General features: G+C 40.1%; 1 protein-coding gene across 1 annotated transcript; it reads right to left on the bottom strand.

Moving 5' to 3' along the window:
- Nucleotides 1-827: 827 nt before the first annotated feature.
- Nucleotides 828-43337, bottom strand: COL1A2 (collagen type I alpha 2 chain). Its single transcript, XM_062569134.1, has 52 exons — nt 43119-43337; nt 40822-40832; nt 40192-40209; nt 39510-39545; nt 37806-37889; nt 36335-36391; nt 33973-34017; nt 33816-33869; nt 33431-33484; nt 32972-33025; nt 32440-32493; nt 32074-32127; nt 30319-30363; nt 30013-30066; nt 29863-29907; nt 27439-27492; nt 25685-25783; nt 25545-25589; nt 25352-25450; nt 24775-24828; nt 24566-24673; nt 23655-23708; nt 23446-23544; nt 22560-22613; nt 22102-22200; nt 21273-21326; nt 20468-20521; nt 20288-20341; nt 20137-20190; nt 19291-19335; nt 16718-16816; nt 15904-16011; nt 14508-14561; nt 13892-13945; nt 13274-13327; nt 13131-13184; nt 12917-13024; nt 11872-11925; nt 11724-11777; nt 10594-10755; nt 9098-9205; nt 8493-8600; nt 6708-6761; nt 6497-6604; nt 6258-6311; nt 5804-5911; nt 5094-5147; nt 4850-4957; nt 4128-4374; nt 3529-3719; nt 2316-2558; nt 828-1749 (listed from the first exon to the last, which is right to left on the bottom strand). Exons 1-52 carry the CDS (start codon nt 43186-43188, stop codon nt 1603-1605), a joined length of 4092 nt encoding a protein of 1363 aa, XP_062425118.1. The 5' UTR covers nt 43189-43337; the 3' UTR covers nt 828-1602.
- Nucleotides 43338-60948: the final 17611 nt, after the last annotated feature.

The following is a 60948-nucleotide window of genomic DNA, read 5'->3' as shown; positions in this document are numbered from 1 at the left end:
GTCTATTATTGACATTCTAATACTATGAGGCATGGGGTTACGGACTTTCTCTTGGCCCTAGGTAATGTTGAAATGAAGAGTCAAGTAGAAAAATCACACCTATAAGCAGTTTTGAGAAATCTTGGAATGCTCTAAGCAAGTGTTTCACAATGGGCTAAGAAAGATATGTTTGCAATAAGGCAAATGTAAATTCTGTTCAGAAAGCCAGTAGAAAGCCAATGTCATCACTTTTAAAACTGCCAAAGGAGTTTAAAGCAGTTGTATGCATGTGTGGAGTGTTGAAAGAGTTGAATTTTAAATGATATTGTACAGCAAGGTAGATTGCTATAATCTGTAGCTGAGCAAACAATTGAGTTTTTTGCATTTTAAAGCAAATCTATTTTACAATGGCTATTTTCTCCAGATCTTAGCTTTAACAGGGAAAGCTTTATTCTTGCTTAACTAATTTAATCCAACAATTAGCAAATCAACAGACCATGGGCTATACCACATATATGCTTGGTGAGCATCAACTGGTGCTTAATTTGATATTACTTACAGAAGTAGCTAATTTGATCAAAAGGTGAGGATCAGCTGATGTGTAACACATTACCCTGAAATCTGCTGCATCCTTGGCCATACTCAGTAATATGTTCAATAAATATTTTAACATATTTAGTAAACACAGAACTCAGAACAGCAAGGAACAGACCTGGGCACATCCACACTGCAGTGCTGTTGTATCTTTTTCTGTTCTAGTTTCTAGAAGCCAGGTAATTGATGTAAATACTGGGTATGAATACCTACCAATGTATCTAACCAAGTAACTTTACTCATTCAATAGTCTCTTTTGGAACACTGGACATGCTTTATTTAATTTTTTTTCCACAATTTATTTAAACATCTCACATATACAAAATACATTTTCTTTTTTTTTTTTGAGGAAGGGCGATTCTTTTTTTTAACCCATTGTAGAGGATGAAAATGAGATTTAAAAGCAGGAAAACCTGACTTTGGAGGAAGAGGACAAAGATGAGGAAAAAATGATCCACATGCTTAAGCTGGGGGTGAGACAGGACATTCTAAGTTTTGAGACAGATTTCAAAGAAACAGAGAAGTCGTATATTAACTGCTGCTAGCACCATCAAAGTTCAAGTATTGGAAAGATAATCCATAATAATGAAATTAGCACCACTGTATTATAAGTGGAACTGAAAGTACTTCAGATTGTATGAAGAAGTACCTACAAAGGATGTGGATCACACTTGGTTTAGTGTATGAGGTAGTTAAAACCTTTGGAAGCTGTGGTTTTAAACTTCCTCTGTTGAAGATATTCAAAGGCCACAAGTGGTGCAAACTTTCATGATTTTTTATTTTGTTTTTTTTTCTTTACAAAGGTTGACATTTCCCAAAGCAAGGTGTTAAATCTTGAAAGACTTCCAAGTCCTTTTGGGGCTGCATTAAATTTCATTGCACAATACTCCAATCAACTCTTCTCCTTCTCTTTCGCCCAGAGTTTAAGCAAGTAGATGAACAGAAGAAGTGGAAGGAGCCAGCTTTCATTATAAAAAGAAATGACAAAGAGAATAATTTTGGAGGGGTTTTAAGTTAGTTTTAGTTCATTCATTTGAAACAGACTGGGCCAATGTCCAAACCGAATTCTTGGTCAGCGCCACCAATGTCCAAAGGTGCAATGTCAAGGATGGGCAAGCGAGATGGCTTATTTGTTCTGTATTCAATGATTGTTTTGCCCCATTCATTGTTCTTTCTCTGCAAGAGAAAAGTCGTTAGAATTGTTATTGCACTGTTCACAGTATTGAGAATTGTTTCAGATAACTGGATAGCTTCTGAAAGAAATTTTTGTTAATTTTACTGCTATTGTTTGCGAATCAGATACCCATGCCTAACTATTTAAATCTTGGATACAGAGCAAACATTCGCTTTAATCTTCTGAAAAAAATATGTTTTATGCTCTGCATTAACTACCGTATTAGAAACATTGCTATTAAATCCTCACAAAAGCTTGCCTGAGTTGTTTAGGATTTAAGGATCCTGCTTCTCCTGCATCTTATGTACTACTTTCTCATCATTCTTCAGCTAATAAAGAATTTGAGTCTGTTCCCTCTGAAAAGCTTTTTCTTTTTGCCACATTGCATGGTATAGGGAGGATTTATCTGTACTCCAGTCCTTGGACACTCATTAAAGACCTGGCATAGTTGTTTTTACAGGCTATTTATCTTCCCTGGGTAAAATTTTGCTGGACAGTCTGATTATCTAGTTCTGTATCAAAGTGCAACTCTGTCTCAATCATAGTGTCCATGCTTAGTGCTACTTACAGAGCAGCCATCCTCAAGAACACTGAAGGTGAATCTGCTGTTGCCCTCAGCTCGTAGTTCAACATCATTGGATCCCTGCAGTATAACAGCCTTCTTAAGGTTTCCAGTTTTCTCATCCATGTAGGCAATGCTGTTCTTGCAGTGGTAGGTGATGTTCTGGGAGGCATGGTTGGCCAGCAGACGCATGAAGGCAAGTTGGGTGGCCATATCCTTTGAAGTCACTCCTTCGTCATTGTACTCAAACTGAAAAACAGAAAGGAATCCAGTGAGTTGTATATCTCGGGGATGGTGGATGTCTGTAATGGAAATTGTGGAACACTTGTCCCCAGATATTACTATGCTAACAGTTTATGTGGGTTTAAAGGTGAGATCGGGCAAGTTCAAGCATGTGAAATCCACTGTTTCCATAAATACACAAGAACAATGCCTGACTTAAGAAAACTCTGAATTTGGTGGAGACTAATAGAATACATGTGTGGATAATATAAATACTTGCTTCATTGTTATATTTTTACAGCATCTGCTTTTAGCCACTGTAAGCCACTGTAGCCACCTGGACTTTTCTGATCCAGTGTGATTGCTGTTATATTCTTACATTAAAAATCTTGGACACAGGGATTTCATTATAAGACCAATTCAATTTCATTTAAGAACTATGTAATTAGATCTCCCTAATTGTACAAAATTGATTCATTTTCATTAAGATGGTATAGTACCTAACATGCAAGTAGACACATTCCTTGTTTTTATGTAAAACAGTGATTCTGAGTGTTACGGTGGGATAAACTTTTGGTCTGTTATGTTTTTGTAATATAAATATCTTTCCAGAAACAGAGTAACATGTCAAAAATAAATCTGAATTAAGAAAATAAGCAAAGACGTTTTGCTTACTTTTTCAGATAATTCCTGGACTGTGTTTAAACTGATGTACTATACTCCAGTCCAGGCTTCCCTTAGCAAAAGCCATTAATCATGTTAAATTGATCATGTGTGGACACTATAAAAAGAACAATGCTGAGAAACCCTTTTAGCAAATCGTGATCCAGGTCAGAACTGGAACACTGTTCTTTCAAAGTAAAAGTTAGTTTCCCCTCTTCATATTTCTCCTCTAAGAGAGAATTTCAATTATGTGTATGTTTGCTAAGAGTCAGTGGGTGGGGAATTCTTTAGACAGCACTGGAGGAAACCAATTGTCCTCTAATACATTACTCACCTGACTGCCACCATTGATAGTTTCACCAAACCATACGTGCTTCTTGTCCTTGGGATTCTTGTTGACATACCAGTTCTTAGCAGGAATATTTTCAGGGTTAGCATGGATGCAAGTCTCACCAGTGGCGAAGTCACAGTATGCTCTAATAGCATCTGCAGAGCAGCCTTGGTTAGGATCAATCCAGTAGAAACCTGCCATGGAGGAAAGAAACATGAACAATAGTTCACTCAGTCTCACATTTGCATTCAGTTTATATTTAGTGACTTGATATAGGAACTCAGAGGTCATAAATATCAGAACTAGGTGCAATATTAAGTTGATAATTGGGCAAAATCTGTATTTGTGATTATTAGTGTATAACAAATATTTGAAAGCTAAGCTTATATATTACTGCATTATTTTGAAAAATTATTGCAATAATCACAACAATAGACAAACAGCTTTTCAGAATATCATTGTATGTATGTACTTTCAGTGGAGACAGACAGAAGTTCTTCATTCATTTAGTATTTTCACTGTTTGGCCAAGAATACATCAAAGAAAGCTAATAAACTGAGTGTACTTCCGCTGGAAGGATCAAACATCTTGCACTAACATACCGCTGCTCCATTCTGGGTGGCTAAGTCTTAGGTCACGGCATGTGCGAGCTGGGTTCTTTCTGGAGCCCTCAGGAGTCAGCAGGGTCTCAATTTGGTTGTTCAATGTTTTCAAAGTGGCATCAACTTCATAGTCCTTGGGTCTGAGAGAAGGCTGATCAGCCCGGTAGTATTCTGCATCATAGCCAACTTCATATCCACCACCATTGGGACCAGGAGGACCAGGGGGGCCAGGAGGACCGGGGGGGCCCTAAAGTTGTTCAGAAACAAAAGAGAAGCAGCATCCTATTGTAGATTTGGTTATCTCAGTTAATTTCATCCACAAATGCATAGTCTTGCTGAAATCCTAGCACCTCAGCTCTAACCTGAGCAGCACATATGGACCTGCCACGTTGAGACTACTATGCGTGACAGCAGTAGAAGATGCACAGGGCAGGACTACCACATTTTCTTTGTGTATGCTAATTGGCCACAAGAAATGAACAAGGATTTCAGGTGTAGGCTTATTAAGACCTAAATATTGTAATTATAATTATATATTAGAAAACAGCTATAATAAGTATGTTTAATGTTAAATAACAGACATTTTGAAGTCTCTCTTTCTTCTTTTTTTTTTTTTTTTTTTTTTTAATAAGGACATGTCTTTCCTTAAATTACGAGGCTCTTGAAGCAGTTTTCTTCTATCTGTGACCTAGCTGTGTTAAATCAAAAAAAGTGATACTCACAGCAGGGCCTTGGCTACCGTGAGAGCCACGTACACCAGCAGGGCCAATAGGTCCAGGGAGACCATTGCGACCGTCTTTGCCAGGAGGACCAGAAGGACCAGGTGGACCCTAAAAGGAAACTTGAACAGTTTAAGGGCAGTAGAGAACACTGCAAACTAGGGATTTACATAAATAGGCATGTACATGCGTATTGCACAATAAAAATAGGAGGGAGTTATTTGAATATTCTTTTAAATTCACATACTCTTGGGCCAGCAGGACCGTTGTTACCGGGAGGACCTTGATCACCATGTTGGCCCTGTTGGGAAAAAAACGCATTAAAAAAATGCAGTACCACACATTTATGTTAGCATGATTCAAGAGGTGACTAGAGTCGAATGTACTTGAGAATTGGAATTTGGGATTAAATAGATTAAATAGATTAATGGGATTAAATTAATCTAGTTTATTAGTTTAAAATGCCTGTTTTGGGGAGCATGGAGTAATGGGATAACCTGCAGAAGTCTCTGTAACATTTCTAGATTTTCAGAGAAGACTCTAAAATAAGAATCAGAATTCCTAAAGGGAATACCAGAAATTAAAGGGAATAAAATCTACAAACGACTTCTGCTTCTCTGTAATACAAATGCCCTTCAGTGTTCTGCTCAAAGTAAGCAATAATACATAAGAAAGGCAGAGCTTTTTGAGTTCTTTGCTGGCCAAATGCAATTGAGTTGCAGGGCATGCAAAGGTAGTGACAAACTTCTAAAGCCAACTATCAACAGCAAGATCAACTTGCCATTTTTTTGTGGAAAATGCTGAGTATTAAAGAGCATCCTATGGCCTTTGAAAGATAATGCAAAAAGAGTTAGTGGTATCAACCTGCACAGCTGTGCATATGTATCTCCATACTAGGGTGATGTTATTTACTTGTTTTGTTCTTTGTATTCAAAATCTTGAAAATCATTTACTTACAGCGAGACCAGGAAGGCCCTGCAATCCATTGTGTCCCTTCAAGCCAGGCAGACCTCTAGGTCCCTTATCACCAGGCTCACCCTTCTCACCACGTGGGCCTTGTGGGCCCTAGGAAATGGATATAGGTGTCAGAGGAATAAAACAGAAAGCTTCAAGTAGATATTACTGTCAAAACAAGAATTAGGCATCAGTATTCTACAGTAAGCAAAAAGTTGCTCCTGGTATACAAATATACGTTCCTTCAACACACATGGGAAGAGTGTCTATACCAAAAAGCTTCAGGATCAGTCCCATGAGAGAGAATGCTGTTTCAGATTATAGGTCTACAAATATTTAAGACTCCTTAAGTACTACCTTTTGGGCCCTATCTTGGGCAAAATTATGGACCCTTAGTAATAAAGCCTGTGTTCTCCTTTTGCATCAGTGTGGTAATGTATTTAGCAATCAAACTTACAGCAAGACCTCTTGGACCGAAAGCACCAGCAGAACCAACAGGACCAACAGGACCCTGAAACAGGAACAGAGAAATGCATGTCACTGCTGTATCTCATACATGTAGTGTTCCATGCTTAACACACCTCTGCAGAAAGCAAAACAAATATCCACATACTGCAGGGGGTTAACTTATAATGTATACATGATGGAAAAGCTTTTATCTTAGGTCATGCAAAAAATAAGGTCCCATGAACTTACAGGGTCACCACGGTTTCCAGGCTTTCCAGTAGGACCAACTTGACCATGAGGACCAGGAGCACCCACAGCACCACTGGGACCAGGGCTACCAGGACCACCACGCTCACCCTGGGAACAAAGAAATGCAAGAGGAGAGTCAGTGTGTTACTACTGACTTACACACACTGGAACAGTTCTTCCATGAGCATGAAGTAAGAAAAGAGCAAGTTACCTTGAAACCAGGAGCGCCATCCCGGCCTGGAGGACCATCATTTCCAGGATTGCCCTGTTAAAATATCATTAGAATATTAAATTCCATCACCTTCATCTCACACAGTAGTGTGCATCAGCCTAATTGCTACCAGTGAGAATAAGACGACATTGAGTTGGGATAGCATATATCTTGAAGATAACACTCTCCCTTATAGAGGCCATTCTTACATTCCTTAAATATGTTAATGTTTTCAGAAAAAAAATAAGATAGTCTTCAAATATTTTAGGTGCTACAAGATCAATACAGAAGAAAATTACTGCACTATAGTATTTATTTAAATGTTCAAGACAATAGTGGCCTTTATCTAACTTGCAATCTTGTAGAACTTGGATTTACTTAGGTGAAAAATGTCAGTGGGGAAAATACCTGCAAGGACTTTAAGCAGTAGTCACAGCTGAATTACTCAGTTGTGGTACTTCACAAGCTTAAATAGCTTCCTTTGCGAGTGTTAATTTCACTTTCAACTGTTTTCCTGTGTGCACAAGCAGACCTTTTCCTTCAGAAAATTCCCATAGTGTAGGAACATACTTTTAAATATTTGTAAAATAAAATGACTTCTCTCTATCTCTCTGAAATCCTGTGAGTCTAAGTATCAACAATGCCTCAGCCTAACAAATAAGCTTTCCTGATGAGGCCCAGAGAAAGCTTTATAACAATCATCCTTACAGGAAGCAAGATAAGGTGTGTTTATTTTATTTTAGATGCTCTTATATTGCAAATCATGTATGGCCACTGTATGTACGTCCTTCTTCAGGTTGGACTTCTAATTTGGATGGTTAAGTTTATTCTCTCCTCTAGGAACTAGGTTGCCAAAATGGACTAGGAAGAGCTGGGCCCTCTCCTCCAAATCTCTAAAGCAGAGGCAAGACATTAGATGGAACAGTTTGCTCCAGTCTAGTGCTCTATTCTCCCTTATGTACAGGACACAGCTCCTGTACTCTGCCTTCATCCACACTGATCTGTGTGGCTCACAGTACCTGCTACACAAGCCGGACTCCGATCCATTATGTTTTAGCCTACAAACATACTTTATTATTTATGGTGAGGGAATGTACATCAGGAAATGTTAGGCAGCTCACCTGCAATGCTAACATACATTTGCTCTACTAGGACTCCCAGACACTGTGTTACAAGTCTGACAACTGAATTCCAAAATTGTCATGTACTTCATATGCTTTTTCAGTAGGTCTTAAGTTAAAAAATACTTTGTCTTTATTATGAGTCATTTCATCCCTCAAGTAAAAATGAGTGCAATTTTCACACTTCACTGAAAGATATGCATATTGCATCTGACATGACATTAAAAAAATGCTGATAGCCAGCTTTCCTAATCTATTTTTTTCACTAGCCAAACCTTATCTTCTGGGATGTAGTATTTTTCCCAGCTCCATGAAAAAGAGTTCTCTTTTCCCCTCACACTCCATCTTTCTTTTCAGCTAAGTAGAAAGTCAAAAGATCCTGACTGTGACTCCAGGACACAGACACCATTTCTGCCTTGAAGAATTTGTCACCTAGCAGGGGAGAATTAGCTCCATGATGATCAAGGTCATTACTCTGTTTTAGACCTTGCCCAATCTAGAACCTCTTTGTGTTAGTATCCTGCTATAATTGTCTCTGAAGACAACAGAAGGTACACGTTAACTAGCAAAACTGCCTGCAATTGCATCCAGTCTTTCTGTATATTCGTCTTTGGTTCAGAACAAAAACAAAGCAGTCCTGAAGAGGAAATAAAACACAGCTTACATCACGACCAGCTTCACCAGGAGCACCATTTGGACCAGGAGAACCCACGGGACCAGAGGGACCACGAGCACCAGGAGGGCCAGCAACACCCAGGGGACCAGGTTCACCCTAATACATGAACAGTGGTAACAAAATGTGACATATAATACAACATAAATCAAACAAACAGAATCTTTTGGCCTATATCTAAGAGAAACATTTCCCTGCAGTCAGTTCTGGAAGTGAAATAGAACAAGAGAAGAAGAAGAAACATATCTAATTATACAAAACATTAATCTTCACTGTAAGTTTTCTACCTCTTCCATACTCTCTTAAAAACAAAAACTTCTGATGTCATTCAAAGCTTGTATTGCTTGCATGGTGGCAAATTTTAGATTAGATGAAGTCCAGGGCTCAGAAATGCATGCCCAGAGACTATGTTCAGATACAAGTCTTGATTGTTTGCAGTAAGCAATAATTTCTTCTACTGCTCTGTTATGTTCATATAACTAATCTTTTTCTGCACCAGTGACAGACACAGCAAAATCTAGATCTCTTGTTCCCTAGCTCAGCTTTTTTCTTTACATGGGTCTGTTTAAAGACATTAACCAGTGCTATATACTCACTGTTGCTCCAGAGATGCCTGGAAGACCACGTTCTCCCCGAGAGCCAGGCAGACCAAGGATACCAGGAGCACCAAGAATACCCTGAGGACCTGGGGTGCCAGGAGGACCCTATGACATAATGAGAAGACTCTTTTTATTAATGCAGAAAAATCATCTATTGTCCTCCACATTTGTCATTTGCTTTGCTCTGGAACAGTACTAATTGCATTCCAAGGATCTTACTGTGTGTCAGTTCCAATTCCCACAGGCAGAAATTTATAATTACAGCATATGATGTTTTAAACACCAAAGCTGAAGATCTCTAAGTAGGTAATGCTGGTTGTATTCCTGTCCAAGTGTTTTCCAGTGAAAATTACTGTTGGTGAAAAATACTGTGCATATGCTTTTCATTAATTTGTAGTAGAGATCTCTTATTGTGTCGTTCCCGTTCAGTGACAGGATGACGCATGAAAACTAGGATATTTAGTACAGAGAAGATGCCTATCTGAGGGGATTCTATAGTGTAGAAACTGATCTTCTCATTCTGAGACAGCCTTAGAAAATATCTAAGTGTTATCTGAAAAACCTCAGTATCCTTTGCTGAAACTTTGAAAGGGAAGACTAGTTTAGTTAAGGAGAAACTTTTCAATTTCTATGAAATTTGAGTATTGGTTAAGCCGGGCATAACTGATCATCTGACAGATTACCCTAAACTAACCAATTTACCATCAGGCTCACCAATTATGTTATGTTTTATTTACCCTATGAAATTGGAAAATGTATTGTTTATACTCAAAGGACAAATGTTTAAGTGTCACCTACAGACTTTTAGAGTGCCTATCTGACAAAGGCACTGAAGATTTCATTCTTAGCTGCAACTTCTGCAGATCAGAGAATTTCTGTAAATTTCTATTAAGAGACAATGAAGTGCTAATTCACGCAAGTGCCTACTTCCACAATACAGAAACGTGTCTGGCATCGAAAGAGCCAATAATTCTTGACATGCAAGTTTAAAGGCACTTATAATTCATTTATTTGTATTATTCTAAGCCAGCCTAGGTCTTTAATCACTTTAACTGTGTGATTTCCCAGGTTAGAGTTTCTGATGCAGAAATGACTTGTGATTGTTTAAAATGGACATTCACAAGTTGCTTTTTGCACCCATGATGCTTAATCTCAGAGCAACAGACTGTCTTGTCTTCCCTTTCTCAGCCTAGAGTACCAATTTCTTCTGCAGCTACCCTTGTTGCTTTCACTTGGATTGCTTGTACAAAACAATGCTATTCAGCACAGGAGACAGAGTTTAATACCTGACCCAGAGATCAGGCTCACTTTTTATGATCTATTTACCAAACATGTTTGAATAATTTCTTGACTACAGTTCTGTTGCTGAAGAGCTTTCCTAAATTTGAGGATAAAAGACAAAAGCTCTTCATAAATACCAGAAACGTGCTGGAAGTCATAACATTTACATTAAGAGCCACATTTTTAATGAGAAGAGATATTGAGTAACTTACAGCAGCACCAGCCTCTCCAGATGGACCTTTCTCACCAGCAAAACCAGGTGGGCCAGCAATACCTTGTTCACCAGTACGGCCAACTGGACCAACATCACCACGTAGGCCTCTAGCACCATCTTTGCCAGCTGGGCCAGGGGGACCTGGGGGACCAGTGATACCCTAAGATTGAATAAAAACATGAAGTCATTACAACATTGACCCATTATTTTGTGGAAGACAGAAGCAAGCATCCTATTTTGTCTATGGACAAAAATGTCACTTTGCAATAAAGAAGTTATCAGATATTTCTGCAAGCAAATTCTATTGCTTTTGTTAGCAATGGATATCTGGAACCAGAGGAATTGCTCTGTTGAGACAGTTTTTTTAAATCAATGCAAGTAAAAGTAGCAAAATTGGACATAAAAATACCAGTTTGGCTCTAGACACATTAGTAGCAACTATAACGTCAATGAGGAAAAAGAAGTGTTTCTTGTTGAGCAAGATTATTTTGTTTTGTTTTATTTATTAGAAGATATTGGTATTTAGAATATATTTAAATGTAAGACACCTAAGGAAAGAAGTGCCTCTTTCTAAATGATGAAGATACCTTTGTGAAAAGGAGATCAGCCTCACAAGAGTCATTAAATTATAAACTATAAACTTGATTTGAAATGAGAGCTTTAGGGTGATAAATAAAGAAGCAGGGACTCATGTTCTTGAATGTGATGAGAGGTTGCTCTGCCAGAGACAACAGCTGAAATTGCTGATACTTTCGAAAGCATGGACCCAAGAGAACTTTGACAACTTTTGCCAAATGGGTCATGGCTTTCTTATTCCACTCAAAATCAATGGCTATGCACTTACTGATGGTGAAAAGGGCAAAAGAAATCCAGAGTTTTCTAAATGGCTAGACATTTCAAGATGCAGAGAGATGCTTGATGGGAGTGTAAAAACCAAACAGAATGTCTATCTCACACTTGTGGGTATGTAAATGGTTAAAAGACTTTTTCTTATCTCCAAGTCCTATAAGGTCCTGAAATGATTCCAGTACAGTCAGAATTTGTGTCCATATAACAAGATGAAGACTGTCCCTAAGCAGTGCAATTTCTGACTTGTCTCCCAATGAAATTCCTTCATCAGTTACTTACAGCTGGGCCAGGAGGACCAACTCTTCCAGCAGCACCAGGGAAACCAGTCATGCCCTAAAAATTAAAAGTCAAAATGAAGATTTGGTTTAAAGGAAACAATGACTTTATGAAAAGCAGCAATGTCAATACCAAAAGCCTGAAGACTTACAGGAGGACCAGCATCACCACGAGGGCCAGCAGGACCAGCAGCACCAGCAGGACCCTGTGTGTGAATAACAAAGGCACATGATGACCCAGGTAAAGAACACTAATTTTCACTACTTAGAGTAAGGGCTCAGTCCCACTGTTGGGAAAGAGAATGGTTACTTTGTCATTGATTTTAACTGGGGGGGGGGGGGGATGGAGGGGGGGGACTGGACCCCAAAACAATTCGTATTCTGATATTAGGACTAGTAAATTCTCATAGAGATTTTGAATCAGTATGGTAAGACCTGAGAAGAGTTGCATAAAGGATTCATGATTCAAATGAATTTGCGTTTCAAATGTTGCATACATCTAAGTAGATTTGGGAGTCAAAACATGAAACACTTAGTAATTCAAAGAAGAGCAAGTCCTCTGCACTCTGCAGCTATTGCAGCCAAGTAGTGCCAGGGCATAATATTGCTCTATTAGAAGCATACAGTATGATCCCCAAGCCATGTCACCCTGCAGCCCTTCACAGTAGTTGAAATAGTAGGGCCTGACTTTCTCCATTATTTCAACTATTTCAGTAATGAGCTGCATGCATGGTAGTGTACATCCTTTTGCTATACCGTCATTAGGACATGAAAAGCCTGTGTGCAAGTGGGTGCACAGATAAATTTGCACATATGGTTCTGGAAGATTGCATCTGAAATCAGAATGTGCTTTCTAAGAGGAAGATAGAGGAAGTCCTCAGCTCAGGAACTTACCCACAAACACCCCCCTGAATGGTCCAAGATAGCCTGACCTTGCTGATCTTCAGGGCAAGTTGAAAATTACTTATTTTTTCCTCTTCACTTCAGTTCCAGACTAACTATCTGAGCCCGTATAAATAGATTGACAAAGTTTATATAATGTGTGAAAATCAGAATAGTGACTTTCCTCACAGTCTGCTTTGAAGTTTTGCTTTCTTTTTAATTACCTTTTCCAAATTCATGACCTTCAGGCTAGCATAGTGCTTGCATAGCACAGGCAAGAACCATGTGTTTTACAGACAGATACAGTTCACTTACTGGTGGTCCAGAAGCACCAATTGGACCAATAGCACCTGTTGGTCCAGTTTCACCCTTAGGTCCTTTAGGCCCACGCTCGCCTTTAGCTCCAGGCTGACCAGCTGCACCCTGTTGGCAGAAAAGAAATAAATGGGACAAAGGGTTGAAAAAAACATGTAGAAGAAATAAACGAATAGTGCACCATCAAGAAGAGGAAAATGTAACTGATACTCACAGGAGGTCCAGCAAATCCACTAGGACCTACGGGACCAGGCTCACCACGTTCACCCTAAAGACAAAGAGGAGAGGAATTGTTAGGACTGACTTGAAAGGGAATGCTTTTCTGAAGGCAGCAGAGTTGTCAGAGTTGCTACTTACAGGAATACCACGGGCACCAGCAGGACCAGCGGGACCAGCAGGACCTCCTTCACCCTAAAACAGATGGCAAAAATCATTATGACACTGTGGAAAGGTCACATTGTAGTCAAAAAAGACTTGATCTTGTGGTACAGATACACACAGAGCATGGAGAGGATGTTACTGGAATGCTTCAGTGTTAACCTGCCCCATGTTATTAAACATTTCTCATGATATTTGGATAGGATAAAGGATCATTCTGAGCTAATGTGTGGTCATTTATCACCATATCAGAATCTCTTCCCACAGTGTAATGAGGATTGTAGAGACTGGTCTGAAATGGAGAGAACTCAGACAAAGCCCAAATCAAAATCTTCTCCCCATATAACCCACTACCATGTAGATGCACATCTCTTCTCCCCCTTTCAGGAAAGGGCAAGAGGCGCTATGGCAAACATCCTTAAATAGTTCTACAGCCCCAATAAGCCTTCCCTCCCAGATGTGAAAAAGCTTACAGAAATTGTTTACACTAGCAAGATGGAATTGTTTTAAATTAGAATAGAGACTTCCCTATATTAAATATTCTTGCAGTGGATAAACTGTATAAACAAATGCAAGTTTTTGTTTGAAGAGACTTACCCGATCACCAGCACCACCAGCAGGGCCAGGGGAACCAATAGCACCAGGGAGACCCTATAGATCAAGACAGAGACAAATCACTCTTTCTAACAAAAATGTAAGCAATAATGACCACTTTAAACATTTTTTTTTCCTCTCTTTCACCCTGGAATAGGTCTGTGACTTTGTTTCAGCTGTTTTAAATTGAAAGGACACCTGATTTTGTAAAACAAAATCTGTACTGTTATTTTCCTTCCAAAGTATGATTCCAGGATGGGCAGCCAAAATTCAAGTCAATAATAATGTTTTAAGCGGCTTTGCAGGCTGCCTTCAGAATCAGTTTTCTGGGCCAAACCTACGAATCTTGGCTAGATTGCACAACACTTAACAACTGTCCATAAGGTTCTCTGCTGATGTCACTTCTCTGTGTGCATGATGTGATCACTTATCTCTCCCAGCTCTCAAATTCAAACCTCTCTGGACAAGAAGCAAGCAAATCACATGGATTTGGATCAAAAGCAAGCAACTATAACAGGAAATGAAATATACCAGGAAGTGAAAGTCTTGAACATCCTCTTTAGTTACTAAGTTCTAAAGTGTAGCAAGATAAACTCAGATGTAATCAAAAGATACTTACACGAGCACCATCTCTTCCAGTTGCACCAGTATCACCTCTCAGACCTGGGGCACCCTGGAATACACAGAAAGGGAAAAAAAGGCATTATGCTGGCAATAAACACAACAGTTCATAAGAAAGAAGCCTTGAACTGTTGAGCATACATGTATTAACAGATGTATCTCATGCTGATTTTGGTTTGGGAACAGATTTTGATTTTCATTTTTATTGTCAAGTATGTATGGACTTGAAAGAAGAGCATTTGTGAAGAAAGGGATTTGGCATGTTTTTAAGAAATGTAAACCTCTCTTATATGGGAAACCTATTTATTCACTACCAGGTGGCAAGAATTTTGAATGGAATTAAAAATTCAAATACAAGTTGGCATGTGTTCCAAATAGTGAGTATAAATCCCCCTCAAAATCTTTTTTTCTTTTGGCCAAGAAATAACTGTATGTCAAAATTCTCTTGCAAATTTGTGTTATAGGTTATATTTGAAGCAGGAAAAGAACTGTTAGAAACAGTAAAGTTGTATGAGTGGTCACATGAGACACATTGTATTTTGTATGATGACAAAAAGTAACATCAAGACCATCATTCATGCCAAGAAATCGGACTAGCACTCTGTTCTATCTCTTTTCAGATGCATCCTTCTGCATTAATCTGCACGACAGTACACAGTGTTTTCTAAAAAGGTGCAAGGAATTTCCATCTTAATTTCCTTCCAATTGAATCTTTACTAAATGACTTTTGATTCTTCTAGTCAAAACAAATAAAGCAGTTCTACAAATCTCAGTTTAGAGTTTAAATAGTGAACAGAAGAGAATATGGAAAATGTACTTGACAATAAAAAAATTGCATGACTAATTATATGGATAAAACAGAGATAGTGACAGGACTTGCACTTGGCCAGATTGCATAGCTTTATAAGGACTTACACTGTCTGAAATAGTTTGATTTTATCTGTCTGATACAATCATATAATTTTTGTAACTGATTAACATATTATAGACACTGCACCTAGAGTAGAGCTGTTAAAGACTTGATCAGAGACTCAGTCCTCTATGATCAGTAGGCTCATTCCTACAGTAAAACTTGTACTGGAAGACAGCTTTAGTATCTCTTTGGTACAGGTAGGCTCATAGTTACCCAACCTGTGAAGCACCGAATAACTGCAGCTTAAACCAATTCCAAATGCTAAGCAAAGATCAGAGTACAGTCTTGGTATCTCAAAAGATTTTGAATCTGCTGTACCAACCGAATGTTTACTTATTGACTATTAATGACTCATCATGAAATACACTTTCACAGTAGATAACTTACATTCAGGTAACCTATTTTTTTCAGTTAATGAAATTTAAACATCCCCCCCAAAATGTGCATGCTGTAACAGAGCAGTTTAGACCATCTACCTTACCTTTTCACCCTTGGCTCCTGGAACACCAGCAACACCTCTTTCCCCGGGGATTCCACCAGGGCCAGCAGGACCAGGACCACCAGCAGCACCAACATTACCAGGCTCACCCTAGCAGCAACAGGATATGATGTAAGACAGGGTCAAACCATTCATAACGTTTGTAACAAAATTTCCTCATTACTACTTAGCTCATCTCTCCGCTTAAATGTAAGTAGATTGAATAATAGTATTTGGCCTTAAGCTATTGCATATATTCTACTTTCTCAGTTAGTGAAGATGACATGAACCTTCTCCTTGATTTTGGGGGCTCTTGAGGTTTTATTGAGTCCCACATTAAGTCAAAATTTAATGGAAAGACTACCCCTAATAAACTTGAAAACTCAGCCCCATATTCAGTTAGCATCAAACCAATTTCATGTTGGTAGATGATCACTCATTATTATGCTAATGTGTTTTGGAAAATATTGAATATTAAACACAAGAACTTCTGTCCCAGAGTATGTGCAAAGAAAAGTCAGCATGAATGCTGGCTAAAGTCTCTGACCCTGTCTCAAAATAGACTAACCCAGCTGACAAGCTGCATTCAAAATGGTTCCAAACTAGAATTCCCTTCTCATTGTTTGTAGTGCCAAACAAAAAAAAAAAAACAAACTTTTGTATTAGTGTGGACAAGTTAGGATAGAGCTTTACCATTTGGCAACACTTAAGGACACAGCCTCAACTAACTGTTACCAGCAACCAGTCATACCACAGAGATGTTTGATTTCCCACATCAGGAATTCATGTGAGGCAACAGCACCTGGAAAAGGCATACCTTGTTACCATCAGGGCCTGGTGGGCCAGATGGACCACGGCTTCCAATGGGACCAGCAGGACCAACAGCACCGCTTTCACCAGGAGGACCACGTTCACCCTGCGGGAGGCAGCCTGATTTGAGTTTTTCCTTTCCTTTTCTTCAGCTCAGAGACTTAAAGGCATTGACTAGTAGCAGTGATCACTAAATGTGTTTTTAGCTGAACAAAATATTAAGAACTACATTAGAACTGGGCAGATACTAACTGAAGTGGACTGAGAACTTGCTCCATCTTTTGACAAAGACATCTAAGTGAAATGCCAATGCCTTTCATCATGATAACAGCTGACAGTTTAAGTACAAGTACTCCTGAACACAGACTTTGGCTACTGTGCTCATCCATTGTCAAATGGAGTTTCTGATACTAATTTGGGGGCAGATTATAGAACCTAATGAATTTAGAGCCATAGTAATTGGCAAACAATTATTTCTACAGTGGTGAATACCTACATATTGGAGAACAACGGCAACAATGCTTACTAATGTGACCTCTATTTTATAACAAGTGTAAGAATGAATTCTCAAAGAAAGGTCAACTAGAGATGATGTTTCAACTAAAAACCGGGCTCAAATGCACAATGATTTATCAAAGATAGAAATATCAATTTTACGAAAGAAAGCTCATATGATCCTAGTGTGATCATAAATAATCTGAGAAGGTATAATGGAGACTTCTAGTAAAGTTGGAGAATCAGGGAGTTAGAATGAGAACTATAAAGCAGTAAAAAAAAAATGGCTAAAGGAGAGATGGCATATTGTGCTGAATCATAGAATCAGTAAGTTTGGAAGAGACCTCTAGAGATGATCTAGTCCAACTTCCCTGCTCAGCAGGGTCACCTAGAGAATATTAGACAGGGTTGCATCCAGGCAGGCCTTGAAGATCTCCAGAGAACGAGACTCCACAACCTCTCTGGGCAACCTGGTCCAGTGCTCTGTCACTCTCACAGGAAAGAAATTCCCCCTCACGTTCAGGTGGAACTTCCTGTGCTTCAATTTCTGCCCATTGCCTCTTGTCCTGTCACACGGGACAACTGAAAAGCACCTATGATGCAGAAAACTAACTTATATTGCCCCGCTGATCCCCCAACTATATATTTCTTATGTATTTTTTCATTAAAGCCAGAGCAGCAGAAAAAGAAGGAAAATGTCTATGAAATATGCAGATATCACAAAGACGGAAGTTTTTGTCAAGGGGAAGAAGAACTGGCATATTATACAGGCAAAAGTGGATAAATTTGTGGATGACAATAATAGTAGAAGTGGGACAAGATTCAAAAATTGAAAGTATAAGACCATGTATTTAGATACCAAAAATGAGGATTTGTGCTGTGAATAGGAGCTTCACTTGGCAAAAATGACAGAAAGGGAAAGGGGATAACCACTGTCGCTAACAGTAGGACGTGGATATGAAAAAGGCAAATGTGACCTTGAGCAAGCATTGAGGTATTTTCAGAAGTGTTAATGCTACTGGACAAAGCACTGGTGAGACCTAATTTGGAATACTGAATGAAATCCAGTCTGTCTGGGTTCAAGATGCTTAAGTCAAGCAAAGCAGGTACAGTAGTGGCTACTTCAGTGATGAATGGAACAGACAGCATACCTTAGAGAACTTGGCTTAGCTAGATTAGCAAAATGAAAGAGGACAAGATTGTCTATAATACAGTCATGAGTCAGTAAATGAAGAGGGAAAGTGCTATTTAAACTGAATGACAAGGCTGATAAGAATGAATGGCAGCATTTGTCATGAATACTTTCAGTCTGGCAGTCAGAAGGTTTACAACCATCACAGAAATGAGGAAGTAGTACAACTAGTTTAAATATCAACTTCAGTCGCTTTATAGGGGCATGTGGAAAGCAAATAATTAATCAAGCATTTTATAAACCAAGATTCTGAAACCTGACTACTCATTCTTCTGCATAAATAAGACTTTTCTCTCATCTAGGAAAGCCTCCACACAAAGCTCGCTGCAGATGCTTTTTCCACAGTGCAGAAGTGAAGGGAGATAGGGCAATATCTTCCAATGACTATTCCAGGCTTCCAAAGACTTCCAGCCCACCATTTGTTCAAAGGTCAGACACTACCTACATGGGAGGTAGGAGCTGGCTTGCAAGGCATGGTATGACTGAACTGGCCAGGATGAGCAGGTCTAGCCAGAGGTACTGTAGCTGAATATTTACATGCACCGAACGTCATTGTAACATTGCAGGATGAATCTCATCCATCTTCCCACTGTGAGACTCATTAATTCGAAAAATTGGATCAGCTCATCAGGATATCTTTCCATAAGTAATCATTGTATTGCTTATCTGGAAGTTTACTAACATTGGCAACTAGTGTACTATATAATTATATACCCCAACACGCTGAAGGAGCAGAGGAAATTCTCTCTTTCCTAGTAGTTTGCTACAATAAAATATGTCCTGTAACTGAAAGGAGCTGTTAGTTTTGAAAAATTTGGAAATGTATATAGTTCATATTATTATTAAACACCTCACTAAGACAGTCTGTAGTAGATTACAAATGAATTACTCACCCTTGGGCCAGCAGGACCAGGAACACCAAATTCACCATGAAGACCCTAAAAGGCAGTTGGTGGATTAGTAAAGTTTGTCTTAAACTTGTTATAGTTCTTAGCTTAAATTGTTTGTTTTGTTTCTTAGTAGTAAATAGACTGCTTCTCATATTGCAGCAGCATCTCAGAAATCTTCAGACTAAACCTGTCTTTTAGATACACAGAAATATGAAGATACACTTTTCATCCAAAGAAAGAATTAGCTATTAACTTCCAGCCTTATTGCTCATTTGTCAGGAATGTGCAGTGTAAACTCTAACAGGGACACAGAGAGATGTAACCAAGTTTTAAGGGTGGTTATGTCTTGCAGGATGTGCAATTTACAGATTACATCATGTGCATGCATCTACTGTGCAGAACCTGTAGCCTGAATTACCACTGAGTTACCTCAGTTGTATGCCACTGTTAAGGCACTGAAATCAACTGAAATGCAAAGGTATACAATGGGAGTAATGCAGGTTAGATTGAACCATGAAGATTTCAAAAGAAATTTGAAGTCAAAGGTATTTTTCATGTATTGTCTTGTCTTTTGGGGGGCATTTTATTCTCTCTTAAGATGTGAAAAGCAAAAGATTGGCTTTGTTCCTTTTCATACCAAAACTTTGAAAAAAAGAAGTGTGTTGCAAATGTCAAAAGAACATCTTCATCTGTGGCTAGCTTTAACAAAAAGGACTATTAAACTTCGCATGTAACACAGATCACTTATTTGGCAAATAGATTCAACAAGCTTTTGCTTTACCACATGTGCAAGCATAATGATTATGCAATGCCTGTCCCTACTTGTGGAATACTGTATCTGTCACTCACCCTTTCGCCTGGTTTACCAGCTTCACCGGCTGGACCTGAGGGACCTGGTAGACCCTAAGTGTAAAGAAACAAGGATACAAATAAAGTTAAGGGAGAATCACTTAATGCATTGTAAACCATGGATAAGATTGAGCAGAGTACAGTTACCTACCTGGAAGCCAGGAGGGCCAGCAGGACCTTGTTCACCTTTTCCACCCTGGTTTCCCTGGATAGAATGAAAAACAAGCGATTAACTGAAAAGCTGAAATACAGGAAAATGGCTTTTCAAATGGGAAGTCCCATGGATACAACGCAAACCACAGAATGGATCTATGTGGAGGCTGTTACTTACAGTGACACCAGGAGGACCTTGAGCACCATTGTTTCCCTCAGGACCAGGAGCACCCTAAACATGTTAAAAGTTGTTAGTAGAAGTTTTGAATTGTTATGAATAGCATCTTTTCTAAAGTGCTTCTGAGGCCTTCAGCTGCCTATTTTGAACTCACATCTGTACACTGTACACTTAAGCAAAAATCTTAGTTTTATTCAAGTTATATCCTTTTCTTTATAAGGGTTTCACTATCGAAAGGTAGTGAGGGTGCTTACAACTTTAAATTCTGATGATTGCTTTAATTATCGCATCAAATTCATCCTTAAGAAAATTTCTTTCAGAACTACAGATCCAATAACCTGGCAGAAAGGTTGCATTCTTCCTCCTACCAGGCTGTCAGTCATTTGATCTCTTAAAGCACTTACTGACTGACAGTAAATATGTCAGTTATAACAGTTCAGTTATATGAGTTATTTGATCCCTTAAATGTTTAGTACATTTCAACCATCTGTAAGAAAGCTCTGGAATTTTGCAGGTTAAGTTAGAAATCATAAACTCACCTCTAAACTTTGCACATGAAATGCTATTTTTCTACTATTAATAGGAAAGGCAACCCAAGAAAGGTAACTTTCATATATGTCAGTGCTAATCTCCTTAAGTAACAGAGTAACAGTTCCCTCTGAGATGAAGTTAGATGCATGCATTGCAAAGCGCTATTTTGTTCCATCATCTACTCATGCTTGCACAAGACAATGCTATCTTGTTACAGTGGCCTTGAATATTTTTTTTCTCTCCCTATGTTGATAGAGAAAATGCATTCACATACCCGTGGGCCAGCAAGACCAACATTGCCTTTTTCACCAGGTTTGCCAGGTTCACCCTGAAGTTGAAATAAAAAGATATAAAAGTTAATCAAGGCTTTGTATTAGGATAAAGACTGATAATACCCTTGCCAGAAGATTTACTGTAATGCTTTTTAACCCTAATTAAAAAAAAAAAAAAAAAAAAAAAAAAAAAAAAAAAAAAAGAAAAGCTCCATCTGGCTTGTTGAATCAGTTAGAAAGAAAACCTATACAAACATAGAAACAAATGCAATTTCTTTTCAAAAATCCTTTCATTTTTTTTTCTTAGATCATAATCTAGGTCTATGACACTCTGCATAGTAGCATATGTTATACATATGTATACAGAAGTTACACATAGCAATATCACAAATCCAGAAGATAATTACTGTTATCTGTTGCACCTGAGGGACATATCAAGAACCCTGTTGGTAGTTCTTCTTCTGTAAAGAGGGAGCTTTGGATTGGGCTCCATAAGTAACAATACCCTGGAACTGAAACTTAGGCTTGGTGGCCAACTTGGAACTTTTACTGAAGTGTACATACAGAAATGATAAAATGGACGTGCAGAAATGATAATATAGGCATATATTATCAACTAACGTCCAAACATCCACAAACCACTATTTTTCATTTTTAATCATATTTTGGAAAATTGGAAAGCAATTGAAGACAGAACCTTTGAATGTAAGTGGATGTTTTCCAATGAACAATGCAGCAGGACACAGGGAGACTTGATGGTTAGAGTTGGGGACCTACAGTCCTGTACACAAATACCTTCATAGTAACAGAAAGTTTCTCTATTGTACTTACATTGGGACCTTTTGGTCCAGGGAATCCAATGTTGCCAGGCTCACCTCTGTTACCAGCTGGACCAATTGGCCCAACCCTACCATCTGCTCCAGGAAAACCCTAGAAGGAACAAACCACACTATTAAATGGCTGGGGTATCTTATCTGCTGCTTAGACTTTAAGAAAAATGTACATTGAGTTAAATGTCCTTTAACTTTTAAAAGCTGGTTTCAGACCATATGCACATCAATCTTCATTTTTCTTCCTTTGTAGAGGTATTTATTTCTTTCCTTAATTCAGGACATAGGCCTGATCTGAGAACCACAAAAGTTAACAGAAACATTCTCACTGATCTTCTAGTAATAAGGTGGTAAACAGTTGTGTAAGCGCTCAGTGGTGAGGTCTCTGCTTTGTAAATCTCAGTTTAGGCCTATGTTTAGAACACACTGAGGAAACAGAGTGAAAAACAAGGTACTTACAACAGGACCTTCCTTGCCAGCAGGGCCTGGGGTTCCAGGCTGACCTGGGAGACCCTGAAAAAGAAGAGGTTTCTCACCAAACAGCTTACAAAAAAAAATATTTTTTCTACACATACGTACAGACACTATCTATACAACAGGACTGTGTGTCCTATCAAGTTTCTCTCTAAAACACAAAGTTTAATTTGGTAGTGTGTGCTTCCACTTCAGCTGAAAATGATTCAGTTTAGGTATGCACCTATTTCATTAGAATAAACTAATTTAGATCCTGCTTTAGCAGAGAATGTGCTTAAATATTTGCAAGTCCCTAGTAGCCCACATGTGCATTGGAAACTCTTTCACTTCATAAGGTGGAATAGGAAGGGAAGAAGGGAAGATTAAAGAGGATGGAAGAACTGACATGGACGTAATATGGCTAGGATCCTGCACCGCTGAAGCGGATGGCTATTTTCAGTGAAATCAGTTGAAAAATAAAATCAAAATAACTGAGATGCTATTTTAGCAAGATGTGCTTTTCTTTTAGTTAGTACGAGTAACAGAACACACGCACACTTCAACTATGATCTTAATGATCACATTCTGTAAATCATGACAAGAGGAACCACCTCTCAGAAGTTAGTGCAACATCCAGTCCAAAGAATTTTGCTTCATGACAATCAGATGCTAACCACATACAAAATAAAATTAATTTCAATAAACATTATGATGCTGCTTAATCTTTTCCTTATGGGTGGTTTTTCAATAGATTGACAGAAATACCTTAATTATGTTTAGCATAGACTGATTTTTTGCAGTTGGAATTCTGAATATTTTTATCCCTAAAAGTTAAGCAACTTAGTCATTTCTTTTTAAACAGTTCTATAATAAAACCAGAGTTCAAACTTACTCTTGGACCCATAAGACCAGGCTCACCAGGGCGGCCAGCATCACCATTAGGACCCTTAGCACCAACAGAACCACTAGCACCACGGTTACCAGCAGGTCCCTACCAAAATAAAATAGATGTAAACAAAATAAGACAGATGTAACAAAAAGCATCACATCCGTATGTAAAAGGAGATGGTTCAGAAACAGTGACTCAGGCAAAAGCCTCACCATGACACCAGCCCTGCCATCAGCTCCAGGCAGACCACGAGATCCAGGCACGCCCTGCAAATGAACAGAAAACAAATCAAGAAAGGGGAAGACAGAAATCCACTTCTGTAAGATAGACACATTCACTAAATTTCAGCCTTCCAAGCAGATCTGCTGAATTTGAGATGACTGTAGCTCTGAACACAGAGCTCAGTGCAAATGTATACTCTGAAAGAAATCACTCTCTTCTCTTTTTGATTTCTTTAAATTCTAATCTTCTGGGATCAAAGGTGTTTCAGTGTTCAGTGTAACCTAATAACAGCTCTGGTCAGCAGCTAGGATCCCTTACTTGATCTGAACTGTTTCACCTTCACTTCTCTGCAGAGCCTTACTGGTTTCTCTATGACCTTTACATAGTGCAATACTGAATTCTTATTTCTATCCAAAAACACCTAGTGGAAACAGCCATTTTTCCTATCCTTTCCCAGTAAATTCCTGCTCCCACAGGAGGCCAAGTGCCTCCTGAAGGTCACTGATCTGTTTTCTTACTCAGTGCTTGAAGACACTGAATTGAAACTTTTGCCTCATACTATCATGTAAGCCAGCATTTCTTTTAAGCAGTTAAATACTCTCACAAGGCTTCAAGAAAAATCAAATATAATGCACTAAATATTAAAGAAAGCAATCCATAACTACATATCAAGAATGAGAGTAAACAGCATTAATACAAAGAAAAAACAGGTTTAGTCAAAAGTAATCAAAGGGCTCATTTGCCACTGCAAATGGTCTTTACTTAGCAGCATTACTGTAAATTTAATGACTCGTAATTTCTTAATTTGTCTTTGTGAGTCTAGCTTTATTTTCTCTTTCCTTTCTGCTTCTAGTCTGAAACATGAGAATAAAAAAACCCCCAAACAAACAAAAAAACCTACTCTCAGACCAGCAGGGCCCGGGGGACCAGCAGAGCCAGGTTCACCAGTGCCGCCTCTCTTGCCTTCCTCACCACTGGGACCAGGAGGGCCAGGGGGTCCAGCAGCACCCTGTTTGAGACAAACAGAGGAAATTAAGTAGTTAGATGCTGTGTAGGAGATGTTATCTGACTTTATTCACTGAAACAACTTTCACAGGTCACCATACTTACAGGCTCACCCTTGTTGCCACTCTCTCCCTTGGCACCTGCAGGGCCTGGTTCACCCTAGAGTCCAACACAAAAAGAGATCATAGAATTAAGCATCATTCTAAAAATATTTATTCTATGTAGCTTTCTCATGAATCAAAAAATAACTATCCAATGTCACACCTGCTTCTATTTTACAGTCAGAGAACATTTTTTGCTTTAACAGGAATGACCTATGTATAGACAACAAACATATCAAAGATGATTAGAAATGACATCAACCCTGAATGTTTCATAGTTCAGTTAGTTTCTCTGGTAAGGATACCCACTGAGGGCCTGATTGAGAGATTGCTACCAGATAGCATCAACATGGACAGAGCTTAATAGTCTTTGTACCTAAAGGAATACAAAGTGAATCTTTTCAGTCTCAGTGGCTGAAGCAAGCATTGAGATACAGAAATGAACTATAATATTTACTTACAGTGAAGCAATGAAAATGTTTGCATTAAATACAAAAATATAATCAGAGAAAATCCTTTATTGCTGTGGACACTTTGTTCAATTTTCCAAAAGAAGATGTGTAATAGACAAGGTCACTTACCACAAGTCCTCTAGCACCACTAGGACCAGCAGGGCCAGGAGGACCAGGAATACCACGGGGACCGGGCAGACCAGGAGCACCAGCAACACCAGGAAGACCCTGTCCAGCAGAGGGAGAAAATTGTGAACCCATTATTTTTTCTATAACTGAAATGTTTTTTGAAGAAAGGAAGTGTGAGCATGGCTGTACTTACAGCTGCACCTTTAGCTCCAGGAAGACCATTAGCACCAGGGTTGCCCTATTAAAGCAGAAAAAAAAAAAAAAAGATACTAGTTAATTCAGATTTTCAGATGAACCCATCCAACAATAGATGAAATTTGATGATTCACTTACTGGAGGGCCAACAGGGCCACTAGAACCAGGAAGTCCAATCTCTCCTCTTGGACCAGCAGGACCAGTAGGGCCAACATTACCAGCAGGTCCAATTTCACCCTGTTTGAAAAAAGGACAGAGCTGTCTATCAGCATGCACAGTGTAAGGGCATTAGCCTGATATTAGGAAGATAGCCTCATATATTCATGTTTCACAGGCCAGGCAACCAAGGAGCTGAGAGCCTTTTTTGGATTTTAGAGGCACTGAAGCTGGGAAGCCTATGCAGGCCCCATTGAAGCTCATGGATAACATGGAAACAATGGATGGTGAACATATCTGGGAAACTATGTTATCACGCTGGATCACACAGAAGGTTGACTTAGACTGGAGCCTAGTGGCTTTCAGGACTGGCCTGAGATGCCTGCAGAAGTTTAACTTATCTAATTCACCATTACCTTGCACCCTAAACTGTGACTTGCACTGATGCTAAATGATGCCTGATCAGAATGTTGTGGGACAGGGTTTGCAGTGGTGTAAGTAACAGTAAGAAAAGATTCCTGTTATAAGTATTCACTAAGTCTAGATGAATAAACTGAATAACACAACTTCTCTTCAGTAATTTTATCAGTAGCCAGGATTCACCCTGGACACGTAGGTTGTCTTCTCTCAACTCAAAATTACATGCTGTAACCACATTGACATCTGCATCAGAGAAGACTTCATGGTTTCCAGAAGCATTGCATTTTAACAAGAGTAACTATAGTAGGATCTCAAATTTGCTTCATCTTCCCTGCAGCTAAAACAAAGAGGCCTAGCAATAAATGCTTCAATTTCTTGTGGATCAAGATAGGAGTTTTGCCTGCTCAGATATGGAGTTTGAGTATTTTTATTAAGGATGAAAAAAGTGCTACCCTTCATCTATGTGTGTGCAGATCCAATACAGCTCTAGGCTTCTTGACAAATGGTCAGTGGAATTTAAGTGCGGCAGAATTGAACACTCTTGTCTCAAATTCTCTGTCATTTCTGGGACAAACTACAGTTCAAAATAAGCATTTTTATTTGGGTAAAACTCATGATCTGAGCAATAAATTTAATCCTCCATGTTAAGGTGAGCAAGTGCAAAATGGTATTACTCTAAAACTGAAGATTTTAAATGCAATTTATCTATTGCAATTTTAAGACCTACATCAGAAGGAGCCTGACACTCGACTGTAGCTTCTGTGCCCTCCAACACTTTTGTAAAGTGATGTAAACTGCTACTTTGCTTAGCTGTCATGATCCATGTCACCTTTCAAAGTGTATACAACTGAACCATGTAGGAAGCAGAAATAAAATTAGGTTCTGTATCTCACTGAGCCTGCCTTGCATCATTCCCCTGAGTCAACATCTACTTAATTAATTAGTTACTACAGATCCTAAACCATGACTTGCTGGCTATGCTGGCTTCCTAGTCTTTATCCTATATAGAACTGCAACCGTTAAGCAAGCCAATACAGTCACTTCTGGAAGAGAAGGAGACTCAGATACCGTAGCAGAATTCTCTTCTCAGTAATATAATATTATATTAAATACCTTGGGAATATTTGTACGCTGAGGGGAAACCAACTGTGATATAACCAATGCATTTTAAAGTAGTATTCCTACAAATGAGGTTGTGCAAGTACTGTAATATAAAAGCACCCTCATTTCAGAGAAGGGTATTTTTTGTTACCCACCAGCACTAGTTACTATATTTCTTCTCCATCAAATGTACCAGTAGAAGCAGATATTCATACCTTAGCACCAGGAGCACCTGGGAAGCCTGGAGGACCAGCAGCACCAATAGGGCCCTACAAAATGAAAGAAAAGTAGTTGTTTAAGTGTTTTGTGACAACACAAGCACTTTCTTGCTAAAGTAAACAGATACAATCAAACAAACAGATCCAAAGTTACTTAGACATCAAATTACAACCTCAGAATTTTGGAGATGCCTTTTGCATCTCCAAACCAACAGGTTTGGTTGAGATCAAGGCTGAAAAACATTTGCAGTGCAGCTACAAAAATGTGAATAAAGCAATGTTCAGTTAAATCTTGCCCTGAGGCCAAATACCCGAGAAAGAATAAAAAGAGGATGGGCAGAGGCAGGCATCCACAAGGCAAGCTGTCTTGCTGTACGGTGAGCGAAGGGGAGCACTGCACCCTGCTACTGTAAGTATTAAGTGGCCATTTCCAGAACATTTCCCATGCTGAAGAAACTGTGCACACTTTCACTTCAGCAGCCATTCTGGCCAGCAGCAAGAGCCCTGAGGGCTTGAGAGCATCTGTCCTTCTCTGCACATGGGAACTGGTTTCTTAAGATCCTTGCTGCACTTTGGAAACCAGAGCCTGACACAATCTATACTGAAGTCAGTAAGAATGTTTCCATTGACTTCTATAGAAATCGTGTCAGCCTTAAAAGCAGCAGAGAGCAAGAGTTGATTCTATGGGATGAAGGGATTAGAAATCTTGATTCATACTCAGAGGATAGGTTTAGAGGCAGTGAGTATAGGTAGTCTCCATGCCCATTTACTAAACTTTTTTAAACGGCAAAAGCAATGGCACGTCAGCTTGAAGATGGCCTTTCTTGATTCTACTATGTCTTGTTATCACTGTGAGATTTGTAACTACTGTGGGACAAGATTCCTATTACACGATACCCAGACACTACAGGAGAAATACACTGACTGATTGATAGCTTTGGTTATTTTAATACCTACAAAACAAAGAGATAGCTTTTTTCCAAATTTTCTTAGATTATTAATGAAATATCCAAGTTGTTCATAGCTACTGGGGACTGACATCTCATTTTTAGTGAGAAAATATCTTTTAATTATAAATATTTATTTATTTACCATAAAATTTACTGGCTTCAGTTGCCTCACAAATCTGAGGGAAGGCTATAGGTCAACCTGTACAGCAAGGAGGAATTGGTTTCTGACATTCTATAAGCTATTGTGGTTGTTATGTATTAGGTTCCTGGAATTCTCACTGATGTTATGTAAGTAATGAGAAAGAAGCTAAATGCACTCTAATATGTATGAAATTATCTACTTGCTGAATTCCCATTATGTTGACTCTTCTGATGTTTTAAATTCTCAGTGGCAAGGAGAATATAGTGTATATATACATATATAAAAAAGTATATATTTTAACACTCTTTTTTAAACTAAACTGATAAATATTTATATGTATGTAAGTGCTACATAGAACATATATCATCATATCCTAAGTATGTGTAAAATAACTTTGACCTGGCATAGTTCAGACACTCTGACTCCATGCAGATTTCATGCTGTGCACATACACAACACCACCTCAGCGGTCAGCAACTTCAGAGTATATCTTCCTACAGCAACTCATTAGCTTTTAAGATACCTAAAAGAGTTTGGTTCTACCAAAAAAATTAAATCAGACTTTGGCTGTAGGGTCTCTATTTTCCTGCAATTGAAATGTCGAATCATATACACTTTTTAAATGTCCCATGTGGGAAATCTGAAGTGAAATTCGTACCTCCACTAACGTTGTGGACAGATGTTTGCATTGACTGGGAGTATTTAAATCACTTCAGCAAATCTGACAAAACCAAGTGCTGCTCCATCAGTTCCATCAATATAGATTAAGGCTGGAAGGAAAATGGGCTGTTTCTGAAGTTTTTACAGATTTAAAACTATACATACATTTATTTCAGCAAAATAAATGAGGTTTACTGAAGCCAGTGGTAAATTATGGCAATAGTAACCCCTTTAAAAAGGGATACTTCTGCACTGGATCAGCACTTACTAGAATAAGTTGTTTTACCAGTCAGATCAGAACAGTCACATCTTGCTAGCTTTTCATATTCAGCTCATATAACTCAGGGATCAGTGCCAAATGAAAAAGGTTAATGCCTGTTAGTCAGACAGGACAATGCTTCAGGTGCTCAAAGCCTACCAATACAAATGACAGAACATTTGATTCCTTGACACAGATAACAGCTGAGTTTAACCTAAATTCTGAAGCTCTTAGGAAAAATTTTGCAAAAGGGTTTATGTTTTACTAATTCTTTTTATGATAGTCTGATATACAAAGAACAGTATTAAAGAGGTCCACAATGTCAGCCTCCCTGAAGCCTGAGAAGCCCTCTGTCAGCAGAGCTAGACACAGGACCTAATGGAACTGGACTGTCAAAGAATGGAACTTACAGCAGGTCCGGTGGGGCCAGCACTGCCATCACTTCCACGAGCACCCTACGGGTAAAGAACATGAGAACTAGAATCTGGTAGAAAATTGGAAGATCACAGAAAGCCACAGTAAGTGCTGTCATGATAACAGACAGATGGTTAGCCACTTACAGCTGGTCCAGGGGCGCCTATTCTTCCTCTCTCACCAGGGAGACCGCGAGCACCCTGCAAAAAACATTGTATTAACTCATTTAGACCTAGTCACCGAACAAAGATATATTATTTTTTTTCTTCTGCTAAGTCTTTTTATGAAGTGTGTTGCAGCCAGTCAATGCTGTTTCAGATATTTACTTTCTGCCACATTAGAGCATCTCGCTAGATGCAATGTCATTGATGACAGTAATTGGTCAAGATGCTGGCTGAATTGTATCTATCAGATCATCATTTTGCACATTATGAACAGAAGTAAATACTTACAGGTTGTCCTGGGGTACCATTTTCACCAGGCGCACCAGGTTCTCCCTACAAAAAATGAAAGTTCAAAGGCTTAAATTACTCAAAGGATGTTTCAGATAGACAGCACTAGAACATCTAGAGACATATTCAACAGCTGGCTCCTGCTCTCATTGTCTTCCATGGCACTGACAACCCCATGTACAATAACAGCACATCAGCTCCTGGGGGTGCAGAGGCTGCAACTGTCCTTGCGTATATGGGAATATCACAGTCCGCAATCCTCATAGAAGAGGAGGCCCAGAGCAAGCAGCTTCCCCCACCCTTCTCAGCTTTCTTTATCCCTTTCTTTATTCTCTGATATTTACTGTGTAGCACGCACTTAGGAGAAAGTCTGGAGAGTCAACTACCAGTTGAGATTAATTGAGAGCTTTTTCTTAGAGCAGAAACAGAATGATGTTATCGTTTGCCTTAGGTTAAGGTGACAAACTTCCCATGCTGTCCTGTCAAATGGCTGAAATAAGGATCTGCCTCAGCTGCTTAGATCTTAAGATCAATAATAATGAATGACAGCCATCACAACATGACTTCTCTCCCTTTGCCTCTAAGTGTTCCCAACAGGTCTGCAGTTCATCTACTCTGGCCTACAGTGACAAGATCTGCCCCAGAGCACTGGTATTCTGAATATACATGAATATATCTAATCTTAGACACTGCAGACAGCACTAGTTTGTTTCCATCACTGCCTTTAGCAGTTACAGCCTTGATAATAACTTTGAATAACTTTTTTGAATAACTGATTTATTATGCTTGTTTTTATCCAGCCAGATTAGTACTCTCACTAATAATTGTTCTCTCATTTACTTAATTGCCTAATCAGCTTTTAACCTCCAAAGACTGGAGGGAGAGAGTGTTTGCTGTTTGGCTACTAAAACTTTTTCTAGAGGTCAACAAATCGCTCTGATACTAGAGAATGCTATGCTACAATCAATAACTCCATAAATAAGTAGTGCTAAGCTCTTGGAAACAAACAATATGGAGAACTAGTGTCTGAGTTGTGCATAGTTATATAAATGGTTCTTGAAATCCTATCTACTGTGAATTAACAATAGCTTTAAAATTTCCTACAACTCAGAAGTGGTTTTAAGAACATTGCTATTAGGGACTGAAATAGAATGGAAGAACATAAGAAGGATTTAAGAGATGGAAAATTTGCTAAAAAAAAAAAAAAAGACCTAGACCATGTTGAAAAAAATTCTGTAAGGATTGTCTTTAAATAAGTGCTAATCGGAGAAAGGTAAAAAGGAAAAGATTGTGGATAGATGATTTCAGTCTATTTGTTTTTTAAAGTTTTACCAAAAGCCTTAGAGGAGAGCATGTGCCTCACACAGCAAAATTTTGTAGAAAACCAAAGTATTTTCATTTTAGTGTGCTCAAAAAAAAAAAAAAAATACCCAAACCCAAAATACATTCCAAAGTACAGGGACAGGAAAATCAGCCTTATTTTAAGTGCTGCTAGAAAGCTAATCATTAGGAGCCCAGTTTTGCAACTCCTGCTCTGTAGAAGTACTCATCTGACTAATTGCTCAAGGATAAGGCCCCCAGCATGATTTCTCACATTAAGGTGCATTATTTATCTTACATGGATCCTCTGACTTTTAGGTTATTTCAGCTCAGCAATGTTTAATGACAACATGGAAGATTAATTGGAGGGACTTCATAAGTATCTTGCTAGAAAGAGTTGTAAATGCATTTTACATTTTCAGACTTTATCTTTACCTTGGTGCCAGGAGTACCAGGTTGTCCCTTTTGACCATCCAGACCATTGTGTCCCTATATTGGATAGAAAAATAATTATGTTTCTCACCAACTGCTCTATACAAACTCTCGTCACAAAGTAAATCCTTCTTTCCATACAAAACTCTCTCTTAATGATAATAAACATAGGACTTTTTTAAAAATCATTCTCTTATGTCAGAAGACATTCAAAACTTCAAAAAGATTCATGCACTTAGAAGATATACTTTCATCTTTGAAGGATTTTCCAGAGGTTTTCAGTATGCTGAAGTGTCGTCAGTCTTAACTATACAGGTAAAACACACACACACACACACACACACACTCACTACACACATACACACTCACCCTAATTCCCTTAAAGCCAGGCAGACCGGGAGTTCCAGGGAAACCACGAGCACCCTATAAAACACAGAAAGTGTGAATGATTGTCTCTCATTTTATATACTTCAGTCCAAAAGCAAACAGAAGAGTAAGCCTTTCAATAGAAATTTGTGAGTAGACTGGGGCTCTGATTCCAAAACCTCTCAGGGTCAGACCTGTTCTGAGACTAACAATAATCAACCTGATTTTCCAGTTCTGAATCTCACAAATTTCATGCATTAACACATGATATTACAGCTATTTCAGTTTTTATGCCAATGTGCCTGCTCACTTCCTCCTGTGTAACTCCTAATAACAGAAGTGACATAGTAAGAATAGCCTTACTGGGAAAAAAAGACCTATAACTATATAATATCCCTGAAGGTAAGGACTAAAACTGAAAATTATCCATATAGGAAATATTACTACATTGTTAATGTGGTGCAATTCAGAAATTTACTTATGTCTCATTGATATGAAAACAGTTATGAATTATATACAGTAGATCTTTACTTACCTGAGGACCAGCAACACCCCTCTCACCAGGTCTTCCAGGTTTGCCAGGGTGACCCTAAAAAAATGCAACAAAAATGCACTAAAAGGAAAGCTCCTTTTATAACAGAAAACCCTAAACCATTTAAAAAAAGAAAAGACAGTAACAGTTTCTCTCTATATCTCTTTTCAATAGATATAGAGGGCTGGTATGCTTTTAAGTTTCTCTTTTCCTATATTCAGAAAGGTAAGTAATGTATTTCTGAGAGATTTTAAAGTTATCCATTTTTCTGTATGTATTATCAATATAATGCATCTCTTGTGCTATAAAATAATTATTTCAGAGATTTAATTCTTCTATTAAATACTAATGAAAGATGTAAAAAACATTATGGCCACTAGAATGCTTAGCTTAATAACAATCTAATGTAGAAATTTGAATCACAGCCCTAATGGAAATGAAAAACATTTAATAAACACTTACGTCTTCACCAGCCTTTCCAGGAGGACCAGGGGGACCACGAGGACCCTGGGGACCCTATTAAAAATAGATTGAGGATTACTTCAAGCATTCTTCTTCAAGTAAGACTCTTCACTGGTTTCTGACTTGAGTTTAGGCACGGCTGGAGCCTGAATTGAATCAAGGTCCTTCCATCCCAACTGATTTTGCAGTTCATGAATTTCCAATCTGTAGGAGTCTGAATCTGAGAGCTCAGCTCTGTTTCTGCAACAGGATCAAGTAGGAACATCCAATTTGAACATGTATGGATGTACATATGGATAAGAGTAACAGGCCGAAACATTACAGGCCTACCTCTGCCTCCTATGTCTAATGCTAACAGTGTGCTTGGGGGGAAATATGTACTTACTGTTTGACCAGGTTCACCAGGCTCACCAGGAACACCTTGGAAACCAGGAGGACCCTAAAAGAGTAGTGAGATTTTGTTAGTGTTTGAAAAGAATACTTTGGGGTTTTATAAGTATGTCTAATCTCTCCCAGTGAATCATCAATGTTACTGTACTTACAGGGGGTCCAGATGCTCCAGGTGGGCCTCTAGGTCCCATTAAACCCTAAGGGAAATAAATACAAAATGTTAACAAAAGATCACCATTATTTAAACTCATCTATAACACTATTTCCCAATAATCCTAAAAGCGTGGTAAGGATTACCATTTTCAGTGTGCAATGTCTAAATTAAGCAAGTTAAGAGGAGGTTAAGAGATCTTTATGAAATTTCCATAGGGAGTCCAAGTACAAGAACATCTTCTGATGCCAATGAACTGGTACAGAATCCAGAAAGATCATTAAGGATGCAATATTATGGCTGGGAACCTTGTAATTAGCTTATTTTTCTATTCTAGCTTGTTAATGATACTTCTGTGCACCATTTTATTCCCTGAATATTCTCTGCTTTCCTGTGCAGGAAAGCTTTGCATGCTTTCCAGAGTTAAGAGTTGAGGGGGGATCATATCTATACACATACCCACAGTAAAATCAAAGCCAGCTATTATTAAGAGAGGTTGTATTTTGGAGTCTCAGTTTTATGAGAATTTTCAAGGACAGATGTCTGTGGAAGAATGATCATTAAAAGAGCCGACAAGTATAAGGAAAAATAAATTCATGTGAAAGGCAGTATGACCTTGAACTGGAAAGTTCATGTATTGTTTTGGGAAGAAATCAAACAGTTCTCTGTAAGTATTGTGTACACATCTACTTCAAATGATGACCTATTTCTATTCAAATCTTTTCACATTCCAGTTTTTGACTAAATTCACTTCACCCTTGAAAATGTGTCACTAACATACTTTCCTTGACTGAATTAGAAATCTACATACATCTGAAAATGCACCAAAAATCATTCTTAGAAGGATTTTTTTCATCGCATACTGCACTTTATTAACAGTTGTCTTAAGCTTTATTAAGCAAGTAAACAACTTCAAACTGAAATTTTATTTAAGCTTCTATTGTCCAGACAGGTATTTTATGGGACTGTTTCAACAGAAACCATTAAGTTTTTAATTGGTTTTAATCTTGCTGAGAATGCTTTTAGATTTTCTCATTACAAGATTAACACAACAGCTTTTCAATAGTTTATGTAGCATTCCCGTAAGACTGTATGGTCTACTTTTGTATTAATGGTCTACTTTTGTATCAATACTTTTGTATTAAGTACAGGCATTTATTTACAGGTGCTAAAGCAATCTTAGTGCTATAAGAATATGTAGCAAACCTAGCAAAAAGCTGTTTCTGGACAGTCTGAATCATATCTGCTAAACAAGCCCTGTGAATCTCTTCACAAATTTACATTTCATATTTGTTTTTCTCTCCCTTTCTGTCTTCCCAATCTCTCCCATCTTTGTGGAACTTCTCATGGTAAGTAGAATCCACTGGTATTGCTGTCTGATGAACCATAACTGGCACAAAAATTGCAAATTTTAAATTGTGAGAGCCCTAAATAAATTCCCATTTTTTCATTTCTTCTCAGTGCAGACACTGAGGACAGAACTTGTTTAAGGAAATTAGATACTAGTCATGGAAAATTAGGAGTTAACATTACTGTTAAGTATAGATGTGACAAATTTTCAAATATTTAACACTACATTATTTTCAGAAACAAAAACAAGTAGCTGACCCAGAATAATCCTTGCCAGCCTTCATCCTGCTGCTCACTCATTAAAAAGATCATCTGTGATGACAGTGTGTGATGAATTTAATCCATATTCTGCTATTTATGTACACTGACAAGATCTATTAGCATCAGGAAAAGTTAGAAATTCATGTGGAGAGGCCATGGTCTCCTCAAATATCTATCTGGATACTATACAGCAAAGAGGAGGGATTCCTCCTTAAAATAGCCTTGTAATAGAAGTACTAACATTCAAATTGCTCAGATTCAGATATGATGGCCAATGTCCTGCCAAACTTGTGCAAAACAAGAATGTCAAAAGGGTTGTGCAGACATGAGAGAAAAAAAATTTTCACCAGCTGTGGCTGAGACACAGAGTTACTTTCTAGATCTGTGTTTCTGATTTTCTTCTGTCTCAATATGAGTAAAACAACACTAGATCAAACAAGACAAGTTATCTGGCATCAGATGAGGAGATTCACAGATTCACGGAAGTGATCAACAGATAGAATTACAGCACAAGAAGTAGAAGTCATAGAACTATATTCAAGTTGAAGACATGGCCCACAGACTATACTTCAAACACTGCACACTGAGTCGGACGATAAGCTGATGCTTCAATGTAGGACAATGACATGATCAAAATGCTAATTTTAAACCATGCTTTCAGTTAATAAAGCCAAGAGAATGATTAGGATTCAGCAGAAAACACTGAACACAAACATCTATTGAAACTATCAAGTGATAAATCACACACCTACCATAGGTCCAGGGCCAAAATCAGCTGCTTTAGATGGATCATATTGAGCAGCGAAGTTCTGTAGGTGATAAAAAGTTTGAAATTAAAATATTAACAAATTTAGTTTAAACCACAGTATTAGTATTTATCATTCTATATATACCTGTCATCTGACTTACTGTGCTTGCTAGTTGGTATGTTAAAACAATGTACTTAAAATTCAGTAAACATAGCCCCATTATAAATGATTTTCTGTTCACTTGTTTCCAGAAAGATTTGATTTTACTCTGAAGGCCCTTTCACACATTGGCCTCAAATATTTATACAATAGCAGCAGAGAAGCACTGCAATAGTGTGAACTGAAAAGTAGGAACAAACTGAATGACCACTTAAAATTGAAAACATTCTTGAAACACTAAAATAATTCCGCACAACTTCTAAGCAGAAAAGTTAGACATACTTTTCATTGCATTGCTTAAGTAAAATTCACATCTCATTCCTGATAGAGTATCAGATGAGGTAGGTCTTTCAGCTTTAAAAATATGCGAGGACCCTACAGTCTTAGAAACATTGCAACATTGCATTCTTGGATTCTTGAACATCTCTCAACAGAAGTCTTGCAGACAGTTTTACAGGGGACATTTTCCCTCTTCCGTTAAAAAAAGCAAAAAAAAAAAAAAAAAGAAAAAGAAAAGAAAAAAGAGAAAAAGAAAAAAAAAGAAAAATAGAAGACAATTCTTTCTTGCTTTTTTAAATTTTCAAATTTAAATAAAGACTAATGAAAACAATTTTAGGATTGGTAATAGGAAAATAAATTACAACTATCCACAAGGCAAAAGAATATTCTTCCATGCAGGAGGATCTACTTCATTTGCTCAGTAAGATACTATCTATATGCCTTCATGCTCCATGTGCAGGTCAAGGTCAAGCAAATAAAGAGTTAAAACCAGCATTCTTCAGAGAATAATGATGGACACTTTATTTCTGCAGAAAGTGAATGTGGGATGTAGTCCACTTATGTTGTGCAGCACGAATACAGATAGAAACAGAACATTCAAAAGGAAGAGGAATATTGATTTCTAAATATAGAATTTTAGTTTAATGATAGATTTTCTTCAGCTTGTTCCAATACAGTCGCTGTCTCTTGAACCCAACAACAAAGTTCTGTTTCTTTCACCCATCTGCTTAACAACACAGGTTTCATTTAGCCAGTTCCTAATCAATATACACTACGGGTGCACAGATCTAAAGATAATTAATAGGGTTGCTTTGCTCCTGTGCACAAGTTCTTACTGAATACAGAATTCAAACTTGCCAAGGAAAATATATGGCCCAAGGAGAGTTTCATTGCAACTGGGACCACAGATTTCATGCTGAACAGATAATGTTCCTACTACTATCCTTCTCACTGTTTTGACTGATGCTTATTTAGCCTTTAGTTGTCACAAAGCATAGATGACCAGTTTCAGTAATAGAAAGTTTGGATGCCTTACTCCACCAAGACCTGGAGGACCAGGGGGGCCTGGAGGACCGGGTAGACCATCTTCACCATCTCTGCCTGGTGGACCTGGTGGACCCTAGAACCAAAAAGACAATTATAAAGTGAGTATTAGAAGTGAATAAACAGTCTCTGAAGTGATGAATTCGTTAACAACCAAACATCCACAGTACACATTGTAGCATTGTTATATATATTGTTTCAGTTAACCATTAACTTTGGAAGACAATCACAGCCCAAACTTATGTTGCTCTGCCACTCATCATATCAGATATTTATTAGTTTCATATTTGGATCTATGCTATCAAAGAATAACCTTCAAATGGGGGGTCTTATTGCATGCAACCAAGTTTTGGACCTATGATTTCCACACAGCCTGTCAGGTTCTGCTAGTCAGACGCAAAAAATCTCCCTGGGAAACAGGATTGGTAGAGGTTAGCTCTACCAGTATGAACTAGTATAGCTCTGTCAGAGTAAATCAAAAGCCAATTTTTATCAGTCTGCATTATTTTCTGGTACAATTGCAAGCTCGATGACAATAACACAGCGCTATCCTACAGACTTTTGATACTGTCACTCTGCTACCATTGTCCTAACTACTTTTACAATGGCTTGAAATGACGCATATTTAGTCCAGCAACATTCGTCTTTATTCTTATTAAGCCTCAATACACAAAGCTGTTAAAGTTTTTCTATCAACGTAATTGAGGTGCAGTATTTCACTTGGTCTGTATTTTCGGCCCAATTCAGTGCTAGATAAAAATTGAAAATAAACTTCTTACAGATTTCTAGAGGAGCAGGATTAAGCCTGCTATATTCTGGACATAAAATACGTATTTCTTCCATTGAACAGATTTAGATAGTGGTAGCCTAAAGCAAATGTACAGTCCACCATGTGGACATACTCCTCCTGATAGTTCTCACTATGTTTGTAAATGCTATATGACCTAAGAAATTTCCAAGTGCTAACTAACAGTACTACAGAATTTTCCTTTCAGGAGAAGATATGAAAAGGAACATATCATAACTGCACACTGCTCAGATAAGTATATGAATTTCAAAATAGCACTTCACAAAAACATGCAGTGATACAAAAGCAAATCCGAAAAGTAGATGTCAACAATATGAATGTGAACACTAGAATTCAGTTATTCAGCTGAATATGTGTCATTAAAATTACTTTTACAATAGCTTTCAGCAATATAATATCCTCTTTGACTGACATGATGTAGATGACAAACATCTATCTGCCAAGAAGAGAGTTTTTTTCAAGCCACCTTTGGAGACATAGGTGATGAATGATCCTCAAGGTTGGTTTTGTCTTTCGGGGTTTGCTGTACAGAACTTATCTTTATGCCATAGCGTTGTATCTCTATGCGACAGCTTTCCCTTCTGCATTTGCATGCACTATTTCTACTGTGTGCATTTGGAAGAAAAGTTATTCCAATAATCACTCTGAGCACTAAGCTGATTTCTGAATTCAGACGTATCTGGTCTGGTACAATGACTATAATTAGGTTCCAGAGGTACTGCCGGGGCACATAAATAAGTTACTTTTTAATAAAATTGTCCATGAAAGCTACTATAGGTATATTAATTTTATCTCACATTAATGCCTACACTTAGTTTTTCCCTACTGGTCTTCCAACAACTGTTGTTCTAAGATCACAAATAAATTAATGTCAGTCCAGTTCCTTACCCTTTCTCCCTGCGGTCCTTTGTCTCCTCTGGGGCCCTGTTGGAAGAAAACAAAACTTTGAGTTACCATGGAGTTTTCCAGGAAAATATAGGGAAACAGAGACCTCAAAAATAATTAGTGTACATGTAAAATGGAAACAACATTGCTCATATAGGTTCTACATTTATTTTCCACAGACAGTATACACTTTTTCTTGAATATGCTACTGGAAATAAATTAGGCACTGTAAGTAGTATGTCAGTTAAGTTATCATTGCACAATTCACAAAAGTACATGCAAATTTTTGTTTTATTCCCTATTGAATAACTAATTTAACAGCTGTGAATTTTAGAAATTAAATTCTAGCCTTTTAGACCCACGGGGGCACTGCTGTACTGTTCAGTTCATGTTAATCTTTCCAAAGCAACTGTTGATGCAGTTTGGTTCTTGGTAGGCTTAGTTCTCCTCTTAGGTAAAGCAATCTAAATTGAAAATTTGAGTTTACCTGAATGTTAAGATGGCCCACCCATCATTCCCTTCTCTTACTTCCTATTTATCTCCGTACTAATGCTATTCTCACCAAACACTGCATATAATGAATTTAGTTAATTTTCCTTTCATCCAACATTCAACAAAGTACTAGTCTGCCTGTTAGTATCTGATATCATCTTCATTTCCATATAAGAAAAATAAAAGTGCTTACCTTCCGCCCTGCAGGTGTCTGGAAAAAAATAAAATAGAGAATTAAAAAAGAAATTATCCCAATACTTTAAACTAAAATAATATACAAACCTTGGCTCAACTTCTTAGACTACAATTTCCTTGGTAGATATATTTAAATATGCCCTATGCTTTTTAGATTACTAGGAAGGCTAGGAGTTCACTACACTGTGAAGATACATGCAGCTATGTTAGAATATTCCATTGAAGACTGACTACTTTGTATCTACTAGAGCCTACAAAAGTGGTGTAAACGAAAGTCACACCTGAATTCTTTCATAATCCTTTTCTTGCAATGAAGTTTAGAGTGGAAGATTGGCTTTAGAGTACAGTCATCTCCAGTCCAAACTGCCAGGTATAATATCCAAATGTCACTGCTCTGTTACCTTCTCCTCATGTTCTTTACAGCTATGAAGGCAGTCTCTTAAAAAGGCCAGCCCACTTGAAAAATTGGGGTGGGTACATTTCCAGGCATTCCCTCCAGGACTTAATCAGTATCTTTCCATGACTATCTTGAGAATTAAAGTTATTAAATATTAGTCTTGTGGAAAAATAGTCTAGCCTGTTAAATGAAGAGAATGTTACATATTAGATGAAAAATAATTATACTGACCTCATTCACATCTGGAAAAAGAAAGGAGAGAAGAGAAAGAGATAATTAGGCTGTGGATCCAATGATTTTAGCAGGTTTACATTTCAGTGCTCTTAAAATAAAACATAATTTTCTTATTTTTCCTAATGAAAGAAACATTTTTAATGTATTTTTTCTTCCAATGTAATTACCTTAAAACAGAATGTAAAGCCTTACAGGGGCAATTCCAAATTCAAAATAGATTTTCTATTAAATTAAAACAAGTGATAAAGTTGATACAGTAAAAAGAAGGATATTTTATATAAGCTTGTTCTAAATATACTTCTTAAAAAGCTATGGAACAAACAGAAAAAATGGTATTCATTCACATACAAGCACATGCAAAAACCAGACATATTCAGAAATGCTGATGCACGCAAAGACATTAATTGCAAGGAATAGTTTTAGATTTGAATATAAGTGGCCCCTTCTAATGTTTTATGGGGAATATGCCTAACTAAACATACCTATTCTCAAAATTTCCTGTAAAATTGTGCATAACAGTCTGAAGCTATTAAATACAAAATAGAAAATAACTTTATTTTTGTATGCTATTTACTACTAAATATATTCTCATTAATTACTGAGAGGAATTCATTTCAAAAAATCTGTTTCCAAATTGCATATAACTAAAGAAAAAGCATTTATTTGAATGAAAAATATTCAAAACTGAAATTTATCTCAGTTAATGTGTCCTGTACCATACTTTTATCCCAGTAGTATGACTTACTTCTGCTTACAGATTTCTGGGTTTTTCCCCCACAATAAGAGAGTTTGGCAATGTATTACCACACTGAATTCAAATGGTTCACTACAGTGAAAAAAGATGGAGGAGAATACTTAAATGTAAAACATTACAAAGCACTGAAATACCCCAACAGAACTGCGATTACCTGTACTAATACAAAATAAAATTAAATATATATGTGTGTGTGTGTGTGTGCGTACACGTATGTATGGCCTTCAAATGATGATGACACAGGTGACTACCCTATCTTATTTCTGGTAAAATAGCACGTTGTAAATACAGGGGTGACTGACACTGTGAAAACGCTATGAAAATTCTCAGTTTTCGTAGATTTACCACCAAGCCTTTGCTACCGCTGCCCGTCACCAGGGGGAGGAAACGTCCCCGGCCTCGCCGAGGCGGCGGCGGCGGCCAGGACGCGGCCCCGGCCAGGCCCCGGCGGCGGCCCCGCCTCGCGCCCTCCCTGGGCCGAGGCCAACGGCCACCGCGCGGCCACCGCCTCGCGGCCGTCGTCGCCGCTGGCGGCGGCGGGGCGAGGTGGAGACGGGCATGGCCGGCGGGCGAGGCGGGGCAGGGCCGCGCCGGCGGGCGAGGCGCGGTGAGGCCTTGCGCGCAGGCTGCGTCGACGCGGTGGCGCTCGGGGCGCCCGTGTGGCGAGGGCGGGCGCGCCCAGCTCAGCCATCTTGTGACTAGAAACGCGGCCGGGTGCCGCTTTAAAGCGGGTCCTTCGCAGGAGCAGCGGCCGGGAGCCTCGCGGGGGTCCCCGCGGCCGCGGAGCAGGGCGGCAGGGGCGCCCCCGCGACAAGGCGCGAGGGGATGGCTGACCGCTCCTGCCCGCGAGCGGGGAGCGGCGCAGCCCCGCGGGGCGGCCCCGCCGACGCCTCGCCCCAGGGCTGGGGGGCGTTCCCGCTCGCCGCCCCGCTCCCTCCTGCGCGCTTCCCCGCGGCCGCGGAAGGGCGGCTTTGCTGCCCGGGGACCCCTCGGGCGCTCGGAGCAGCTTTCCCCGCGAGGCCCCCGGCCGCGCCGGCCCTGCAGCGGCCGCGTCCCGCCTCCAGGGGGCGGCGCGGTGCGCGGCGGCGGCGCGGCGCCGCAGAGAGCTGCCGCTGCGCGGGGGAGCGGCGGCGGCGGCGCCTCCCGGCTCCTCCGCCTCGGGGAGCGCTCCCGAGGGCTCACGGAGTGCGGAGCGGGTGCGGCCTGGGCTGCGCCGCTCGCGCAGGCACTGCGCTCCTACACGTCAAGCATCTGCGCTTCAAATAGGGTTTTGCGTTTTCCTTCGGATACCTGCGCGTCCTTTGGGAGCGGGGGGTCTCGTTGGGCGTTTGCTATCGCTTGCTATTTCTGGAAAAAACAGCTAGATTCTGAACTGGGGCGGGGTGGCAGTTTCTGAGATGCTCTCTCTCGCTTGGAAAGCTGCGGCTCGACACTTCCAGCCCCGCAGACTACCATGCGCGGGGAAGAGGTCGGGATAGAGCAGAGTAGGACAGCCGCCCCGTGATACCACCCATGCCACAAACAAGCTAAAAGCACTTACGTTGACTTGTTGCTAGGTATGAAGTTACTGCAAGCAGCAACAAAATCCGTGTATCCACAAAGCTGAGCATGTCTAGGAGCTAGACATGCAGACTCCTTGTGTTGCAGAGCCCCTGGTCCGTGGTTAGCTATTACCTGTGGGACGCAGGCATACAGTCTTGAGGAGTAACTCCAAACTTAGCAGAAACCTGCTGCCCGGGATGCTAAATTAATCAAGCGCCGGTCCGCCCTATTTATACCGCAGGGGGGTCCCGGGGCTGCGAGTCGGCGAGCGCGGCGCAGCCAATGGCGCGCGGCGGCGGCGGGGCCCCGCGCGGCTCCCGGGCCGTCACGTGCCCTTATCTGGGACCCGCGGCGGGCGGGGACGGGACGGGACGGGACCGGCGCAGCGCGGCGCGGCGCGCGGGGGGGGGGGACGGGGACGAGGAGGCGGCGGCGACGTTAAATTGGTTCCATTCTTTGAGGACGTGGACACTTTGAGGCTTTCTGAAGGAAAATTTGACTCGTCGTCTGATTTTTTTTTTCAGACATCCCCCGCCCCTCGCTTTTTTTCTTTTCTTTTCTTTCTTTCTTTTTTTTTCCCCTGGGCTGCGCCGCGGGGAGCCTCGCAGGGCAGCAGGCTCGCAGCGGCCGGGACGTTGTTGCTCCGGGAGCTTTCAAAGCAGGAGCTGTCCAGGTCCTGCGATACCTCTCGCCCAGCTCGGACCAAGGTGGGTGGGGAAGCAGCGGAGGGAACCGGGAAATGCGGAGGGTCCTTTACCCAAGCCCTCCCCGCTGCCCCACCGCAACCGAGAGCGAAGGGAGACGCTCCTCTTGAACGAGTAAAACAGAGGTCTGAGGCATCCACACAGGGGACACGGCCAATTTTTGACCCCGCTCCCTCAGCCCTTCTCATTGCCCCGCAGATAACCGCAGCGGATGCTCGGCTCTCTGCGGCGAGCGCCGCGCAGCCACCAGCGCGGCAGCCCGCTCGCAGCCGACCAGGGCAGAGCTCGCTCGCTTGCACCCCGGCCATTCACCCTCGCCGAGGGTCTCTCCAGCCTCGCCTCTCGGCTTCGCCACCGTTTCGGCAGCGTGTGCGTGTGGCGGAGCCGGAGGTGCCGGCCGTCCCCGCACCCGCCGCCGCCGAGCCGCCCCGCGGCGCAGGGGCGCCCGCTGCTGCCCCGCTCGCCACGTCCCTTCCCCGCCGCCAGCACCCCTCCGCGGGAAGGGAGCCGCGGGCCGCCGCTCCCGGAGCCTGGGGCCCGGCCCGGACGCGGGGTAGTCGCCTGGGTCGCCCGCTCTCGCCCCGCTCGCCTCTGGCCCGGGGAGCTGACGTGGTGCCGGGGGCCGCGCCAAGCGGCGGCCGCAGCCGGCCCAGCCGTGGGGCCGCTCCGGGGCGGGCGCCCCCACCCCGTCCCCTCCGCTCGCTGAAGGGAGCCCCGGGCAGTGGCGACCGTCGAGGCGAGTGGGAGCCCCCGGGTGGGGCGGCCTCTCCCCGGGGCGAGGAGGCAGCTGCGGCGGCGGCTCGCTACCCTTCCCTCCCTCCCCTCCCCGGCCCTCCCCCGGCCCCGGGTCGGGGCGCCCAGCAGCCGCAAGCCTGCTCGGGCCACCGGCCGGCAGCAGCGTCTCCGCGCTCCCGGCGGGGCGCCGGCGCCGGCGGAGCCAGCCGGGCTGCGCGCCGCCCCCGCCTGCCTCGGAGCCGGGCGCCCTGTCCCCGCGGCCCGCGTTGGGGGCACCCCCACACCGCCTTTGCAAGCTGCTTCCGAGGGGCGTTTGCAGAAAGCGTTCCGGCTTTGTCCCGGTCCGTCTGAGAGCGACCCCGCCGTGCTCCGGGGCTGCTCCGGGTCTGTGGCCCAGGGGCGTTGCTGGGCCGGGCACCGTGGGAACTAGCGACCCTGAAACCGGGCCCACACGCGGGACCTTCCCTAGCGATCAAGAGCATGTCATGCATGTTACCTATTCCATCCAACGTACGTGGAATTAAACCCAATACCTGTAGTTTGGCTAGAAGACAGCATTAAAAAAAGTCTAACAAAATATGCCTGACCACAAAATGGTAAACCAATGGATGATGCTATATGGAAACAATATAATGAAAGTATATAGCATGAACAGTACATAAGTACTGTTTATGATTACATCTGTCATGTGAAGACAGAAATTTAAATTGAATAGGATTTAAAATTACTGCAGGCAGTAAAGTTAACTCAACTAACAAGCTTATATCAGTTTAAGTCTAAAATAATTCAATGAGCTCCAAAAAAAGTTGAAATAATGACTGAAGTTAGACTCAAAGCATTGAGGCTCTAGTCCAAGAATCAGTATTTCCTGACATTTTCACTTCCAACGAATAGCACTTTATTTGGATTTGTCCTTTGAAATCAAACATTTAACTCTGTAGCCAGAATTTCTCTTAACATTGTCAAGTAAATTTTGACCCTGACACATCAGCAGGAATGGTCATTGCTTAATTATTATAGTAATTAGTGTCCTTTAAGATGAAATCTGTTCTAATCTATCTAATAGATAATGTCAGACAACAATTGCTTGCCTACTTATATCCACATTTTACCTACTAATGGAATTCTCTTGATGATAGTACAAGAGTCTGGACACATGTATCCAAACCGAGTGAAACCAAAGCACCATTCCCCTCTGTCCTTCCCACCACACTTCACATAGAAAAGACAAGCCTCGACTCAAAAAGAAACCCCCAACCCAACAACATGGATTTCCGACTACCACTTCTTTTATCATAAAGCAGATGGCTAAAGGAGAAACATAGGCAGAAGCATAGCAACACCGAAAGCTCTTAAGATAAGAAACTACAGCTTGCAGGCTTCAAAAGGGACACAATTTAGGTAGGCTCCCAGTCCTTTCTAGGCATGGAGGACATAAGGCTGTCCTTCTCTAGGAAAAAGAAAAAAAAAAAAAAAAAAAAAGAGGAGTTAGGGAAGAATAATTCATTGGTATAGTTATTTTCCGTTAACTAAAGATCAGTGGTTAACAAACCTCCATGCTGAAACCCCATCACTGAAGTTCTATAGGACTGACAGCTTTGACATGACATTATCAGATGTATACCCGGCCCTTGGAACTTACAGAGCCATGGGCCATTTTCTTCACTAATACTCATCCTTCATGTTTATGATGAAGGAAACAGAGGGATCTGTTTTTCTCCCTACCATGCAACATTTGCTAATTTAAGCAATGTTAAGTGATTTTTTTTTGTTAAATGATAAAAGTGTACATGCTGATCATTCTGCAAAATATCTTTATCATGCAGATATAATCACAGTTTCCAGTTTAAAGGTAGGTTACATGGCTCAGCTGGTCTAGGCATGCAAAAGTCATCTTGTTAGAAACTTGGAAAAACAAAGATTAAAGAATTTGCAAAAAAAGGGAGTGATCCCTTTCCATTCAGTGAAATTGAATCTATAGTGTGAACTTGGAAAAGCATTTTTTTCCTTAAAATACAATTATTACAAATTCTTGTTATTATGCAAATATCTTCACTAGTACAGGAATCCCTAAATTCACTAGAAGCAGCATGACAGCCTTTGGATCTATTAACACAACAGAAGTGATCTGATCAGTTAGCTTTAACAAGGAAACCTCTGAAAACTCATTTTTCCTTTGCATTATATCAATTTAGAGAAAGTATTTCACATTGAAGCCAATAATGCCTATGGCACAATTTAAGTCAAAACTGATGATAATAAAAAATAACTTCTGGAAAATTTGCCGTTAAGGCAGGTTTTGAAAGAGATCAGATTGCAGGTGATGTCAAAGCAGATTTATTTCTTGTAATTCTGAGCAATTCATTAAAATACAGATCTAAAAATCTGAAAGTTATAACTGCTTTTAGTACATGCCCTGAGAAGGGTCTGTCCTGTCTACTCCTTCAAAAATTATGAGACAGCCCTTGGGCCTCTGTTCACTCTAACATTTTAACACTGTCTGTCCAGCACCATATTACAAGCAAAATCAGCAATGCCAGAGTTTGAAGGAAGAATCTGCATCATTTTATACTATACCCAAACCTCATGCCCTGAGGCTGGTAACCGGGCTTGGAATGCTCTCCTCAGGTTGGTGTGAATGGAGGACCACAGCATTTGTGGTTGTAGTTAATTACAGATTTCTCCACTTCTGTTCCAGCACAAAGCTTCACACATTCACTCAGATAACAGATACATGCGCGATTATATAGCAGTGAAGGATCAGCAACAAAGCTACATTTAAGGAGCTGGTCAAACGACACAGTCTGGCTGTAGCACAGTGCTCTAAACTATCTTTTGTAGGATATATCTTTTGGGGATATGAAGGTCTATATGATCTAATGCAGCACTAAGCTGGACTTTGGATAGATTCTGCTTAGTGCCTGCTGTGTAGACCTATCAGCTTAATAGGCACTAGCTTGAATAAAACTCTGCATGATTCAGCTTCTTAGCTTTGTAACAGCCAGTATCTTGCACCGAGTAAAAGGGAGACTAGTACTTTGTCAGTAGAGAAAGCAAAAACAATACAACATACCTCCCTTCCCACAGTTCATTATCTGTCCTTTGCTTTATCCTTCCTGTTTGCTTTGGTAAAAGGAGGGAAGGAAACCGAGGGAAGGAAAAGGTTTTGCCATGCCCTTACACAAATGCCCTGAGGAAAGAAGAAGGAATGTAAGAAACTTTCACCAACCACCTGCATGTTGTGTTGAAAGATGAGGTGTGCTGAGCAGCTATGGCCAGGACATCATTCCTTGTAGTGCTGAAGGTATCTGAGAGGATGGCACAGGTACATAAAATGTGGTCCAGGGACCACATATAGAGGGAGTCTGAAGTGCCACAAAAAGGTATGGGAGTGAGCAAACTGTTCTTAATGCATCTTTGATACATTAAGAGAGTACTTTTAGAGTCATCTAAGACTTTTGAGAAGTAAACCAGCAAATCGACTTTTAATAAGAACGAAACAGGTTCTATATGAACAGCTGTAGCAGTTGCTGCTTTTAGTTCCTCTTCCCCAGTGGCTGTAGACTCATGGAATAACTCACCATCCATTCCTCTCAGCAGGAGCAATGATCCTGGATTCTCCAAGAAGGAACTGCTGGTAGGCAGCTAATGAGAAGGAAAAGTGCTGCCTGGGGGAGTGCGTTAAAGGGATCATGGAACAGGTTTAATGGAGAATTTTCTTAGATTATGCTTAAATCAGGACACAATGGGCTTGCTCAAGGCAGCCCCACTGAAGCTGAGACATTTACTCAGATGTGGGAAACCTCTGCAGTGATGATCAATGAGCTTTCTGGGTGCTGCTTTCCTATTTAAAATAAGTTTTGTTCCTCAATGGTTACACGTTTAGGAATTGAAGATGTAACTGCCCCATTGCCAAAACAAAGGCTCAGTGTATGGACAGAAGGCTCCACTGGTCTTTACTGTAGCCAAACAAATTTATCAGGCTTAAGTAAATTCAGGACACGCACATTACTTGTAAGATCATTATCAACTCATTCTTAGTCTCTTCCTCTATGATATCACAGACATCCAGTAAAATAATGTGATAGTTTAGTAGCAGTAGTAATAAGGTAGAAGTAATATAAGGTAGAAGTAATATACATGAGTAATATAACCTCGTGAGGTTCAACAAGGGCAAGTGCAGAGTCCTGCACCTAGGGAAAAATAACCTTAGGCACCAGTACAAGCTGGGGGCTGACCTGCTGGAGAGCAACTCTGCGGAGAAGGACCTGGGAGTGCTGGTGGATGACAGATTGACCATGAGCCAGCAATGTGCCCTTGTGGCCAAGAAGGCCAAGGGTATCCTGGGGTGCACTGGGAAGAGTGTTGCCAGCAGGTGGAGGGAGGTGATCCTACCCCTCTACTCAGCCCTGGGGAGGCCTCATCTCAAGTACTGTGTCCAGTTCTGGGTTCCCCAGTCCAAGGGAGACATGGAGCTACTGGAGAGAGTCCAGCGTAGGGCTACAAAGATGATGAGAGGGCTGGAGGACCTGCTCTATGAGGAACGGCTGCAAGAGCTGGGCCTGTTTAGCCTGGGGAAGAGAAGACTGAGGGGGGATCTTGTCAATGTGTACAAGTACCTGAAGGGAGGGTGTCAAGGGGACGGGGACAAACTCTTTTCAGTTGTCCCATGCGACAGGACAAGAGGCAATGGGCAGAAATTGAAGCACAGGAAGTTCCGCCTGAGCGTGAGGGGGAATTTCTTCCCTGTGAGAGTGATGGAGCCCTGGACCAGGTTGCCCAGAGAGGTTGTGGAGTCTCGTTCTCTGGAGATCTTCAAGGTCCGCCTGGATGCAACCCTGTCTACCATGCTCTAGGTGACCCTGTTGAGCAGGGAGGTTGGACTAGATGCTCTCCAGAGGTCCCTTCCAACTTTACTGATTCTATGATTCTATGACTAACTTAATTTAGTTCTGAAAGTGAATTTTAAAAATAATTTTTTAAGATCTCTTGAACTTTGCCTCTGTTCCATTTAATAATGCTGTAAGTCTACACAGCTATTCTAAGAAGCCTTCCACACTATGTCTGATTCTTTCTCCCACAGAAAACAGAATGGAAACTCCCACTGACTTCAGTAATAGCTAAAACCAGGCCAGTATTCACTGTATTTGTAAATCTCACATGCTTAGATTTAAATCTCATGTTTTAATGTCATATCATAGAACTGTAAAGATGTTTCTGTCTGTTTTAACCATTTCATTAGTTTTGTAGGCCCATTCTATTTGACAGCTGTAGAAATTTGGTGCAAAGTACACAAGGTTCTGATCAAAACAAGAAGATGAGACAAAATGAGAAAAAAAGAGATAAAATAAAAGCAGATGATGCTTTTAAGATGCTCTCCAGTCTCAATAAGTAAACTCAAGTAATGCTGGTGAGAATACTTTATCTACATGAACACAAATGTCAATAAATGTGTGTAGATAGACATAAATAAGCTGGTAAGTTCTCTGATGTGGCAGTGTGTACTGGTATACCAAGGCTGTACCACTGTTAATCAGCAGATCCCTGAGATGGAGATCAAATAATAATAATAATAATAATAAAGGTTCCATTGCATCTTTATGGCATAGCCCTGTGATGTGACAGCTACAGAGACCCTCAGCTCCTGAGGAGTTTCAGATTTTTTTTCACATTACAGACAGAGAAAAGAAAAAAGAAAATGCAAATAATGAATATCACTTGTAGCAGATCTGTATAGATCCATTCTTTCACATTCTTAGTAGGTTTGGCAGTCATAAAGTCAAGGATGTAGAGGTAAATAAATATCATAAATATCATTTTCTCCTACAAGAAAATGTAGGAGATAGAGATCGGTGGAGTAATAGAAAATAAGCAAATGTGAACATGTATTTTGTTTGTGTGAATATGTATCAGCATGAAAGATTTTGGAGGGTTTCACATAGAGCTTTAGTTACATGATCTAGCTTGAAACAGTTGTTAATATAGCAATTTAAATCACACAGGCTTCCAGATGACTAAATCATTGGTATCTTGCCTTAAAATTAAATATTGAAAAAAATTGTTGCACACTAAAGAAAAAAAAAACCACAGCTCAACTCCCCTCAGCTATTTATAGCTTCTGAAACACTAGTCAATCTTTTTTTTTATTATTTTTATTTTCAAGTCCTGAATTTCAGCAAATGTTAGTAAATGGTAGTAAATGCTGGAAAATCTGGCTCTCATCAATGAAGGAAGCACCTTTGAGATGATCCTTCAGTGTATGGATACGGCTTGGCAGACATGCTGACCCTCTAACAAGCAGCAGTGCATGTAATGACTTGTTACCCTCAGTGCACATCGCTGAAGTTAGCTTTTGAGGCAGTTAAATTCCCACAGGCAGTGGGTGTAGTATTCACATGCGTATAAATCCTACTTTCAAAAATGAAGCAGCACCTAAATATCAGTAAGACTTGAGAACAACATTGCTCTGTCAACTCACACTTTTCCCTGAGTTTTAAGCTTTTCACTCCTTGTCATCCTGGAGAGAGAAAACCCTTCTGAACAGGCCTGAAATGCTTTAATCTCCTCCAGCAGCTAGGGACAGAAATTTGTTCTGCTTTATGTTTTATAACTTGAAACAAGATGCTCGTTAGGGAGTATGGATAAAATTTGGGCAGAAGACCTCTAAATGAAAAATACGTATATAAATGCTCTCTTACAAATGAAAAAGAATTTTTCACAGTTAGTGTATTTTTTCATCATTAGAAATTACAGAGTGAACAATGAAGCTGTATTACTATGTATGCACACAGGCCCCAATTCTAAATTACTGGGAAATCTCCTTCCTTAGGAAGCCAACATATTTTGCCTCTTAGGAACAACTGCAAGAACCTAGGATGGTCCCATGTGGAACTGAAGCTATGTTGTTGTGTTAGAAAGGTGCTGGAGAAGGGTAAGGTTATACTGCTAGTGAGCAAGTGGCTACAGATAAGGTAGGGAAGCACACGCATTAAAAGGGAACCCTGTGGTACAAGTTTCAGGAACACGAGCTGCGTGGCTTCCTTCTCGAGCCCTTCCAGAGCTCAATACCCTCTTGCGATAATTTGGGGCTGCAACTAAAGTAGCCTGGACAGGAGGGGTGATTCAGCAGCCGCTCAGTCTCTTCTGCAGCTGATCAGGACTGGGACCACAGGCTGTGGTCACATCATAGTTTATCCAAACTGAAAACAAAAACGTTTCCTTAAATGTATAAAACTTGTACCAAAAAGACAAAAAAAAAAAAAAAAAAAAAAAAAAGATTTCTTAGAAAGGAGAAAGGAACAAACCGACGAAGAGTTAAAGTGCTTTCAAAATAAAACAAAATGGCTAATTAAATGAGCAATTACAATTTAACACTACTTTACCTTTTAAAAGGCTACTCTGAAAGGCTTCCAACCTCAGGGTAGGATCAAGCCTACTACTGTCCCCACACACAGGCAGGTGACAATAAAGATAGCCACAAGACTGATCCAAGCTGCCTTCCATCTAGCTGAACTGAAAATTCCAAGTAATTTTCTGAAAAGAGCATGATTACAGGCAGGCATCTACCGAGACAGGGATTGGATCCTACCTTCATTGAAATCAGTAGGAAAACTGCCATTCACTCGAATGGCAGCAGTGTTGGGCCCATAGCCTGTGTCCTAAAGCACAGAAGGTTGTTCCTGAACGATGTTTAAGTCCTCACAAAAGCCACTTGTGGCAGCCGCACAAAAAAATAAGCTTTTGTTTTTTTACAGAGCTCTTTTTAAATTCATACTTAAAAACAAAGTGGACTTTTAAATGCTGATCTAACCCGATCCATCAGTGTGCATTGACCATGCTGTGGCCCTCCCTGCAAGGGCACTTCATGCACATGATGTCACCTGAGCAGGACAGATGTCCTGTACAGCCAGGTACCAGAGCAGGTAAACACGCAGCCTGGGAAAGCATTGTGGCACTGAAGCGGTTCCCAGGGCAGCCTTCTCTTGGTAGAGGCCCTTCAAGAATAGGGTCCTGCTCAGAAGCATCCAGCTTGGGATAAGCACCTATATCTCTATGACCTCTGGAGTGGAAGGCAGGAAGTATCAGAAGGAATCTCATTCAAATCTATCCAGTTTCAAACTGAGCACAGCAAAAGCTTGTAGGCTTAGGTCTGAGAAGCCTGAACATTAGCAACATGACTATAGAGTTACTACTTTACATAACGATTACTTCCAGAGATTAATTTTCACAGTCATTCCTTATCACTCTTTTTTTTTTTCCAAGCCTCAGGACCCACCTTGGAAAAGATCATACTTTCTGAGAGAACACACAGCTATATCTCCCCCCCACCCTCCCCCAGCAGATCTGGACTTTGGATTATTCAGCTATCTGAAGCTGAACTCTTTCTCAGCCATCAAATGTCAGACTCTTTTTGTGAAGTGAAGTAAATATGTTTGCTGCAAATGAAATGTCTCCCTGCCTTGATCCCTGTTATGAAATTAAAGGAAATCCAAACGAAGGCCACTTTCAGCTCTTCTGAGAGCTTCTGTGAACTTCTGGATTTACAACCTAACTGTATGTGTGTCTTCCAATATTGATTTATAAAATTAGTCTCAGTTTAAGTGCTCCTAGAAATTTTCACTTGAAGCTATTAGTTTACATGCAAATAGAGAATGTGGAATAGTTATATCAGCCTTAGCTTTTTATTTTCTGTACCTGAATACTTGTGCCCTCATTTCAAATTTTAACTGGTGAGATAGCCTGTACTCTCAGTTATGCCTAGAATCCAGTTCTGCATAGATAACTTTGGATGTATCCTAGCACTCAGAGACCTGTGCAACCATACATACCTTGGTGTGTATATAGATACATCGGCAGAGTCAATCTTGTGAGCATGTATTCCAAGAATTTAACGCTTTTAGCTCAGGCAGACGTATGGTTCAAAATGCAGGCCTCATCCTGCCTCTGCATCACAGGCTCAGAACAAGATTTGCTTGTTCATCACATGCAAACTCTAACCTCACCTACAAATACACAATCATCAGGAGAATCTGAGCGGTAACAAAGGGAAAAGCAAACTGCAGCAGGGAATGTGTGTCTGAGCCTGTGCAGGAGTTCACTTTTTTTCTTTGCTTTGGGTCAATTACATATTCCTTAGCTGTTTCCAGATTCATAACTTACCCTGCAAAGCACTCAATGTTGCCACATTCCTGATGATTTCTGACTGCATTTGCCCAGCTGAACTTTTATTGCTCTGCTTCCAGACTCTCATATTTCTTAGCGCTTTCCAAGTTGCTAGAACTGCTGCCCCTATTGCAAGGAAGTGAAACACACAAGCTTGCTGCCTGTTATTCCTGCACAAAGATGAGCTTGGGATAAAAAGAATGGCATTCTTGATGTTTAGGCAATACCAACTGCTACTACTGTGCTTGAATGGTAAGTTTTGTCATATAACATGAAATATCCTGGGATTTCATTAAACAGCGATATGGAAGTAGTGATCTTGCTTCTGTTTTAAATCAACAGGAGAGAGGAGTGGAAACTGAATCATTCTGTCTGCTTAGCAAGAGTTAATTTGCTCTCCAAGAAATTCTCATGATTCACAAGCCTGACTTCAAAAATTGAATAATCTAGAGAAGAGTGTAAAGTTCCCTCTCATCTGCATTTGAGGACATAGAGAAGGAACTAGTTCAACAGAAATAGAAGCCAGCTCATAATTAAAAAAATCATACTTGTTCTTCAGCTAAATGAAATAAGATTATTTTACACTGGGAGAAAGTTTTTTTGACTGTTCTTCACTAATGATATCTGGAACAACAATATTTCTTACCAGCTATAGGAGATACATAAAGGCTATCTATAGTCCAGTGTAACACATAGATGATAAATCTATGACATCATGCAATGTAAAGTATTAATTTGTAAGCAGATATCTATTTACAAAATAACTATAAGCCATACACATTTAGTATCATGGTGTAGGGACTGTATAGCCGGAATCATAGGATTAGATTACAGACTTTTCTCCAATACCTTGACTTCAGGTAAGAGCACAGAGCCACAATGACTCAATTCTGAGCTGCTGGTGGATTCACAGGAATTAAGACTATGAAAGATGTATTTGAGTCTTCTTCCTCATGGGAACCTGCATGTCTGCAGCTCTAGTGCACTTGAGAGAATTCTTCCAATTACAACCAGAGAAGAGAGAGAAAGAAAGAATCAGAGGGGTCTGTGGGCAACTTTTCTGGCTTTTCCAAGGAAGCCTTGTTCAGTAACTAGCATGGAAGAATTGACATCATAATTCAGTGAGTAGTTAGATTTTTTCATTCTAATTCAAAATATTGGGAGAATTGAGGTTTTAGGATTTTGTTTGATAAAGAAAGAGCCTGTTGTAAATTCATTCCTATACTCTTATTCTTAAGTCCAGAAAATTTAAGTTTCTTCTCTCTCTTCCAACAACAACAACAAAAAAATCAAGAATATTATCTCTTCAGAAATCCAGGGAAGAAGTGAACCTAGACTGGCCTCAGATGTTCCAGCTCCCAGTGAGTTCTATATCAAAATCCTTAAAGCAAACTTTTGATCATTTAAAAGCTGTCAAAAGGTAGAGAATCTTTTAGAGGACATCAGATATTCAGTGGGTCCAGTTCTGTCTTGTGATTCCCTATCTTTGCTTCTACAGTGACTGATGGGGATATCTTAAAAATGGGGATGTGGGAAAGCTTGTCTTCCAAGGCTAGCAGTGAAGATGCCAGACAGACATCAGTCTGCCTGTGAAGACCGTCAGCAAACTGGAAGGAGGTAACAAGTATCTGTGGTAAAAAAAAAAAAAAAAAAAAAAGGCAATGATAGAAAATGTAACAAGAAACAGGCATTTCCCTTCTCTAGGCTGATAACTGATGATTTTTACTTTATAATCTTTTTCTCTAATAGCTTCAGTGTTTTCCCCACAATTAGCATCTTTCCCTATATGCACAGTCCTCTTTCTGGTAATATGAGAGATTTTCTCAGGTTTGTTTTTTGTAAGCACAAAAAAGACTCTTTAGTTTGTAGGTTAATTATTTGTATATAGAACTGCATTTGACAATTGCTAAGTTGTACATTAAAAACAAAAACATATCTGTTATTTATACTGTTTTCAGGTTTTTAGTTCTTATTTCACTAACATAACAGTTCCTACTAAACTGAGGTCAGAGTGGGAACAAGGGCTTACTTATTAGACAACCAAAACTAATAAGGATTGCATTTACACCTGGGAGAATCTATCACAGAACACCATCAACTTCACTGGTGCAAGAATTACACTTTTAAAAATGACAGCACTTCAGCTCATTCTCAATATGCTTGCCAAAATTAGACACAGTGAAGCAAAGAATACCTTTACACTCACTCCCTGCAGTATCAATTTCATAGTCTTCTGCTCTTCAGTTTTCAGCTTATTTTGCTATTTTTCCTCCTGTGCCCTGGTTTACCATTTAATCTGTTTTTCATTCAGAAATTTGGCTAATACATTGCATAATAAGCTTGTGACGTACACCAGTATTCAGTTTTCAGGTCATCAATATAGTCAAGGGACTTAGATTAGTTAAGCATATCCCATGACTCCAAAGGCCATTAAGCTTCCAGATCAATTCTTGATTTCCAGCAAGCTATATAAAAAGGCAGCATGATAGTATTGGCCAGCAGTCAAGCATTTAACCTCACCCGAAGCCAGTGATTTACTAGTTAACCTTTGGGAATTTACCTCCTGGGTCCTTGTTTCTTCCCCCCTGCATAATGCATGCAGGAGCTTTCATTTACATGCCTCGTAGCAGTGTGCTAATAGTTTCATGCTGGCAGAGGTCTTTGAAGACACAAAAGTACAACAATGGTGCTAGATATTTTTCTTTGAGTCAGCCCTGCCTTAATTTCAACTGACACAGAAATGTTAGTGTTTTGGCACAAGCAGAAAGTATGGTTGAACTCTAATGCTAATCTGAATCTTTAATGTTGTGTCTATTCACTTAGCTCTAACTATGCCTGGGCATTATATCTCAGCACGTAGCTGGTCCTTCAGGAACTGTCTTTCAGTCTTCACCTGTACACTTCTTTTAGATGGCTTGCCATTGTTTACTTGATCCTTGACTCTACTCCTTGTAATTCCACCAAGTAGATATGAGGCCTTATTCATAACTGAGTCAGTGTAACTGTGAGTAAGGTTAGGAAACTATATTTTCACTACTTAAATTTAATCATGGACATAATTCAGCTCTTCGGCCTTCTTCACGCTATGAAGGTGTGGGCAGAGGATGTTTGGCCATTAACACGTCACTTGGGAGACTCTGTCTTGTTGGCCAGCTCTACTACGTAAGTCAGTTCTAAAGAACATTGAGGGAAAATTTCTGGCTGGATGCGGTTCCGAGGAGCTGAGTTACTAGCTTAGAACCAGAGGAAGGTGGCTGTGCTCTAGCTATACTCTTTATTTCTCACATATACTTCTTAATGAATTGCCCAGAAATGGATTATACTGTTGCTTATAGAAACTATATAAGTCAAGCAAGGCTGTGAAATAACGAGCAAAACAGAAGACCTTGCCTTCAAGCCCTAATCTGAACAGTATGTGTGTTTACATAGAGCCAACTAACAACTATTTAGCTATATGATCATGCAGATGAGAGATCTGCAGAACTCTGGTGGGTAAGCAGAATGCAAACATATGTTACATTTCTATATGGGGAAAGAAGACAAAGTATAGCAAGAAGATGCAAAGATGGGCCCATAACATAGGGATTGTGACGGAGGTCAGGGAATGGCTTAAGACAACCTTTCCCCTGCTTTAGGAGTTCCAGGTATACGTGTGTGTTTGTATATGTGAGATAATCAGCTTTTCAGGCAGAAGGAGCACAGTCCTACTCTCCGTGCTGTGTATGTTGTTGTGTGGCAAATTACTCTCCCAGAACTTGACCTGTATTTCTTATCTCTCTCTCTCTCTCTTTTTTTTTTTTTTTAACTAACTTGAGTTATTGTATGCCCACTGCACTACATTTGAGCTGTAATAAGCTGGGTGCTGTGTTGTGGGGAAAGCAGCCCGGCTCACTCAGGTAGTGCTCAAGTAGCAATAGCATGGAAAAGGGATGGAGGGAAGGTGAGGACCTTTGAGAAATGGCTGCTGTTCATCTGGCAACAAACGTCTGCCTCTGTTCTGATGGGCCAGGAGCTGCAGCTGTGTGCCAGCTGTGAGAGAAGCAGGAACAGTATGCTTTCTGGGAAAGCCAGTGGGGAGGCATGAGAGAAGCTGTATGAGCAGGCAGAGCTGGCTTTTCAGGGAGCAGGTGGACATATTGCATTGAAATGGGGATCACTTACTCCTTGATTTCTGGGTTGCTCTTCATGAGCTTCTTATGCAACCGGATCTAAACAGCTAATAAGTGAGAGCTGCAATTCCTGGATGTGAAGTGGGTTGACTTGCTCCTGCCTGTACAGAAGCTTCTCCGCTTTCTTTTCTATAAGCTGCTGTGTATTAAAGCTATGAGCAACTAGAACAGTTTCTTCACCATGCTATGTAGCCTTTGATGGCAGATGAAGTACATCACATTCTTTGGGATAAAATATTCTGCAGTCGCACTAATTGGCAAAGTAAGCACAAAGCTATCAGTTTTCACAAGTCTTTGTATAAAATACAATCACAAATAAAGACATGACTACTGAGCACACGTGGTTTAACAAATTATCTGGCACCAGCTGAGCTGTGATCAGTGTTTTTGAGCATGCACAGATTAAGAATCTGTGACAAACATGAGAAAATTAGATTACCATATCCCTATCCTCCTAGGAGATAAGATACATTGTATTATCTTACATTTTACATGAACTGAACGTGTGGCCATGCATGCCACTTAGTTGATACCACAAATAGCTGATATACAACCATGTCTTAAACAGCTTTGGTTGTGTGTCTGGAATTTTATCTGTTTCCATCTAAAACTGTGTAATTGTGGCAGTTCATTGTTCTTTAAAGAGGGAAGACCGAAATATGTTCTTAATAGAAATGTTTGGTAAGTAAACACATATTAATTCTGATGACATTACGGTCTTGTTGTATCAATAATTATTATTTCAGAGCAATACTCTTTGTTACAGAAGTCTTTTGGTATTTGTATGGAATGGTTAACCTTCTTCTGAATGAGTGAAAAGCTAAATTTTGATGAACTGGTCCCAAAATCTGTTAAAAAAAGAGAGAGGGAAAAAGCTGCAAATAAAAAGCATAGCAGTTCTGCATAATCGGTTCTGTATCAGCCTGTGTCCCTTTGGTATTGTAATAAGGAAATCCAGGAATAAGCTGTTATTCCCTCTTCATGTGTCATGCTACAGCCATCACCCGAAGTGGTGGCTTTGTCCGTTCCTGCTGAGCTTTCTGTGCTCCAAGAGCTGAGGGGCTGCCTATTTTTCAGCAGATTAGGTAGAATGAAATTTTGACAAGTTGCTTGGTGTTTTAAAGGTTCTAAAGCAGCAGAGAATCATGAGTCAGAGTAGACCTAAGGAATGTTTTCCATCCCAAATAGTTTGTTTAAGTAAAGCGCAGTCTGAAGAATGGGGGCAGGGAGGGAGACAGGACTTCAGCTCAGACATTCTTATGATTTCAGCTGAAGTTTTTCAGGTCCTGGGGCGGAGTTATTTTTCTTAACCCTCTCACTAGAACTTGACTATGGGAATAGCTACAGGCAGTGCTGCTGACAATCAATGCATCTTTTGCATTGCTCTTACTACAACAAGAGATGTATTTTTGTGAAAAATAAGAAAAGGAGAACAAAAATACAACCAAAACAATTGACATCTTTATTCTGAAAGGGGAAAAAAAAGCTTCCCTCGTGTACACTAATTTTAATCTGGAGTAGCTAGTAAATTCAGTGATTTTTTTTTTTGTTATCAGTAGTTAGAATAATCAAAATTATCTATACCTGTATATCTATCATTTGCTGATGTCTATATTAGTAGATCAATACTATAACGGACTACTATATGGATTTCATCCTATAAACTTAGCATATAAATCACAGGAAATAGATAATGACTGATGATCTATATTACTGACAACTACCTATATATGTGCACCAGCCAATATACAATGCTGTATTGGCACAGTTTTTCCACCCTTTTCTTTCTCCCCTCTATCTTCCACTACTAAAAAAGAAAATGACCCCAAACAGTCTTGTCTGGCTTTTGTTTCCACTGTGCTCTAGGGAGCTGCTGCAAAACTATTTTGTGGTTTGCCTTGATGCAGTGCAGCTGTTGGGAAGTACAGAGTCTCTCCCGCCCTCCAAATGCTCTTTATAGCCATTTCCCCCTTCTTCCTCTTACTAAAACTGCTTGCAACTCCTTCTTGACTTTGGTATTGAGGCAGAGAAAGTTCATTCTGAGTATGTTCTTTATCCTGAGTGCAGCAAGAGGGGAGAGGAGGAGAAGCCACTATGAATAAAGCCTTTGGCTGTCAGAGGAAAGCAAGAGACAGCCATCAGCGACTGGAAACATCGTATTTAAACCACTCTTTTCTTTCACGCAGCCCTTCAGAGGAAGAGAAGGAGTAGTAGTCCCAGAAAGAAGTCTGAGCAGAAATTGTCAGTAATGCACTTTGATTCACCTGAAAAATAAGGGGCATGAAATGATGCAGGGCTCAGTTAGCTGCTTTGTTAGAACCCACTTTTGAGAAAACCTTTCAATTTTCCTGCTCCTCTTCTTCTCCTCGGTGCTGTGCAGCATTTCACATGCATTCAGCTTGCAGCGTGTAAACATGGACCCCAAAATTGAAAGCTCAGAGGAGGGCACACCCTTTGGTCAGCATAATAACCATTTACCTTTCAGTGAAATCCACATGACTCATGGCTTTTTAACCAGACACATTAACGAGCTAAATATATCTATTACTCTGCGATATGAAAGGCAACTGGAAAGGTCTGGCTGAAATATAGTTTCTATCTGGCTGTGGCATCTAGTTGTACTCTCTTATTTAAACACAACATCCAGTGAAACTCCCATTTTAGACTTTAGTGGCAATTTATTCAGAGTAATTGCTTTGTGTGCACTGCACTTTTTGGAGAATATTGCCTCTTTTCTCATTTAAGTGAAACTTCCTACTGAGACTCTCCCCCATCCCCCCAAAAAACGTGCTGTATACATGCTCCACAACAGATAACTTATCTGACATAAATCCTGTTATTTTAGAGGGTACTTTAAGGCCATCCCAAAGGTCCTTGTAATAAGGGATTTTCATGGCTCCTGATTCAGAGTGAGATGCTGTGAATGGGAAGGTGGAAAAATGGTTTAAAATCTTAGTGCTGATAATACAAGTGACTCTTGACTTCAGTGTCTTCTCTCTCCTCATTGTAAGACAAATTTAAAAATCACAACGTGGGAAATAAGAGATATACATTGGAC

Source organism: Rhea pennata, chromosome 2 (genome assembly GCF_028389875.1).
Source record: "Rhea pennata isolate bPtePen1 chromosome 2, bPtePen1.pri, whole genome shotgun sequence".
Lineage (NCBI taxonomy): Eukaryota > Metazoa > Chordata > Aves > Rheiformes > Rheidae > Rhea > Rhea pennata.
Note: the sequence above shows the minus strand (reverse complement) of the source record. Positions and strands in the feature narration are given on the sequence as shown.

What these genes read in the sequence shown, in the direction of transcription:
- COL1A2 (XM_062569134.1), bottom strand. Translation starts at nt 43,188, where the DNA reads ATGCTCAGCTTTGTGGATACACGGATTTTGTTGCTGCTTGCAGTAACT. An exon ending in CTGGAGCTAAAGGTGCAGCT is followed by an intron (nt 25,451 to 25,544) that starts GTAAGTACAGCC and finishes TCTGCTGGACAG; the next exon opens with GGTCTTCCTGGTGTTGCTGG. An exon ending in CTATCAATGGTGGCAGTCAG is followed by an intron (nt 2,559 to 3,528) that starts GTGAGTAATGTA and finishes TCTGTTTTTCAG; the next exon opens with TTTGAGTACAATGACGAAGG.